Source organism: Orbicella franksi, chromosome 1 (genome assembly GCF_964199315.1).
Source record: "Orbicella franksi chromosome 1, jaOrbFran1.1, whole genome shotgun sequence".
NCBI classification, from domain to species: domain Eukaryota; kingdom Metazoa; phylum Cnidaria; class Anthozoa; order Scleractinia; family Merulinidae; genus Orbicella; species Orbicella franksi.
Window position 1 is genome coordinate 10,134,780 of NC_138145.1, and position 71,830 is coordinate 10,206,609.

At 38.6% G+C, this 71,830-nt stretch overlaps 4 protein-coding genes across 4 annotated transcripts in view; 3 read left to right on the top strand and 1 right to left on the bottom strand.

The window, feature by feature from the left end:
• Window positions 1–4,331: 4,331 nt before the first annotated feature.
• Window positions 4,332–7,474, top strand: LOC145489071 (uncharacterized). The gene has a single exon (XM_081467978.1). It carries the CDS (start codon window positions 4,718–4,720, stop codon window positions 7,472–7,474), a length of 2,757 nt encoding a protein of 918 aa, XP_081324104.1. The 5' UTR covers window positions 4,332–4,717.
• Window positions 7,475–9,326: 1,852 nt separating this feature from the next.
• On the top strand, window positions 9,327–33,819 carry LOC145489081 (choline transporter-like protein 4). Its single transcript, XM_081467990.1, has 28 exons — window positions 9,327–9,815; window positions 11,051–11,099; window positions 11,902–11,975; window positions 13,426–13,476; window positions 14,190–14,220; window positions 15,965–16,064; window positions 16,952–17,065; window positions 19,174–19,234; window positions 21,048–21,162; window positions 21,297–21,339; window positions 21,445–21,485; window positions 21,820–21,870; window positions 22,102–22,163; window positions 22,581–22,709; window positions 23,118–23,217; window positions 23,624–23,716; window positions 24,217–24,292; window positions 24,876–24,949; window positions 26,782–26,911; window positions 28,139–28,185; window positions 28,341–28,435; window positions 28,543–28,582; window positions 28,762–28,831; window positions 29,333–29,406; window positions 29,919–29,989; window positions 30,616–30,689; window positions 30,888–30,972; window positions 31,594–33,819. The coding sequence occupies exons 1-28, from the start codon at window positions 9,719–9,721 to the stop codon at window positions 31,701–31,703; spliced, it is 2,157 nt and encodes a 718-aa protein (XP_081324116.1). The 5' UTR covers window positions 9,327–9,718; the 3' UTR covers window positions 31,704–33,819.
• Window positions 33,820–40,207: 6,388 nt separating this feature from the next.
• Window positions 40,208–43,965, bottom strand: LOC145489138 (kelch-like protein 7). The gene has a single exon (XM_081468055.1). It carries the CDS (start codon window positions 43,944–43,946, stop codon window positions 42,108–42,110), a length of 1,839 nt encoding a protein of 612 aa, XP_081324181.1. The 5' UTR covers window positions 43,947–43,965; the 3' UTR covers window positions 40,208–42,107.
• Window positions 43,966–54,504: 10,539 nt separating this feature from the next.
• LOC145489187 (nicotinamide phosphoribosyltransferase-like) overlaps window positions 54,505–71,830 on the top strand; it is a 19,077-nt gene continuing 1,751 nt past the window's right edge. Inside the window, exons 1-18 of the mRNA XM_081468124.1 lie at window positions 54,505–54,870; window positions 55,057–55,170; window positions 55,887–55,983; window positions 56,151–56,240; window positions 57,040–57,098; window positions 57,741–57,815; window positions 58,711–58,794; window positions 59,064–59,140; window positions 59,743–59,796; window positions 60,443–60,503; window positions 60,859–60,905; window positions 61,445–61,515; window positions 61,738–61,806; window positions 64,935–65,005; window positions 65,091–65,184; window positions 67,619–67,698; window positions 68,533–68,658; window positions 69,502–71,830. The exon at window positions 69,502–71,830 is cut by the window's right edge and continues 1,751 nt beyond it. Coding sequence (XP_081324250.1) covers window positions 54,817–54,870; window positions 55,057–55,170; window positions 55,887–55,983; window positions 56,151–56,240; window positions 57,040–57,098; window positions 57,741–57,815; window positions 58,711–58,794; window positions 59,064–59,140; window positions 59,743–59,796; window positions 60,443–60,503; window positions 60,859–60,905; window positions 61,445–61,515; window positions 61,738–61,806; window positions 64,935–65,005; window positions 65,091–65,184; window positions 67,619–67,698; window positions 68,533–68,658; window positions 69,502–69,618 — 1,440 coding nt within the window. The 5' untranslated portion in view covers window positions 54,505–54,816 and the 3' untranslated portion in view covers window positions 69,619–71,830. The remainder of the gene's footprint in view (window positions 54,871–55,056; window positions 55,171–55,886; window positions 55,984–56,150; window positions 56,241–57,039; window positions 57,099–57,740; window positions 57,816–58,710; window positions 58,795–59,063; window positions 59,141–59,742; window positions 59,797–60,442; window positions 60,504–60,858; window positions 60,906–61,444; window positions 61,516–61,737; window positions 61,807–64,934; window positions 65,006–65,090; window positions 65,185–67,618; window positions 67,699–68,532; window positions 68,659–69,501) is intronic.

Consider the following 71,830-nt stretch of genomic DNA (forward strand, 5'->3'; position numbering starts at 1 on the left):
AATATTAAGCTGATAGTGTCGATTTTTGACAAGAAACTTACAGATCCTCGAAATAGGCGTTCGAGTATATATCATTCGTCATTTTATACGAATGGTGTAGCAGCAGATGACATAATGAGAGATTTTGAAAAATATGGAGTTTGAAATGCATCAAAAGGAAAATGATATTAAATAACAATTTCATACATTGCTAAAGATGATTTCATTCATATATAGTAACAAAGCTAATTTACAATGACCAGTGCGGATGGTCTTTTGTGCTGCTTTTGTTGTTTATATAAAATCATTTTTGGTGAAGAACGAACACCTGAATAAATAAGTACAAACTTCAGCGCTTAAATTAAACCGGTTAAAAGTGGCTTTTTTAAAACCTCTAAGTCTTAATATTGACGTGGAACCTTGCATGACTGAATAGGTGGCACAAAAAGAGGAAATGTCACGCCTGAAGAACAAAAAAACAGTCCAGTTGTGCATGTACAAGTCACTGTACTGACGATGGTACGGAACTAGACCAAAAGATGAGGAGTCCTGAGGTACACTTTTAAGAGGCGAGCAGCTGCTGTTCAGACATTAAATGAAGGAGAAATCCCAACATTTACTATCACAGAAAATGTCGTAGCGTGTTTACCATGAAAAAGCGCTTGGAAACAATTTCTTAGTGCGACTACCTGCGGACGCATCCGAACACAAGCTGCAGCAGTGGAGAAAATTCCTTTTGAATCCAAAAAATAAAAAGGCCTTCTCAGAGTTTGTGGTAAAGGGGTGGAGACGGGATTAATACAGAACAAAGTTGACAGGCAAGGTCACGTTTCGTGACATGCAAAAGTGACTGTTGCGAGATTAGCACACCAACTGCCAATATAGTTGAAGAGCTCAACTCCACACAGGAAGAAGCTGATACCAGGCTTATTCTACATGCAGCTCATGCGGTTAAATCGGGCTACAAGGCGGTGGTTGTGGCTTCAGAAGATACATACGTATTCTTGCTTTGCCTGGCGTTTAATTGCTTCATTCGGCATCCATATATGTCAAGTGTGTAGCGCAGACGAGAACTAGATGTGTCAGTATCTCCAGTGTCGTGGCAGCGGTAGGAGTAGAACTTTGCAAATGCCTAATTGGTATGTATGCTTTCACTGGTTGTGATACAGTAAGTGCCTTCGCTGGAAGGGAAAAGATAATAGCCCTACGACTTGTCAAGTAACAGACATCTTACCAAGAAATGTTCAAGCAGCTGGAGATGGAATGGGTTCTATCAGATATGCTTTTTCAGAGCCTTCAAGAGTTTACATGTAAGCTCTACTGCTCTCAACCAGGAACTGATAACATTAATGAGCTGAGGTACAGGTTATTCTGCGTCAAGAAGGGTAACATCGACTCCACCCAATTACCACCTTGTGTTGACTGCTTGTTCAAGAATGCGGCTCACGCAAACTTCCAAGCAGCCCAAACTTCCAAGCAAGTCTGCAAAGCTGCCAAGGGACACGACCCCCATTGGTTTTGGCTGGCGCGAAGACGGTGATCACTTTGCCATTGACTGGATGAGCGGTGACCCAGCCCCTACAGCCGTTGCTAGAGCTACTGACTTGCTCGTGTACAAGGCCATGTCGACTTCCTACCTGCAGTTGCCTGGAAAATGGTTTGAAGTGCACGGATGTGTGTAAGCTATTAGACTGTGACAACAGATGTGAAGATTCTATCGAGGAGTTTGTCTCAGATGACAGCAAAGAAGACGAAGAAATATAACTTTAATTATAAATGTAACACATGTACAAGCAGTTTCTTATATCCTGAATAATTATTCATATTTAACATTTGCTAAGTGTAGCCATGGAAACCAACCAGAAACAATTTTTTAAGTTAAATATAAGTCGTTGACATAAGCTCTGAAAACGTTTGAGATGTTTAATAACTAAAAACCAGTGTATGTAACATGACTGTATTTGCATTTGCTTGTATTAGACCGTAGTAATCACATTTGTACCAGTTCTATCTGTTCAACCCAACCGAGTGATTTGCAATTGATCACGTGATAAGCCTGGTATAGCCACTCATTTGACATGGTTATCATATACCAAACTAAGCAAGAGGAGTCAATGTAGTTTAGAACGAGCGTTCGAAAGTAACTAATGCAATTTACACGAGTACTTTCTTTTTATTTTCACATTTTCCGTCTTATTGTTCATATTTATAATTTGACAAGTGTTGTCATGGAAATCATTCAAGGATAATACCTATAAGTCATATATAAGTGATTGGAATTAGGTCTGAAAACTGCGTTTGAAGTTTGCAATAACCAAAAATCAATGTATGTAACATTTTCAGGTTCGCATTTAACTGTTATTAGGCATCTTTTTACCAATTCTGCTTATTCAGCCAAACCGAGTGACGTCATTTAATCACGTGATAATCCTAGCAAAGCTACTCATTTGGCATGGTTATCATACACCAATATAACCTAGAGGTATCAATGTTGTTAAAAATAAGTGTTAGAATTTGTCCCTCGTTTTGGTACCAAATGGCTCTTTCCAGGGTCCTGGCCCATGGACTAAGAGCGCTTATTTCTTTTTTGAGAAGCGACCGAAAATTCAAAACAGAACTTTAATACTGTTTATTTCAAAAAGAAACAATAACAGAAACTGTAACAGTAACAAATATAGTTTCCGTCAGGAATTTTGATCTATTTCGACTGCTTTGACAGTGTCACTTAGGTACATCAATACGTAAATAGAAGCTTTCTGGGGTGGCATCTTGCACGCACTCGCATGGACATAGCAGCTGAGAAACGCAGACAACCACTCAGTGGTTTTGTAATGCGGCATTACGTATATGAGCAATTTAAGAAGATGAACCTCCGTCGATAAGTACTCTGACGGCGTTGCGATACTATAATGTTAGAGTAGGGGCGCTTATTAATAATAATAAAAAAACATTCGAGGGGCGGGGGGCTTATTGGAGTGAGGGCGCTAAATCGAATCATTACGGTAAGTCGGATAAAGAGGGCTGGAAAAGAGTGAGTTGCCATGGGAACGGAATTCATCACAGCTGTAATCTGTTGTCTGTAGAACTATTTGAAGTTTTAATGGCCTCTGCTGCAAATTGACCGCGATAGCTCTACTTTTTATACTTGATGTAAGATCTAGTTTATGACAACATCAGTTCCCTAATTTGAATAGAAAGTTCAAGTCTGTATACGAGCTAAGTGGCCTACCGGGTCGACCGGTTCTTATCCCAGTTTTAGTAGCATGAAGTGACCATGCAGGGGTATTTCTACTCCCCCCTGGATGGAATGCTGGTCCATCGCAGGGTTACCCCCAGCATTCAATTCGCCGGTACCCATTTATATACCTGGGTGGGACAGGCACTGTGAGAGTAAAGTTCTTGCCCAAGAACACAACAACACCTATAATTTGCATATTTTAAATTTTTTTCAAGATTGTGACTAACACACCTCACGACTACTGCGAGGAACATATGGATACACACGATTAACATACGTACATATGAGTAAATACGAATACATACATACGAGTGAAACTCGAATACATACAAAGGCATACTAGTTCTGCAACACTTTCGAGTGGTATAGTGCACCAGGGTCGTAGGTCGCTGAGTGGAAAGGACGTGAACTAAATGAATCGAGATTTTAGTTCATTGCGCAGTTAATTTTTCGGGAGAATGCAATTCTTTGCTTTCTTCATATGCTTTACATAAAGGTCCAAAAAACGTGAGTTCTAATGTTCGTAATAGATTGAAATTTGCCAAGATACCTAGGAAAGACCTATTGTGTACGAAAATGTAAAAACTGAGTATCGAGAATTTGATCATAGTGCACTTTAAATACTCTTCCTGGGAACATTACTGGACGTGCGTTTACATGATCCCTCTCTTTGTCATCGTTGCCATTGTCGTGAACCGAATGATGTCTCTAAGGCCCCGTCCAAAACTATCCGGATATTTTTGAATCCGCAACTTTTTCTTTCCGGATTCAAAAATTTCTCCGTCCACACGTAGCGTATTCAAATCGAATTCGCCTGTCCACACGCATCCTATGGTATCCGGATTCACTCTGGAGAAACTAGGCCTATACGTTGTGCCGCCATATTGGCGTCATATTGAGACTGGAAACGATTTTGCTACGTCATCGGATTCGAAAATATCCGGATTTACCTTCCACACGTTATTGGATTCGTTGCAGATTTATTTTTTTCCACTCTGGAGAGCGGATTCAAAAATATCCGGATTCGCTGCCGAATTCGCCAGATGCTTGTGGACGGAAGGGGTATCCAGAAAGAAAAAGTTGCGGATTCAAAAATATCCGGATACGTGTGGACGAGGCCTAACTCTTCCTCATTTTCCGAGAGAAATCGTCTTGGAGGACTTACTTTTGTCACTTCATCATTTGAGTAATTTGCATATCATGCAATTAGCAACTCAATAAACTTTATGTTTATGATTTCGTTAACCAAGCATGATCAAGGAAAAGCTAAAAATAACAGCAGAGAGAAAGAGAAGATCTGACTGGCCACACTGCATGACATGAACAATAAAACACCCATTTATGGTAGCAAACGGAACTGTCAGGTTTTCGATCGGAAAAGGAGGATGTCTCTGGGCCCGGCGTTGCTCGCGACTAAAGTATAGTTCCAGTTCTAGGAAATAGCCTTGATTTGGTTTGGTTTTTTACCAAAACTGTTGGCAATTTGGTTATCCTTTGATCATGTCAAGTCGAGAAACGTTGGCAATGTATGGTCTTGCTTTCTTCCTGCTTATGACGAATCTGCCATGTGCTGAAGATATTATCAACCCAGGCACATGCGACTGGATTTGTACGAATGATACGGACAATGACGAAGAATCAAAGAACATGTTGGCTAACGGAAGCCTAGCTAAATTCAGTGTCTGGTATACGGAGCAAGTACGCGGTGAATGTGCGAAACAAATAGACGCTAAAAACTCAAGTGCAACCGCATCATTACACTTAAAGATGGCGGCCGGTGGCAAGCCAAGGAAGAACTTTCAAGGTCGATTGCAGTTAGTTACCCAAACTATCTCAGAAGGGATTTTTGGGGGCCAGTTTACTTTTGGAGCCTATAAAGAAATAAATGTCTCCCGTGTCTTCAAGTCGATGTCCATTGGAAAATCTGGCTCCAATTACTCGTCAGTGCGAATTACCTTCCCCACTTTGCAATCCGTTCTGTACTTTGTTGAACGTGTGGCAAACTACCGTAAGCCGAATACAACTTTTCTGACCCTTTTGAGAACGGAAAAAGATACTCGTTTATCTGTTGGTGTCACTAGTACATCTGGAAGTCTCTCCTCTGCCAAGTCTGCCAACGACAACGAACTGATTGTTACCGATGAGTGGCTCGCCGTTGCTATAATCATTTGGATTATGGTTCTTTTGTATTTCCATGCTATATTTATCTTCTTCCGACCGTCAGAAATCGAACTGAAGGTTCCTCGAAAGACACGAAAGGTACAAGAAGACATACGTACTACCGATAGAGCAGTTGAGCAAACAGATTCTGCACGTAGGTTAAGTGTACGTGTGCCTATTCAAGAGACCGGAGATATTAAGATCGAACCTTCACAATCTAACAGAAACACCGAGGAACAGAGTGCTGCTAACAGCCTAAATGATGCTGAACTAGCGAGGACTTCACAATCTAACAGGAACGTTGAAGAAACGAGTGCAGCTAACAGCCTAGATGATGCTGAACTAGCGAATACTTCACAATCTAACAGAAACATTGAGGAACAGAGTGCTGCTAACAGCCGAAATGATGCTGAACTAGCGAGTAGTTCACAGTCTAACAGAAACATTGAAGAACCAAGTGCAGCTAACAGCCTTAATGAAGTTGAACTAGCGAGTAGTTCACAATCTAACAGAAACATTGAAGAACCGAGTGCAGTTAACAGCGTAAATGATGCCGAACAAGCGAATACTTCACAATCTAACAGAAATATTGAGGAACAGAGTGCTGCTAACAGCCGAAATGATGCTGAACTAGCGAGTAGTTCACAATCTAACAGAAACACTGAAGAACCGAGTGCAGCTAACAGCCTTAATGATGCTGAACTAGTGAGTAGTTCACAATCTAACAGAAACATTGAGGAACAGAGTGCTGCCAACAGCCTAAATGAAACACGTGTTGATATTGACCAGTCTAATGAAGAAGAAGACGAGGAAGAAACCCAGAAACCCATAAGAAACCCTCTCGCTATTATCGTAGGAGAAACTTACCCTGTAGGGTTTGGAAGTTGGATTGGCAACAAGCCGTTTTCCACCACCCACGAAAGAAACATTGCTTGGAATATTATTAAGTTCATTTTTATGTTTTCTACCTTACCATTGTTGCTTTTCCTAGGTTTGGGAGACCTCTTTTTAGTCCTTTTACCAAACCTTCATTCAGGATTATCCGATCATTTGCCATTTGCTTTTCTCACTCGCTCATTGGGTTACAGTATTATTGATAACCATCCCTATTTACTAGGTCCAATTATGGTAATTTCGGCCCTTGCCTATCTTATTAGGCTGTTTTGTTTATGTTTCCTTTCGCGCAGTACACTCGAGGCAAAATGGCAGTCGTGCTCTGTTCATCGAGTTCATCCAACATGGTTTGTTTGCAAACTTCTTCAATATTTTTTCTCAGAGCTACCTTCGTCCTTAAAACCCTCTGAAAATTGTTATAACCCTGCGCCACCAGAATGTTCCAAGTACCTTGACCTTCCAGAGAACATCGCACATAATCTGGAAAAGCAGCCAGATATTTTCATTAAATGCTGGGAATGTTGTTCACACTTTTGGAAAAGAAAGAGCAATTGCAGTTCTAAAGGTTTTTTCTTTTCACTGGCTGTTGTTGTATCCTTAATACTAATAATCATTATTTTTATTATCATAGGCATTTTCTGTACGTCTCCTCTAGTTTGTTTATACCATGGGCGCTTGCGGTTGGTTAGTAGAGTCTTCGAGTCTATACTCATGTTTTTCTCTCTGGTTTGGGTAACAATTTTGTCGCTTCTTTGCGCCATCCCTTTGGGGGTCGCCATAATAGGGCTGATCAAAGTACTAGGGAGTCATACTAACGAAATGCTTCCACAGGTTACGATTGCAGTTGTTGCTCTCTATCATTTTTGGAATTGCTACAAGGCCTTTAGGACGCCATATCGTTATGTGGCCAAATTTCTAGCCTCGAGATACCAAAAGAAATACGACGAACAAGAAAACGGTTCTGAAGTAAATTCACTAATCCATTACAAACAGGGAGACTTAAAAGTAATTCCAAAAGAGCTCAGTTTCGATGATGGATGCAAAGAATTCAAATTATCCATCAAAAACGACGTCGCATTGCTGCTTTTTAAGTTAGTTTGTACACTTTTAGCGTTTTGTTTTTTCTTCCCCATCCCTGGCCCTGGTTCTACGAGCGCAATAATTGCCTTTCTTGCGGTGGCTTATGGACCGATCAAAACGTAATTATGCATGACTAGTCGATAATCTAAATCCATTTGTAGGCTTAATTAGTTTAGTCGGTTACACATTGTTTTGATTCTGAGCAAGAGAAAATGAGGGGACTCATTTTCTCTTGTTCTGAGTGAATAAAGAAGAGTACGATTTTCAGAATGGTTATCAGTGTCTAGCGGTTATATAGCGAGAGAGTGTGGAAGAAGTATTTGCTTGAGAACTTGTCAATACAAACTTGAACCTCAAACTCATCATGCAGTGATTAGCAATAACGTTAGTTTATTATGATGTCTAAGCTTTTGGTAAAAATGAAGTCTATAAACGTATTCGGCATTAGACCTTTATTCTTCCATTTCGCAATCAGACATGTTTCCATCGAGCTCTTGGTTGCTAAGCCTCAGTAATCGCTGAGCCAGGGTCGCAGCTCATCAGGTGGGTGGTTGCAACTTTGAAGGGTGCGGGCTTCTTAGAAAAGCCGTCATACCCCAGTTCCCTACCCCACCACCCCGTTCCCCTCGTCGCCAACCAAAAATGCGGTTTTTTTGTTGAACGAGAAAATATCACATGATTCACCTCAAAGCTGTGTTTCTCGGCTACAGCGGGGGTGGGGACAAACCCAAAAACTCATTGGGGTGACAACAGCTCTCTCATACAATCAAAAGACGTGCGTCTCGATCGCTATATATTGGCCTCTTCCGGGCGTTCATTTCCCAACTAACTGAACACCTGGAAGAGGCTAGATCGCAGCACATACAACAGAAGCCAACGTGAAGCGATTTCGAAGGACAAAATTCATTATATTATTATGAATTAAAAACTTGGGACTTAACAGTTCAGTAAACTGCGAAATCGTCATTATATACTGGCACAAATTTTAAACCTACCAATTCAAATTTGCACTGCCCACGCACTCAGTCATCACGATACACACCGGTCCCCCTCAGTGCCCAACTGAGTCAGCCTTATAATCTCAGAAAAATTAAAGGGACTCGTAAGGAACATAAAGGGTTGACAGGGAATCAGAAGGGCTGCAACATGTCGCTCTTCGAGGGCGCAAGTGGTAACGAAAGAGCTAAAACGGTGCATGTGTTACAAAATATCGCATGTTATGGCACGACAAGTTAATTCAGAGGGCCAGTAACCAATATCGACCAGTCAGGTTACTCCATTGCGATTCCAATATTTTCTAAGTATTGAAAAGGGCACTGTGTCCGCAGTCACTGTGTCACTGTGTCACTGCGCTCAGTCCGTAAATTCAAAACTTTGGGTTTATATTCTTCCCGTAGTTATGACAAATGTATCACAAGTTATCACAAAACATCAGCGGTGTTACAAGTTATCACTGAGACAATACTTATAATCGCATCATCACAAAGTGTATGTAGTATATTTTTAATTTAAGCTTACATTCACACAGTATGATTATCGATCACAAGGTTATCACAAGGTAACATACGTTTTTTTGTGCCTTAAATAATCACCTCTGAGTAATCTCTGATCAAATCTACGTTGTAAAATAATTGACAAATTAAAGTATAAGATGTAAACAAGTAAGTAAACGAATAACAAACAATTTCTCATATTTTTAAACTATCGTGACAACTTTTACACTATGTGATATACCTTGTGAAGCTTTGTGACAGTTTTTGATAGTTTATTTACTCGTCGGTAGGAACGACTGAGCTGTGCTTTTGCACGTTTTAGTGCCTCTAAAATTTGCCAAATTGTAATACCTATTGAGAATTACAAAATATGGAACCAAATCGCCCTGACATGTTCTTTCTTGCTCTAATAACAGTTTTAAATCGGTCGAATATTTAAATTCCACTAGTAAACAGCGATATCCGGCCATGATTTTGTGTGGCCTGAGTTTTTCCTGTAAAACATCACGAATTGAAATAGCGCTGAATATATTATCCTAGCCGTTCAAGGCTGTTCAATGGTTTTGTTTGTTTTGTCGCCCACAATGTTTGCCTTTGCCCGTCATTGACCATGTTACCAATGGCGACAGCGGTTTTGCGTGTAAACAAATCGGGCCAAACCTCCCCACAAAGGACTTCTGCATTAGCACGTGACATGGGTTGATCCAATGATGTTAGCGGAAAACTTTACGTGATAGCTCATCTGCTCGCAAAATTTTCCTCGATGGGTGATTTACGTTGCCGATTTTAATGTCGTCACGTTGTGTTCATGGTCTTTAGTCCCTTAGTTTCTTATACACACTGCATTGCGCATACAGAATAGGTTACATCAATCATGGGCTGTTGTGGGAAAAACACCGACGATGAAAGGACAGATAATGTTGAGATGAAAGGAGGCGCCAAAGGCAAAGGTGGAAAAGCGGGAAAGTGGGGTAAGTTTTGTTCTCAAGAAACGTATATAACAAACCTTATATAACTTAACTTTTATTCATTATTTGTCAGGATAAAACCTTCCAAATGGAAGCTGATAATGATGTATTGGTTGTTTTATGGCTTCAATTTTAATGTGGTGGAGGAAATGACCTGTAAACGTAAGTTTATAAGGTCCCGTCGAAGCTTAGCTTTAGCTCAAATGCCCGGGCTAATGCTCGTTTTTGCTTTGCCATCATTAGAATTTGTTTTCAAACGAATCATATCTTTAATTTAACGAATCATGCCTTTAATTTGCCAGTTTCGTTACTCGCCGCAGTTTGAGCGTAATTTCAATTCTGCACTGTGAAATTTGATTCCCAGCATTCAATAACTTCCTTGTTTTCATGTTCCTCGTTTCATTTGGTAAAACAAACACAATATTAAACTAAACGAAAGCGCGGAGTCACATTCGATCTTAATTTTCTGCTCCCCTTGGCTTATAAATAAGCTTGTGTCTAACACAATTAAACAATTGCTGTTTTAAAAATGTGACTACTAAAGGAGTTGTAAGGAAATAGGCATAAAACGAACGCATCGCAAGAAAGCTCATAACATTACAAGTAGGTGGTTATTTATCAACGTTAAGCAGCCACTCACACTTGCAATGAGCGTCTAAAGAGAGATTCTCAGAATTGTGAATTTGGATTTGACAGTCTTGTAATCTGAAGTTGCCAGAATTTGGGCTTCATATAAATATGCTGAAATATGTTTTAAGTGCATCCCAAATTATCCCAGACTTGTGTTATTGAAGAGGCATAGATACCTATGATGCCTAAGAAATAGTGCAATCCTTGGCCATTTAGGATTCTTAACATATATTATTAATTCATTTGCCACTTTAAAAAGGAGCAGAAATCTGGAGCAAGTCTCATCTGGCAGTTGCTTGTTGGACCATCACTGAGGGCATATGGCTTTTCGTATTTCGTTTTGTCCGCAGTAAGCACTTCATCAGCAACTGCGGGATGAGACTTGCCCTAAGTGTAAAAAAGTAAAAGAAAAGTACGTAAAAAAATAATAATAATAAATTGGCAAGTGGACTGAAGGAACCTGGAGTATTGATTTAATTATGTTACTTGCCCAAGATGAGCAAATGCAATTACTTTTTATTTCACAAATAAAGAAGCCTAAGCCATGTATTACACAATTGTGTTGCTATATTTGTAACTCTTTAATAATCTATTGAAAATATTTTCAGGAAATCCAAAACAATTTGATCCAACATTTAATGGACCAATCAAAGACAGGTGATTGTAGAAAACTAATTTCTTTACAAATAATGCTAGTAACATTTGCTCTGACTTGCTGGTAGTGTACCTGAGCTATTCAACATGGGGCAAGCCAAGCAAGTGAAATAAGTACAGTGTAACCCCGTTAATCCGGTCACCAACAGACCACAAAGATCTGGCTGTATTAATGGGGTGGCCTTATTAAAGGGCATCTTTAAATAAGAAAATGACTGACTGAGCTTTTGTTTGGGGCAGAATAAATTGGCTGCATTAACTAGGTGGCAGTATTAACGGGGTGACCGGGTTAATGGGGTGGTTGTTAGGTGGGGTTCCACTGCAGCAATATAATGGTGACACAGTTATATTGCATAAGGAAAACTGATCATGCACAATACAGTACAGAGAGTAAATACTGAACATGCTGAAGACACTAAGTAAATACATGTACTTCAACAATCTAACAACAAAACAACAAAAACTTATATTTCACCTCAGAGTTAGAAATTACAATGTTTGCTAGTTGGAGTAAAAATAAAAATGATATGGGTGCTGGCTACCTGAAAGAACTGAAGAGTTAAATGGTAGATACATGTAGTGAGTTAGGAGTTCGGAGACATCTTCAACAAAGTCATCTTAAGAACTTGCGACATACAGTATCAACAAGTGTCGAGTGTTGTTATTGTTGGGTTTCTGGAATGGTAGCATACATGCATGTATGTAATTCATGAACAAGGATTATTGCACAAATACATTATTACTAACTAATTACATTTTACTGTAATACATGCTTGACCTAAGTTTACAATTTTCATCCTTTTAGGAGTTGTACTGACTGGATCTGTTGCATTCTCTTTGTCCTTTATGTGGTTGGAATGGTAGTCTTGGGCATTGTAGGTAAGTTGTTCTTAGGCTATTTCGAATTAATCTTTGTCTAAACATGGAGACAGACACATGCATGGTTGGGATCAGGCAGTTTATTGAGTATACAATTTACAAATCTATAATTAATATATATTTACAATCATGTAGGTAGATGACTATCAGACCACAAGGAAATACGATATCTACTACACTGAACTAGACATGATTGAGACAATCATTAACACAAACATGAAGTGGGAATGTTGTAAATATAAAACTACTAGCTGATTGCTGTATACAGTAGCTTACTGTTGTGATCACTAGATATGCAGAAGTGCCCTAAAATCTTAACGGTTTTGCGTAGAATTTTACAATTAGTTGTGTAATCACGTGAATGCAGAAATACTATTGAACATGACTCTCATGCTAAATCATTGCTCAATGTCCCTGCAAGATCCCAAGATGCCTGGTCAATCTCCTCTGTCTAGATTTATATTTATTTAACAGTATTAATATTTATTAATATTCACTTAAACAGAGCTTACGTTTTTACTTGGGCTTCTGTAGGAAAGCCCGAGTCATAAAATGCAAGCCGTTCTCCTTCTTCTTTGTCCTCGTTGTCATCGTCGTAGTTGGTTGCCAAATGGGGGGTCATAGTCCCAGGCATTCCAAGTGTAGAGGATGGAAACTGGGGATAAGAATTCGAAAGCTTGCTATATGGAAGGCCCTTCTTTCTTCAGTGACTTTTCGCGACCGATTGTCAGAATCTTGAAATTCAGTTGTTGGCAGAAACAAAATAAAGTTTACTTCTTAAATTAAAAAAAAAGAGAAAAAAAAAAAACGCAGGGGAAAGTCATCTCAACATGTAGATAACGGAAGTGGAACTCGGGTCACTTGATTCAGGATGCATTCATTCAACCACTACACCATCGAAATGCCAGCTGAGGAGAATTTGGATTTTGTAACTATAGATACTGTAAGCCTAAATATATTTGTAATACAGTGTCACCCAAACCCCAAAGTGAAAGCTAACCTCAATCAAACCCGATTGGAACTAATGGCAAACCAGGATGCAAGTAACCGCAAGCAGACATAAGTGGTTTAACCATGTATAGTGTGCGTACGTGGTCTCATTCATTGTTAATTTATACAAAAAGCTACAAAATGTCACAGAAGGAAGAAGGGCCTTTCCGTGACTACCTGCTTTATTGTGTGCTCTAACACTCATGTGTTAACACAACTCTTGTGTTAAAATAGTCTGATTCTTTTATTTGTCTTTACTGTGTTCAATCGGCTTAGTTGTAAAGTACGATTTGATATTGCGGTATGAGTAAACTCTCTTAGAGCGTCTACTCATAAATTAAAAGTCTGCTATCCTGATTTTTAGGTTGTCACATTGCTATAGTAAAACCTTAATTAACATATTTTGTGCACAATATTGTATAGAGTTTGATATGATTTATTATGAAAATTCGTATTGCAGCTTATGTAAAAGGCAACCCTTACAAACTTCTAAATTCAGTTGATTCTGAGGGTAAGTTTTTCATTTTTGCAAACTAAAAAATATTTCTGCTATCGAACTGAAAAAATTTGGAAGCCTTTTTTGAGTGTAAAACAAAATTGTGTTGTGAGCAAAAATTATGTACAAGTTTGTATCTAACAGTATCGGTTTAGTAATGTACTTGTATGTAGAGTGCTGTAGTACATTCCTTGTTAGTGTGATTAAATTTTAATGTATGCTGTAAATTGATTGGCATTATATTTTATCTGATTTATGGTAATTACATACATCCTAGCTACTCTGGGATGGGTAACGACAATATGTTAATTTAGAGAGTCTCATAGTTTAGAGAGTCTCATAGTCTCAGTGTTTTTTTTCCATATATAGTATGTTACCATAACACCGGAGCTTATACCGGTTTCTGTACCATGAAACAACTAACTAGGACTATTTCTGCCCCCACACCCCCTAGTTGGAATGGTAAATTGTTGTTCACCCCAGACCATATTCCTGTAACTTTTAGTACTATTGTCACTCATTCTTCTTTGTCATAGAATGTTCCAGCCAAAACTTAACTAAAATTTGTCTAGATAATTCCATCATTATTTTAATTATTTTTGGCAACTACATGTTTAATGTATTATTGATCAAGCAATAACACATTTCACAACACACTTAAAGTGTACCCTAGTGTACTTGTTATGTGTCTTGCACTCTTGCACTAATATTTTCTCATCTCTTTGTAGGGAATATTTGTGGCTTTGATGAAATTGTTGCGTAAGTTTAGGAAAAAACACTCTTCTGTTATTTAGATTTACAGTTTATTGTATTGTTTACTATAGTTAAATGAAATTTAACATAATTAATGACTAGGAGCTAGTCTGGTCAGTAGCGTTTTTATAGGCGGTTGTTAGTGTCTTGGCCGTCTGTGAGCGTTTGGTTAGTGTTTGGTGTGTTCTGTAGTGTTTGATATAGTTTAATGAAATTTTACATAGTTTATGACCAGGAGTGAGTCTGGTCAGTAGCGTTTTTGTAGGCATTTGTTAGTGCCTTGGCCATCTGTTAGCGTTTGTTTAGCGTTTGGTGCGTTCTGTAGCGTTTTCAACAGTCATATGGTCGTGAGAGCCCTGGGGCTGACATTGTCCAGCAGTATTTTTGGTTAGTACATGTGTTGTCGTCCCATGTGCTCACAGTGTGTTCATCGCTCTGTTAGTGTGGCATTGTGGATTGAATTATAGTTTAGCGGTTCTTGGCGTTCCCTCCCTATCCCCCCGCCTCTTTTCAGCATTTTTTTTTTCCACCAATGCCATCTGGCTTGAGTGTGACGGGTGCCTGTAAGGGGCTTGGCGTGGGGGGCTCGTGGCTTGGTTGCGGGTTGGGCAGGCCAGTCGGGTGTTCTAGCACATTGGGGATGTGACTGCGGTTGCAGTCCCTGGGCTTCGTAGGCACCTTCCCTCCACTAGCGACTTGGGTGTTAATTGTTTATTACTTTGTTCAGGCTTTGTTTAATTTCCAATAATTTTAGGTAACTGTTGGGAAACAGATTGTATAAAATGTAAACTTAACTTAAATTACTTCAACTTCAAGACATTCATTTACTACATCTTGGTCAGTTTATGTTCTGGTTAAACTCATTGCCAATAGATGAGCTTGGGGATGGTGCCTGTTAGAGTGGGTGGCGGTTCCAGGGCGAGCAGTGAGCCTTGAGCATTGAGCCTTGAGCAGGGCACACAGGTATCCATGGCAACTCTGCGAGCAGCAACCACCCACCAGACACCGTCACACTGACCAAGTCAGTGGAGATACTTACCAACCCAATACTTACCAAATCCACCAATGAGGGAGGAAGAAAAAGCAGAACAAACGTACTGTTCGGCACTCAAAACAAACTGCACAACCTCACACGGCTGGAACGCACAACACATGCGATTCGAGAAACCCTTTATGTCACATCGAGGCACAAGATTCCCTGACCACCGCCAACCAGCATTGGCTTGATTTTAACATAGCCTAAATTACATGTAGCTACATTTTAAAAACTCTCTTCTCCCTCAAAAATTTGTTAACATATTCACAAGAAACAACCAAGTTATCCATGGTTACAACACAAGGCAAGCACACTCCTTTCATCTACCATTATGTGGAACTAAAATCCTGTAATTCTCTATTTTCTATCAATACTTTAAACTCTCTTCCTCTTGAGATCACTGGCTCTTCATCTCTTGCATCCTTTAGGAAAAATCTTAAAACATCTGTTATTAGCAATTACTACTTCTTTTGAGTGAACAAATATGGCTTGTCAATATGTCATTTACTATAGTAATGTATAGTTTTAGTCATCTTGTATTTCTTGGAAGGGAACCATAAGTTTACAAGCTGCTTGGTTTTTATTATGTTCCCTTGACATTTTTTTTCCTATTTTTTGCATACTTATAATTTTAATTTCTTTGTATCTTTTTTTAATGGCAATTAAAAATGAAATAGAAATAAATTAATTAATTAACTGTGTATTTTCTTATAGGGATCGACCCAAACTTGTTTTCTTTGACTTAACGGAATGTATTTCTACACTCACACAAGTTTCAACTAACCTGTTTGGGGCATCCTGTCCTACAAAACAGGTGATATGACTATATAAAATTTAATACATACATGTAGATAAATTTGTAATGTGCTCTGTTTTCATGTGTGTATTCTAAGTTGGCTGGCAACAGTTTCCAGCAGTTTTTTAACAGCCACACTTTGACAGATCAATATATGTGTACTTCCACTTTTTAACAACTGATGGTACCACACCAATGCCCAGCTATTGTGAACCAATAATGGTAATGCCCTTAATTTTAGCTTTATGTACTTATAACTCAAAAACGAGCTCAATGACCCCCATTTTCTTATTTTGAATAATTTGTGATTAGCATGATCAGATGCAACTCTTTGCAAAGTTAAAAAATTCCATTTAGGGGATTCTGAGCCACTACTCAAACATATTGTTTTCAGATCATGATAATGTATGTGTACTTCCCAAAGGAAAAAAAGATTTGTTTAAAAAATTGCAATCCCCCCCCCCCCCCCCCACAAAAAAAAAAAGTACAAAATTTTGTTTAAAATAATTGATGTCAGAAGTTTTTAAATTGTTCTTTCTCAGAACTACTGTATGTACATAATTAAAACTTAAAAGATTTCTCACTTGGTCTAGTCTGGGCTTTTCCAGGCTGGAGATAGTGGATAACTCTATATGATCAATTTGGTAATAAGAATAAATTTGTTTCACATGTACTTGGAAGCTGATCTTTCCAAGCTAGAGATGACGTTGAACCCTGCCAAGGTCAATTTAATTTAATGTGTGTGTCCCACAGTTAACCTGTTCACCAATAGGTTCTCATTATCATCAATTCTCCTCAATCATCTCATGCAAAAGGCCTCAATCGTTTGGCAGGATCTTATCTGTTATTTGTAATTGTAGTTTGTAGTTAAATGTATGTCTTATCAGTGATTTTGCTCTTTTCAGCTTTGTGCAAAGAAGTGTCCAGAAAGGAATGCCTTGGGATTCAGATATGACAACACATCAGACCTTGTGTGCGATTATGATATTGATTTCACCAATTTTTCTCCGACTGAAGAGGTAAATGATTTATTTTAATCCATTAGTCACATACATCCATACACATGTTACAGTGTATTGTAGTAGGAGGCCTTAGGCTTTGAAATCTGAAACTTCACACTTCAGCTAGCTAGCAGCTTCAGAAACAGCAAGTTTTTATGCACCTGATACCATCCCTTGCAACTGCCTGTCCACATGCATGACAAAAACATGTTCTGCCGGCCAATCAAAATTCAAAGTTTTGACAATCAAACTTCAAAGTTTACCCGCCCACTTGGGAACGTTTTGGCACCACTCCACAAGCACTTGAAGGGAAGCAAAGACAGCAATGTGTATGGGCATTTTTGTCTTTTACAGTTTTGCAAATCAGAATGAATGATAGAAAATCAGTAGAGGAATTTCTGTCGGATATTGACTGTGATCTTTTACAATATACAGGGCAATTAAGAAAGAAAGAGTTCACCTCAACATTGTCAGCATGGTATCTGGCAGAAAAAGATCTTTGTTTTTTCCCTGAAGGCCACAAAAGACTAGTCTGAACATGATTGCTCAGCTAAAAATGCCTGAGAGAGTAAAAAGCAGCTTGAAGTGTCAAACATTAACAATGTCAACACAGCAGTTACAAAGCCCTGAATCAGTTTGTTTTTGAAGCTGTACTACTGAACTCTCTGAATTGTTCGACAACTTTTGATACTGTCTTCACATCTATGCCCAGCCTTCTTCCAACTTCCCTATACGAATGAAGTTGTGCGAGTACTATCACTTGGTTTTGTAAATAGCTTGACAGTGGTACACCTTGCTTGAAATTCCTACCTAGCTTATTTATTGTAAACGCCATGTCTTGTCAAATGGCAGATAAATCAGCTATGATCATTGGTGTAACTGGAGCCAAAATGTTCTCTAGTGGGAGGGTTACAAACTTTGAAGTTTGGTCGTCAAAACTTTTAATTTTCAGTGGCTGGCAGAACATGTTTTTGTCACGAATGTTGACAGGCAGTTGCAAGTGACGGTACATGTGAAAATATTTAGAGTAAGCTGAGTAACCTTTCTTTAAAAGAAGATGACTTTGGCTTTCTCGATCTTGACTATTGTTACACAAGCAGATGCAGACTGACATTTCACTGGCAAGTAGACCAGTGTACATTATAACATGCATTTTCAAACAGTTAGTCTCATGCCTGGGTAGTCTCATCTCATTACTGTGGGCAAGGTATAGGAAGAAATTAAAAATTGCATGTCATGTGTATAGCTGTGGAATAATTGAGGGACTGCAATATGCATATATAGACAATGGGATGTATGTTTCGTATTTTCTGCTAAAGAAGCCACATTTTGCCATGGATGTGAAAATAACAATGCTTGGATCATATGTGGTTGATATATTACAATTACATCAACAATTCTGATTTTCCAAATCAAAGAAGAGGATTGTTTGCATTGCACCAATGGGCAATTAATTGGAGAATGAAAACTAACACCAGTACGCAGAATTGCAAAAAACACCTTGAACTTTGATTGTTTACAAAATTGAAGACTGCAGAAAGTTTTCTAGGCTCCCTTAAAGGGCAATCATCAGTCTTGAAATGATGTATAGAACTATAAAGAACTTTTTTCGGTTAAATTGTGAATTAATTACTTGTTTGTTAAAATCATGCAATTTTTTTATGAATTATGCGATTTTTCATGAATTCTGTGATTGGATGTATGATTTGAGGTTGATTGTGCTAAATTGCACCATTGAGTAATATCAGAATGCCTGACATGTGCTTTATTGCTTTTATTACATGTACCTTATGTGTTTACTTGTTTTTAATGTGTTGTTGTCCAGTCTTGTCAGAAAAAGGAAAGAATTACCAACGAAAGAATTTCAATAGTAAAGTAAAGTGCATTTAGAAACATTAAATGTGATTTTTTTTCCCAGTAAATTTTATTTTTCACAAATATGCAAAAAATGTTCATGACAAAATCTCAACCTTGGGTATAATTTATTCTTAGTGACATAATCTTAATGAATTTCTAATGTCATCCTCGATATTCTTCTAAAAAGTTTTCTTATAAGCAAATAGAATTTGTTTGATTCCTTCCTTTGTCAATGGAGAGTTAATATATGTTTTATGCTGCACAAACAGGAGTTACTTCAGTATATTAGGGATAAGAGATGTGCTCCATATTACCTTGAGAGTGCTGATGGTATGTTATTTTATGTTATTTGCATTTATGTGCTTATTTGTTCATTCTTTGTTCTATTCCAAACTACCATCATCTTCATGCTTCATCTTCTTTATGAATGCTAAATAGAGCATTATTGCTTTTTTACTATCTTTTTGGTCAAAATGTACACTACATTTTAACTTATTATTTATCTTTGTAATAATATTAATAAAGAGTGAGTCTGACACCACATATTAAATTATCAAATTGTTGCTAACAATCTTTTATCATGGTGTAGTCAAATTATGTAGTGTTATTCAACATTATTTACTTTTTAGGATGTGTGATGTGTAATTATAGCACTTTTGACTAGATGAGAAAAGGCACTGTAGAATATATTCTTACAGGGTGCAGAGAAAAGATTTAAAATTGCATGGGGAAAAACCTTGATTGTGTGGGAAATTGTGTTGGATTGGTAGTCTTGTGATGAACCAAATTTCAATTTGAAGCAAGTTTGTGTTCTTGCTTTAAAGTGCCTATGAAGTAAAAACTAATTGCTGCTGATTTGAAAGGCTTTTCAAAGTAAAGAAGAATGGCGTTTTCCTTTCTGGAATATCTTTTTTCATTTTTGAGATATTCACGTTTTTGTATTATAAGTGATGACGTCATAGGTGGTTCCACTAAAACGGTTCAACACTCAATCAAGAATATCTCTAGAAATATTAAAGCAGTGTTCTTTAAACTTGACACCAGAAATGTACATCACAAAAGAAACAAAATGATACCCGTCGTGCCATCGCCATGACAACAGTTATGCCGCTGGTCCTGTTTTAATTAAAACTAACATTACCAGATTTTATCTCAAACAAGGATCTTCCACTCCCAACAATCTAATGGGGAGAGTTAAGATAATATGGGAATCATGTGTGTTCCCAGGATGACCCTCTGTCCCTTTTCGAAGGGTTGCAAATTGGCATATTTGGTTTTTCACAGAAAGAGACTGGAGCCAAAAGTGTTGCCATGGCAACAACACAGAAGGTGTTATTCTGTTTCCTTTGTGATGCGCATTTGTGGTGCCAAGTTTGAAGAACACTGCTCCAATATTTCTGGAGATATTCTTGATTCAGTGTTTTACTGTTCAAGTGGAACCACTTATGACATCATCACTTTCCTCATTTGCATATTACAAAAACATAAATATTCCTAGAACGAAAAAAGATATTCTAAAAAGGGAAATGCCAGTCTTCTTTACTTTGATAAGCCTTTCAAATAAGTGGCAATTATTTTTTACTTCATAGGCACTTTAAGTCACTAGTAGTTCAAATACACCCAGCGATTGCCAATTGTTTTAGCAAACTGTATCTGATGGTCTGACTGATTCTGTCTTAGAAACAAAATCATGTTGCGTGGCACGACCAAACTTGATGTATTTGAAACCAAAACAGAATGTCATAGTTAACAAAAGTAAATTTCTTCCAATATAAATGAGTTCCTTTTTAAGAATATTCCTTTTTTTGTTTAAAAATTTCAGTAAAATTATGTAGCTTGAATATTTCTTCATCAACTGTGTTAAGGTCCTCAAATTCTCGAAAGTTATTGCAAAAAAAAAAAAAGCAAGAGTTTATGCAAATTAGTGCATGCAAATGTAATTTGATGCCTTGTTATTATATTCGCCCAAGCGCTTCAATAGACGAAAAGTGAGAGATTTTGGTAAGCTTGGAATTGTTTACCAAGCTATATGAGAAATAAGTGATCATTGAAAATGGACAAACATAGGGAAGAATAATTCTTTAGACAATGTAATTTCTTGTTTAGCAAATAATTAACATTATTTTCTCTTATGTTTGATTAGTCCTTAATCGCTGCATACCTACAGTTGTGGGCAATTTGGTGTCCAACTTGGGGGAGAGCTTACAAAGTGCAGATGGAACAAATATCACTAGTGCAGATGTTGAGGAGGGATCTTTGTAAGTTTTAAGCATTTTGACAGTTCAAACTGGAAAGCAATCCTGTAACTATATTTTAAAATGAAACTGCATACAGTGTAGTATAACATGATTAAAAAAATACTATTTGAAGTTGTTATGTTTTCTTAATTTAGAGCTGTTCAAGCACTGCTCAATCTCCAGAACCTGGGTAAAAAGGTTAGAAATTATATTAATATAATTGGCCATTTGTTTTATTGTAAACTATACTTATCTTGATTTGCAAAGTCTCTGTGATAATAACAAATCTATCGCCTTATATAGATTATTCAAGATGTGCAGGCATCATGGTACTGGATTTTAGCGTAAGGAATGCAACTTTTATACAGATTCATGTTTGTTGTATGATTCCTTTAAATGTATGTTAATTTATTTAATGTCTACAAGGGTTGTATTATCCTGTAACTAGTACGACTCAGTGTTCTAACTATAGAATATTGTTAGCATATATAGGTTCCCAACTCATAACTGTGATTTACATGGCTAAGAACAAATCCCATGATGAAACTTTTCAAACTCTTTTGTAACTGGTGATGATGTGAGGTACATCACTGCATGTCTTACTGATTAAAAACAGTTTCCTCTTTCTTAGATGGTAAATTTAGCATTGTTATTTGTTGTTTTATTACTTTCCAACAGAGCCATGGGAATTGCCATGGTAGCTTCTTTCTTGTTCATCTTTGTAATGAGGTAAGTTTATTGTACTATGTACAGTAGATTACATATTAACTATTTATGATAAGCACAGCTGTGCTTACAAAATGTAGCAGTTTTCAGTCATGAAAAGTTTGATCTTTTTTTTGTGGAGGAATATGGTATATATGTTCTTGTGTTCCAAGGTGCTGCAGTTACAGATAGGATGCACTGTAGATTGACAATACTTATTAACATTGATTGTGAGTATTTGTTGTTATATTACAGATGGATTGCTGGACTTTTGGTGTGGATCACCATTTACGCTGTACTGACTTCTATTGGTTTCTGTAAGTTCAAAATTATTTTTTTGGCAAAATTGCAAAAATAGTCTCTAAGCAGTTTTATTTTTGGCAGACATATTTGCTGGTGTTTCCTCTAGATCTAGAAGGCTGCAGAGTCAGAGAATAGTTTAATTAATGGAAAGTACATAAAGTCAAGGCAAATATATTAAAACTTATGGAGAAACAAAGTTGGTCTATAAAGCCACACATACAGGTATATATATGCAGTCAAGGTCCTTAGAAAGCCAATTTTCTGTAGTAAATGCAGACTAAGGGTTATGATTGGCTATGACTATGATTGGTCCTTAACTGTAGTGGTAGGGGGAGTTGAAAAGAAAGAAAAGTTAACGAGAGGTTTATATTAAAAAGAGAGTGCCAGAAGAAATCATTATAGTGCGGTGATGTAATATGCTATATTTGTAGCTATATACTACTCTTGGACAAAGTACAAGGAACTATCGTCTAACTCTGGTAACACCACAAGCACAGTCCTGTCGGTAGCCACTGGCCTTGACACCTATGTTAACAATGAAAGAACTTGGTACTGGCTGAGTAAGTATGGCTTCTTGTCTTCATGGTGTCAAAACACCCTTGCTTTTTATTCTCTTTTGTTGGAATTTGATTTGCTGCCTGGTATGCAAGTCATAGCCTTTTGTTTTGAATTTATTTAGTTACTTCTGAAATGACACTTTGCCCTGTCCTTTGCAGAAAGGCCTAGACAACATTTGGTCCTCTACGTCTGGGCAAAATACTACAGAACTTGGCCCAAAGGTCTATAATAGGGCAACAGAACTTTGAGTGTTGCCAGATTTTCTCTGTGCAATGGGATGCCACTTGTAGATTTGCCCTGAAAAAACTTTAGAACAATTAGTTAACACATAACTATGTATTTTTGGTGTGGCGTGGTGTATGATTAACAATTCTTTATCGATTATGTAATCTCTGTTTCTTATCTTGTAGCCGTTATTCTTGGTGTAATCTTGGCAATTCTGGTGTTGATTCTGCTTGCTCTGTACAAGAGGATCTCCATTGCAATTGCGATTATCAAAGAGGGTGGCAGGTAATTTCAAGACTACTGGCCTTCAAATGAAAGATAAAAAATGTTAAAGAGATAAGCACTATTTAAACAGAATGGTATACCTTTGTGGTGACTGTGATTATAAGGTCAGTGTCTGTCTTTTCCTCTCTGCCTGTCAGTTTCTATACTTTCATTGCATCCCCCGTCCCCCGTCCGCTGTCCCCCGTCCCCCATCCCCCTCCCCCCTCCCCCCATACCAAGAGTGCCCTTTTGTCCCCACTATGACTATTACTTGAAGAAAGTTTTGCAGTCAAACAGCAAAACCAACAGGTGCGTATTCAGTACAGTTTTTTTTTCTGTAGTAATAATGAAAAGGTGACTATCATGGAGGGTGTAATTAATATTTTCTTTCCTGATGAAGTTTGTTTTTAAACTCTTCTTCTTTTAGGGCTGTATCTGCAATACCATTTTCCTTGTTCTTTCCTGTTATCCCGTGGCTGCTGCAGCTCATTTTGTTTGCATGGTTTGTTAGCGTCCTAGCGTATCCTTTGCCATTTGAAATACATTGTTACTCAGGGAAACATGGTATATTTTTATTTTAAACTTACATGTAACCATATGCCTCCATCTTTCCCTTCCTACCTACTGTCTGACTGACCAACCTATCTTGGTACCTAGCTACCTAGTTACATGCACATGTAGCTAAGTAGCAGCTACCTACTTACAGTGTACCTACCCACCAACCCATCCATCCACCTACTTAGCCACCCACACACCCACCTTCCTATAATTACTCAGCCAACTGAGGAGTTTCATTGACATTTTAAGCAGGAGGGCAGGTGGTTTTCATAGGCGGGCCAAACGTTTTGAACTGAACTTCTTTCTAAGAAAAACTTTCCTCTAGAGGTTCAAACCTGGAAGGCAAAATCATCCTCACAGTCGGTCAATTTGCCCAGTGCCCGGCCCTTAATGAAACCCCTCCCAATGCACCATAAACCCAGCTAGCTACCTATTGTGCAGTTGTTTCCTTAACATTGTAAGCTTCCTGGTTACTGCTGGTGACCCTGAGTTTCAAGTTGTTTCTAATGACACAGATAATGGTCAACTGTGTACTCAAGTAAGTGTTGTCAATATTGATACTCTGGGATGAGTGGTTTGAATGCTGATTGACACCAGTCTAGGGCTACTAGTTAATCAAGATCTTTGCTTCTCTTAGACTTGCCTTTGGAATTAGGAGAACATGCAACTTAATCCTGTCTCAAATCCTCTTTCTTGATTTTGCCCCATCCAAAGGGTATATTCAAAGGGACTGCCTAAGCTTGAACATTCGCTAATAAAATTATTGTCTTTTAATAACGTTAACTGTGGTGACTCCTTCAATGTTAGCCGTGGAAACAGCTAAATTTCTTGCTAATCGAAGGTATCAAAGGCCCTATAATAATCTTTGATCACCTCTAGTGCAAAAGTGGTAATGGTTTGTAAAGTTGATATAAGTGGAAGTCAAAACTGAAGGATAAAAAATCATACTGTAAAGTAACAAATTAAAGCGTCGGTCAAAATTCAAGCCTTGATCATACTTTGACTAACCAAGCCCTGATGTTTTGTTGGTGGCTGTTGTTTTTGTTCTGTGATGTTCTTATTCTTTGTTAACTTGTTTGGATCTCGACTAATTACTCTTCTATTGTGATCATTTATTTTAGGCAATAAAAGATGCAATTGACAAAGTGGGAAACAGCAACAAAACATGTAATTTTGTGGACTTTGCAAATGAAGAGTGAGTAACAAATTTAATTACAAAAGCACTACTTGGATAAAGTCAAACTAGGTAAAAATTTTGATTGTAAATCTTAATTTTGTAAATTTGTGTTGAGCTTTTCTGTATATAGTTTGGCCTTCTGTTTTGAGTTTGAATAATCTCAAAATACTCAACAAAAGCAGTAAAAAACATTTGTATACAAAAAAATTTATACTTTGGTTAACTTTAAATCCTGGGTTTGCATTAACCTGGCTCTGATTACAGCAAGTTAACCTGACATGAGTCAGCGATCCAGCTGAAAACAAGCACTTGGTCAGCGGTGACCTCAATGAGTTCGAAACTTAAGCCCGCGATATGGTCACGTGATACTGGTCAGTGGATACCTTGTTTCGACAGGTGTCAACTGACCATAACATGGATGTCCAACATCAAAGAGGGATGCTATAAACCAAGGCTGCATGTCTCTATCAACCCATTAGCTGGAGTATGGCCGCCATCTTGCGCGACTCTGCCGTAGTCGTCGTCGTGCGTTTGCACCCACGAGCAATACCGCTAGCCATGATAACCATGAGAAAATCAGTGCATGGGTTTTCTTTTATTTCCTATACGAGTATGGGGCTCTCCTTGGTGGCCCTTTGGGCCGCTGGGTTTGCGCTATGATTAAAGACCAAAGTGGACTCAACTTAGTCCTATTACTATTATAAGAACATTAATGAAGTATACTTGGTAGAGAGAGATGATGAATGAATGAAAGAAAAACTTTATTTATGTGTCAAGGAAGTCTAGCCGAGGGTAAAAAAACCCTCTACTAATAGAGGACACTTAAAATAAATGAAATAAGTTATTGAAATTTAAACATCTAAAATTTGACTGTTTACAAAAACTAAAATTTAACTACCTTATTTACAATAATTCCAAAATGAATAAATAAAAAAAAAAATAAGTTATTTGCAAGTAAAGTTCACGAAACAAGCTTGGTGGTCATGTACTACATAAGACACAGTTCTCGCATTCGTGTTCTATCTTGGACGAAAAGTTAGTTAGACAGATCTGTCTTTTAAAGGTTACAGAAACGGTAAGTTTTTTAAGTTAGTTGAGAGTCTATTCCACAGCATAGGTCTAATATACCTTAGGGAATGGTAGATGAATACATGATGAACTTGTTTAGAACTAAAAGATCTAATCAGTCAGTAAGATGCAAGCTGTAATACTAGACGAGAGAGATCTTACAATGAAACTCGTCGTTCCAGGTTTAAAGCCCCGTCCAAACGGAAAATGTCTGCCGATCAAACATGATCAAACATTGTTTGGTGACCAAACATGTTGATGTTGTACTTAGTTGCAAAATGGTTGATCAGTGTTTGATCAAATGTTTGTTGTCGTTCAAAGTTTATGAAACACGGTCATACAAAGTGTCCAAACGAAAAAATCTTTGGTCACCAAGCAATTTTTGATCTTGTTTGACCGCCAGACATTTCGTATTTGGACAGGGCGTGAGCCAACTAACTTGATTCAAAAGTAGCCTGAAATGTGGGTCATCTCCGCCCCCCTCCGCCTAATCTCCTGCCCGGGTATTAGGCTGAGGGCGAGGCAGGGGAGATGACTGACATTTCAAGCTAATACAAAAGATGAATGCATCACAAATACTATATCACACCGACTAACTTGTCACTCAAAACTCTTTTGTAAGTTTTTGTCTGTTTTTTCTTTGTTTTGCCGTGTTATCCCAACTTTTGTTCAAGTTGTCACACTAGTACTCTGATTAGTGAATTTTTAAGTTTAAAATTGCACTCGCCCTATATATAGCGCCAACTCATTGAGCTGATGCTTTTGTCTGTCCGGCTTCACAGTCACCTGTTCCGCATGCAAGTCTACCATTTGTTCGGGTGGTTCTGGCTGATGAATTTTATCATAGCTCTAGGACAGTGTGTGCAGGCCGGTGCATTTGCTTCTTATTACTGGGCTTGGGACAAGAAGCATGTAAGTGTAACACTGAAACATATCCAATCACTTCTTTCTTTTATTATAGTTCATTGTAATTTAGTTTTGACAACTTTTAATAATTAACAAATAAAGAAGCCTGAGCCGTGTATTACACTGTGATAGAACGTGACGGGCATTTGAGAACACAAGTAGAAATGCAGAAAACATGAGCCGCAGGCGAGTGTTGTGTACATTTTTCAAGTGTTCTCAAATTTCGGAGTGTTTTATCACAGTGTAATACACGTCTTAGGCTTCTTCATTTGCTTTATGATATAGACGAAAAACAATAAAACACGCGTTTTCTATGTTTTATACTCTGATAAAACAGGGGTTTTTGACCAATCAGAGGGCGTAAAGGGCCCTATCTATATTATAATTCATAATAATAATAATGAATTTAGTCATATAGCGCTGCTTCTTCAAAATCCAGCAGCGCTTGAGGTTTACAAAATATATAAATCAACTAGATACACATGGAAACTCCTTTTTGTTGCCTTTCCAAACTCTGAGCCAATCTCGAAGGACTGTTACCACACAAACGTCTGCAAGTATTGTTTTGGTGCTTTTATACTAAATCTCTCTGCTTGTCCAATTCATTTTCACTCAAGTGGTGGGTCACCAAGTTTGGTTTTAGTTACAATAAAAACTTAATCTGGGTCAGGTAGTTCTATTTCTAGGGTATCTGCCCATTCGATCATATAGAGTTCTGGCATTCTTTGATACCATCATAATAAGCTATAATAACATTAACTATTAAAGAGAGGTAGTGTCTATTGATGCATTGAAGTACATTGTTTTATTTGCTTTATTTATTCATTCATTCATTCATTCATTCATTCATTCATGCATTCAGTCAGTCAGTCAGTCAGTCAGTCATTCATTTATTTATTTATATCTTTATTATTATTATTATTTTTTTTGCCATTTATAAATGTATTTACAAAATATCAACGTATAAGGCAAGGAAGCCCAGGGAAGCCATAAAGCTTATGTTAATGATTACCTTGAAGATAACTAGTACTTACAAAAGAATGAAAATGCTGTTATCGGCATACAAAATGATCATAATTTAGAATAAAAAGTAGTGAAGCAAAGGAAGACAAAAGTAGAGGTGCTGGAAATAACTGAAAACTAAGTGTGGCCAGCCACCTTGAGGAACAGTATGAAAAAAATGTATTTCATTAAGTAAAGCACAGAACTAACCTCATCATACTTATTTGTCAGGACCTGCCAAGATTTGCAGTGACGGCGTCATTTTTCCGTACATTAAGGTAGCGTTGAAAGTTGTTTTTGTGTTACTACAATAATTGGCTTCTCTAGATTGGCTCATTACACTTTTATGAGATAACTACTCTACATGTGGCAGACTTTTAAAGTAAGTAGAATGGGAAGGAAATACTGACTTTCCTCGTGTGTCATACTCCAGATATCATACTGGCTCACTCGCCTTCGGATCACTGATCATTGCCATAGTACAGTTGATAAGGGCAGCTCTGGAATATCTCGATCACACCCTTAAAGGTACCGTTTGCTTTACAAGTTTCTATCAGCTTGGAAATTGTTTTGCTGGCTGTTTGACGTTTGTTTGGGTCTTAATGATGAGTTTGTTGTTGTTGTTGTTTTTCTAGGGCCCGGGGAGCAGAGTGAGATAAAAAAGTACCTTGTAAAGTACGTTGATAACTACATGTATTGTCTCAGTTTCATTCGAGCATGATGTTTCACGCAAACAAGTGTGATGCAACCTTATACCACGAATTTCATTACATCTCAGTTCGTTAAGTTATATTACAATAGCCGTTTGAAAGCTGTCAAAAATAGGAAGTGTCTTAGTCCAAATTATTTTTCAGGTGTCTCAAGTGCTGCTTCTGGTGCTTGGAGAAGTTTCTGAAGTTCCTCAACAAGAATGCTTACATCATGGTGAGTAAAATGTGATGTGATATTGTGGGGTATCAAAGCGTTTTCCCGTCTCCTGTGATTGAAGAACCCACGATTTTCGTTAGAGGTTGCTTAGCAACACACGTGGCATTTCTTGATAACGCCATGCTGTCAGAACATCCTCCGCAAGGCTTGTGTAATTTTGTAACCATTGCTCGATTGTTTTGAATGTTTCACAAAAACACGGAATGCCATGACTCTGGCGCAAACCTTATTCGTGGTTGACAAGGTTCAAATTTCTATGTTAATTTTCATCTGCTTACCGGGGAATTCTCATTTGATAGGCTCTTCTGGCTTCCAACAGGACTTCTTGCCTCTATTAATCAAATAGAATTCTCCCTTTATTATAGTATTTAATTAACTTGTAATGACGAAAATATCAATTCAAAGAATACCACACCATTTCTTTTTTGCTCGTACGGACATACGTGAGACAGCAGTTTTATTCAGTTAGGAAGTAACTGGTCAACTCATTTGATTCAGATTGCAGTGCACGGCAAGAACTTCTGTACCTCAGCCAAGAATGCTTTCTTCCTACTCATGAGGAATATTGTGAGGTGAGTTTAGATGGGAGGTGAGATTGTTCTCAAAGGAGCTACGTCACGGTTTGCGCGTATTGAAAAGTTTAACCTCAATTTTTCAAATTCGTCGTTTGTAATCCGTGTTAATCTCCTCCATCCTTAGCCATCCTTGTTCCTTTATGGTTTGTCATTATCTCTTTGGTGTTTTTCTATCTTATTAAACTGTTATTTTCAGGTTTCCTACCACTAGCTAAGAGGACGGAATTATCAGACAACTTTCAAATAAATTTCGAGTTCGTTACCTTGTTTGCGGAATGGATATTGGATTTTTAGAAAAGAGGAAAAATTTCAGATCGTATATTCACTGTCGAGTCCACGGTTAACAATTTCAAAATACACCACATGGAAATGTGGACTTTTATTTAATTCTCCCAAGTATTGGCACTATAAAAATGCCAGTAGACGACGACGAGGAGGAATTGAATGTTTACATCATTCCCAAGCATTTATTGTGTTTGCTCATTGGCTTTAATTTTCTTCCTTTTAAGGGTCGTTGTGTTGGATAAAGTGACAGACTTTGTTTTGTTTCTCGCCCAGTTGACCATCGTGGCTGGTTTGGGTGAGTTTTGTGATCGCTGCTGTGATTTCAGTGTAATTGCCGACTTTGGTAAAGCAAGTGAAGAGTCTTAAATTGAACTGCGGGAGAAAGATATACTAGATGAAAGATCTTCGCAGTTACGAACGCAACTTTGGCAGTTGCCGAAATAAAGTCTGAAAAAAATATAATAAGGCTTGAACCGGGTTCGAACAGATGACCTCTGCCATACCAATGCAGTGCTCTACCAATTAAAATATCTAGCCAACCAGGAGCTGGTCAATTTGTGGGTTTGTAATATAGCCAATAACGACTACCGTTTTTTTGCAAGTCTCAAACTTAATCCTAGGGTCTTCTAGAATATTGTGAAACTAGCTGTTACGAACCCCTGTTGTACACTTGACTCCCATCCCTTCACTCTTTCACCGATTAAATATCCCTGTTAGTTAATGTTGTGATTTATGGGACCTGCGAACACCATTTTAAAGTGGTATGCTTAAAAATCTGGCCAAGACAATCACGCATTAGGGTCACTGTTCCGCCTACCGGCTCTTCCCCCACTGCGTTCCCTGGGTAACTGCGTTAGTATTTATTCGGCTAGCGACTTCGTTGTATCATTATTTATCGGTTATCTGATCGTCTTTTTCCAGGTATTGGAAGCTTTTATTGGTTCGAGTGGAGACAAGATGGACAAGCACTCAATTACATCTTTGCTCCTGTCATAGTAAGTATTCCCCTAAACTGCTGTTCATCTTGTCTTGTAAGTAACAGGAATGCAGTGATCTTGGTGTATAACTCCCTCGTTACTGCTCTCCTTACAGATTCTGCTATTATATTATTCCTATTATGGCAGCTCTTTTAAAATGTTTCCAATGTATCCATTAAAAATGTGTCTATTTTTTTTTTTTTTTTTTTTTGCTAGATTATCGTTGTTGGTGCGTATGTTGTGACTTCAGCCTTCTTCAGCGTCTACAACATGGCCATCGATACGATCTTCCTTTCATTCTGTAAGTATATCATTGGTTTGGAGAGAAGGGGATGAGTAGGATAGGTTCATGTAGTGAATAGGGGCCAATAAGGGTACAGGAGGTCGGAGAGAAAAAAGGGTGTGTGACGGACATCGGGAGAAGTTGGAAACACTCTTACAACATTGCTTAATAATTAAGATTTGCCTCAAAGAGGCGGGATAGCTAAGGAATGAGTTGTAACCGATAGTAAAATGAGGCGGAAAGTTGCGTCTGTGTCTGCCTGTATGGCTGTCTGTCTGTCTGTGTGGCTGTCTTTCTGACTGTCTGTAGGTGTGTATGTCTATCTGTATGGCGACTATGGCTGTCTGACTGGCTGGCTGGCAGGCTGCGTCATATCACTGATACACTGTAGACTTGAGCAGCTCACAGCTTCCTTATGAACCGTGAATGCCAGAGAAAGATCAAATAGACGCGTTTCTCTCTCTTTCTCTTTTCAATCTACATCGTCCTTATCTAGTGGATACAATGTACCCATCAGCCATAGCACACTGTTTTTGAACTGTCACTGCGGGCAAAATAGTTATTCTACTGAGCAATACTTGGCTTTTATTATCTGCTAATACTACCGGGGTTATTTCTTGTATGTTTTGTTCCACACAGTGGAAGATTCTGAGCGAAATGACGGCTCACCGGAGAAGCCATACTACATGAACAAGTCCTTGAAGAAGATCCTCGGCAAGAAGAACAAGAGAGCTTCAGACAGCGAGTAAAAGGTCATCCAGACTATGGAATACTTAACACGCCAAGCAGCCAAATATTTTTGGAAATATTTATGTAGCCGCGTGACGGTTAATTAACTAGCCAGGCTTGAGTACATACATTGTGTAAAGGACTTATTTTTAAAGGAGCTAGATCACGGTTGGCGCATCTCGAGAATTTTGGCCTAAATTTTTCAAGTTCGTCGTTTGTGATCCGTGTTAACCCTCTCCATCCTTTACTATCTTTGTTCCTTTATGGTTTCATATTATCTCTTTGGTGTTTTTCCCTCTTAGTAATTTACCATTTTCAGGTTTCCTTCAATTTTGTACGCGGTCAAAATAACTCAAAATACCGTGACTGAGCTCCTTTAACTTCGTGTAGTCAACGCCGTGTTGTTATTTAACTAAAGGAAGTATAAAGCCTTTATACATTAACGGCAAATTTAAGGTCGAAGAGCGTTTGATTGCAACGGTTTTATTGAGGGATTGAATTATTTGATTGTGTTATATATTTGGTTAAGCAATTGAACTACTTAGTTTTCGATCCAATCAGCGTGAGATACCCTATCTACCGGTCTACGAAACAACTCAGTACAGGAAATGCATGCATCTATACGTCTGTGAGGTGATAGTTGATGAGGCCGCAGGGCGAATCAACTATCACCTCAGAGAAATCGAGAGCGAATAATCTAATTGTTTTAGTAGAATTTTAACTGAAATTTACTTCAAATAACGGTTTCCAATTATTTCTCGACGTATTATTAAACTTCGCGCCTTAGAAATATCGCACGGATTGAATTTTCATTTGAAATTGAAGTTATGTGCATACGCATCATTTTTTCAATAATTTCAAGCTTTCAAAGTCGAGAAACCGTTAATGTCCTTCTTGTAGTCTTCTCAGGGATTCAATTATCCATTTGCATCAAAAGGTTCCTTCAAAACTTTGCAAAGAGGAAAAAACGTCGCCATTTCGTAGACTACCTCCAACCACTGCACACTAATGGCTGATAGTGTACGATCGCTCAGCCAATTAGATTGCAGTTTTTACATTAGTGTACTAATAGAATTCTACTAATGGCTGATGGTGTACGATCACTCAGGCAATCAGATTGCAGCATTTGCTTTAGTTTTCAAGTGGAATTCTACTAATATTTGATACAGGAGTTCAGCGTTAGGAAACAGTCGGGTTTCAGAGCGACAATTTTCAAGTGGGCGCAATACTCCGTCGGAAAAACGATGGCGACTAGTACATTTACCCATTACTCTTAGCGCACGAAACTTTAACGACGCTCATAAAAATGTACAGAAAAGTTGTAACATCTTTAAACCTAACATACGCCATGTCGTTACCACAGGGACAAATATTGCAAAAAATGTGGCTTTTTTTTCCTTGTACTCTATGGGCTGTGTAAGATTCGCATGGTACTGTGGTAAAATGTACAGCCGCTGTCTTTTTTCCTACGGAGAAATCAACGTACTTTTAAGGATTCCATAACTAGATCCCGAAAGGGAAACTGTGACATTGGTCAGTGGTTTGGATTTTTTAGATTTGTTGGTTTTCGCAAGCGAAATCTTTGTACATAGAACGTTCTCTATTTTCTAGGATTTCTTGTTTGTAGTGTAGTCTTGCTTTTAGGATAGTGTAGTTTTTCGCAATTTCGAGACGGGAGAGCACGCAGACTACAGTAACTATAAGATAAACACACCTTATTCCACTATTACCCTACCTCTTTTTCTAGTATTTCGGCTTCTAGTTTTTACCATCCCAAAACTGCACCGATCGCACAAGGCGCCTGCAAATGACCAAAACAAAATACGACGCCACAGTGCGATACGTGCTCATATTTTGCGCGTTCTCTTGATCTAACATGGTAAAACGGCGCGGTAGTGGAATAATCAAGATGGTTGTTCTAAGTGTCTCCTAGCAGAAACACTCATTTCGAATGAAAACAGAGTTGTTTGGTGTCAGTCAGTTGATACATTCATTAAGACATTCTTTGGTTTTAATCACGTTTAGCTTACATAGGACTCTAAGAATCCAGGGAAGCTGACCAGCAAGGATTACCGAGGGTTTTAATTTATTGCTATTGTTATATATTTATAGTCCATTACATTGTAAAGGAGCTTGCATGTACGTGCAACGGTTAAGTTATTAGAATTTTCATTCCCCAGTATTGCATTGCGCATCCCTACTGCGCATAATTTCACGCGTGATTAGCGCGCGCGCATTAAAAAATGGCGTCTTCTTCTTTACCGCTGGACCTCGCCATAGAGGTAAATTGTCATTTTCTCGCAAACGAGTGTGGTGACCTTTCATTTTTTTCTGTTGTTTTGAATTGGGGAATAAATTTTTCTGTGTGAAATAAATATGGACCAATTCTCAGTGTAGAACTAAAAACAATCGTCGGCAAAGTGAATCAAGCAAGCAATCGTGACTACAATCATGTGCTATTATAAGGATTTATTCGGTATAAAGAGGGTGCTGTGGCTCCTAAACGAACATGGGGACCACTCATTTTTATTTCAAAATTTAAGTTCCTGTAATGTAAACAATCAATAGGCAAAGTTTCACAAAAATCTCAGTGCAGGTTCTATTTCAGTGGAATGACCTTAAGAACCTGCCAGCAAAAATTTGCCATTTTAATAGCAAACTAGTGAGACAACAGGTGAGACATAGTGCAGAGCGCAATTGATAGCTCTGGTACAGTAGTCCCATAAGTACTCACCCCTGCTCGGTTCACTTCCGGTTTGTGTCTGCCTCGGTAGTCTGCTACGGCTTTTCCCCTTTGCAGTGTGTATGTTTCAAGGTCGCATTTTAATTCAAGGTCCAAAAATTACGCACAAATTAATTACTACTGGTGTTTTACGTTGATTTTCGTTTATTTTAAATTCAATAATACGCTGAAGCAGCAAACGCGACAATTTAGCTGAACACGCCAACTTTGTAACTTGATACTTGTGTTTTCCTCGCGAAGGCATGTAATATGAAACCCTTGTTTTCCCCAAAACATACGGAAGATGTCCTTGTTTTTTGGAGATAAATGAAAGAAAGTTAAATATCTGATGTAGTGATGAAGAAACGGAACAGAAACGATGTTGTTTTACTACAAATGCAAATTTTTACCGATGAACAAGAACTAATTTAATTATCAGATAGTCACGAATTACCACTTTCTTTTTCTGTTGCCACCTTTGTTGTTAACAATAAAAAAATTCAAAATTAACACACAACGATATTGATGGCTGAGAAGCATTTCAACGAAAAGTATTGAAGATAAACAGTGCTACTTGGCCAATATGAATGAGTCTCCTCAAAGACTGATTAAATTAATTTGCGCTTTCATCAGGTACCACGGTGTCTGCAGCAATATTTGAGCATTTTCCTGGTTTCTGTTGTTACAAATTTACAATTTGCGGAGTATTAAAGCCACTAACTTGGGAACTTTCTGGTCTCTCTTACAGACACAATTAAGGCAAGAAATAAACAAGCCGCTAAGGAGAAGCAATACATTTGAACCCTGACAAGCGCACTATTGTAGATTGAAAACAGCAGATGATATTTGTTGAACCGACCTGTGTGTAATTCTAAAAGCTACGCAGCCACAGTAACGTTTCACTTTTGCAATAAAAAGGGACAATTGGCGCTACCTGAAAAATAACTGCCGTCCTTGGTCACATGACATGATATATAAAACACCGCGTGGAAAGATAGTGTATAACACTAACGATGCTAGGACGCATGCGCCTTACATGTTGAGCTCTACCATAAGGAAAACCATTCAACATTTGTGCGTGATTCCGTATGCAATGTATCCTTCACCTAATATAGAAGCCACGAACGCTAACTAATCTACGCATGCGTTTAGGGCAAATTAGTTTTGTTCTAAGGAGAATGGTACCACAAGGAGAGCAAGGGGTTACCTGAAACAAATATATAGCTTTGCGATGTTCAAGGCTAAGTGACGGCGATGAATTGTGTTTTACGTAGAGTACACATGTACCTTTCCCACCCTACCCGCACTACTTCGTTACCTCTAGACTAATTAATTAATTGAAATTAATTAATTAAACAAACATTAAAGTTTACACCTTAGTGCAATAGCATCATAGGACCATAGGGCCATATCGCCATAGCGCCTTAGTTCCTTAGTGGCAGGCAGCTCCGTAACTATCCCAGTAGTGCACTCTGCACTAAAAATGAAAGAACCCGTTTAGCCAAACCAGATCAAAGTTGGTAACAGTTCAATTACGATAAACATCATTTCAACCAAGGAGTTTGACTTTGAGATTGCACAGTTGTATTACTACAGTCGATCCGCGGAGAAAGTGCTTCTCACAACTACATCTCGCCGAGGTGCAAGCCTCGGAGATTTCAAATTTGAGCTCTTCCCGCTTCACTCGCCGTTACTGAGGGAATCCTTGTTAGTTTCTTTTCCTCCGCTTATTAGTATGCTTAAATTTAGCGGGTAGCCTTGCCTGTTGTGAGGTCAAGAATGTAGTATGTCGACGCCGCAAGGCCCAGTTCAGACGTCGTGCTTCTGCCGTGCCGAACTAAATTGCAATTTGGTTCGACTGTAGTACGGCAGGAAATCAACTCTGATTCAGACGTCGTGCCAGAGTCGAATCAAATCCAGGGTTTACTGAAGCCTCGTAACAATTCTCCTCCTAACTCCCCGAGGGAACGAAATCTCGCCAAAACACATTGACATAATTTATGAATTTAGTTTGGCGCGACAGAAGCACGACGTTTGAATCGCTGCCGTGCCAGAATCGTGTAGCACGGCAGAGCTTGTCGAACTTAATTACTTGCCGAACTTAATTCAAAAGTTTGATTCAGACGCCGTGCTTCTGCCGTGCTTTTGTCGAACTTAATTCCTGAATTTAGTTCGGCACGGCAGAAGCACGATGTCTGAACTGGGCCTAAGACTTCATGCGCTCCGGACGACACTAAGCCCAGCCAAGGACCAACTGGACTTTTAGCCTTCACATGGGTGTGCTGAATGACGCACGATGCGAGTCTGAAGCAAGCACTTTCTTGTCACTGTACTTTGAACAAATTAACTAAAAGGTCCTTTCACGAGAGGGGATATGCAAAGTTTCTGGAGAGATCTTCACATTGACATAATTGAAGAGATCATGATGGTAAAAATTAGAGGCTTTTCTAGATTTATAGTATGGAATAATTCCTACCATTTTGAAGAGGAACCACTGAGCCTTCAGGTACAGCTCTGATCCTGAGGGGTAATTCACCCTGATGCGTTTCTAAAGTGTATTGCCAACCTTTGAAAAAGAACACATCAGATAATGCCGATTTTATGAGATGGGGGCACTAACTACGAAATCAAGAGTCCAACGGGCAGCAAGGTTGAAGGAGATGTGGAGCCTGTGAAGAAACGTAGTTGGACTTTAGAGGATGAAGAGCAGATAGGCTGTAAAGAAGAGTCAACCTCGGATGATACGCCGGGAACAAGCAGGGAGAAAAGCACATCTGCGGGGAAAAAGACAACGCCGGATAGTTCACAGTAACAGCCTCAAAAGATTGGGTCAATATGGGGCTCAAAGCCGCCTGTAGATTGGGTTGACTTACTGTTCAAAGCCATCCCAAGTGCTTTTACCAAAGTTCCTGTTTAGGCTATCGTCTAGAGTAACTGGTGAACTAATGAGAGCCTGCAGTGGCGAGGGACCCGGCCCCCCCTTAGTTTGGGTAAAAGAAGAAGAAATCACAGAAAGAAGAAAAGCCGGCAGGGCAAGCGAAACAAAACCGACCCACCCCCCTCACCCCGCCCTTTAGCTCAAGGTCTGGATCCGCCACTGGCCTGTACAAAGGATCTGTGCTGTTTAAGTCCAGCGATAAGATCCACTGTGAAAACAGACCTTATTTCGTACGCTGAAATAAATAGGGCGCGTCTCTTAGCTCTTGGAGCATTATAGTGTAGAGGTCAGAAAGGTTTCAATTGAAATTAGAGGACAAAAGTTTGAGTTTAGTTTGATAGAAACTATTTGAAGAGGTTGAAATTCAGTTGGATTTTAAGAATACTGTAATTTGCGTGAAACGCAGTCATGGATAAAAACCTGTAGTATCCCGGTGTTCTTCTGAAAGAGTCATCTTTTGGCGCTGTCTTCACTCCATTTCTCCCCGTCTTTAATTATATTCCATCAAGAGGTGGTTTAGTGGGAAAATCCTAATGGTTAAATAGCAAATGGCGATGCCAGAGATTTCCAGACACTCTTGTCACTCTTCATTTAACCCAGCCTTCTTGTTCTAGTCCTATCGGGGTTACGATGGAGTTTCTAAGCAATCTACAGGCATCAGTTCACTTGAAGGGCTTGAAAGTTCTATCCTGCGAGACCAGTCATTTTACCAGAAAGGATCCTTTCTGCTGTCCACACCCCCTTGGAAAACATTACAGAGGGGCATAAAGAGCAATAAAACTATTTTAATAGTAAAGTTTGGAGAATGAGCTCAGGGCTATCTGTGCGTTAGCAAATCCGTTTCCTTGTTCCCCTTTCTCGGGATAAGTACCAAATGCAACATATACTGTTCAAAATATTTTAAATGGATTTACTTTTACAAATAGCAGAAATATAAGGTTCCTTTTGAAATATTTAAATTTAACTTACCGGTCTGTTTACATGTATAGAGTTTCAATTTTTAATCACTTACACCTTCTTACAACACTTGCAACACTACTGGCTTACACTTGAAATACTTCCTTACACTTACTTGCAATAACTTACACTTACTTACGAGACTTACACCACTACTTACTCATACACATTCTTTGGAAATAAACAATATACCATACAATACACAATACAAGTACAGGCAAGCTTACTGTGCCCTATTTACAGCAATTACAATTATTTTAATTACAAACTGATTACAATATTGACAAATCCTTAAATTACAGTTATAGGGCCGAACTAAAAAAGCGGTCTAATTATATTAAAGAGCAACAAGAGAAAAAACAACAAAACAAAGCTTAATCAACTATCCAACAAGGGTAAAAGAGTTGTCCATGTTGCTTGAAACTTTGTTAAAGTTCCTGTTGTTACAGGTATGTCTAGAGGAAACAATCAACTGAAATGAGTAAACATGAACATTCAGTTCCAGCTTTTGCCCTCTTACGTTCATTTATAAACTTTATTTTAATATATCGAAATGAGTCTATTACATTGCAAATTTTTTACTGGTACATTTGGGTCTGTGTTGGAAGGTGTTTATTTTAATACTTGATTTCCTATTGACTCCATCACTATCCTATCACTATCATAATCCTGAGGCTCCACTGCTGACCTACTAAATGAATGTTAAACACTGCGAGGTCTCATTAAGTAAGAATCACTTAAGGCATATGGTACATTGAAGGTCGTTGAAGGATAAATGCCTGAAAGTGTACAAAAACTTGAGTGAGCAACAAAGCCTCAAGACGAAAATTATTAACTTTCTTTTTGGACAATTATTCATTAGAGAAGTATTATTGGATTTACTGGTAACCAGAAAGACGTTTATCTTGTGACACTCCACGATCAACATATTTGCACCAGAAAATGTAAATTGCATTAAATTTACAAATGTTCAGAAGTGCATACTGTGGATTATTAAAGACTGGGTTACAATAGTGTGTTTACAATTATTGGGCATAAGAACTGTAAATGTTAAAGTTAGAGGTTGTTACAATTCTGAATGGCATAGTCTGGATGAAACTATCCATTTTTACTCCATATTTGGTCTGAAAGGCTAGTATTGTGATGTCAGATATTTTGGTATAACAGGTTGATTCAGAAAACAGGTGTTAAAATATATTGGCTTGAAAGGCTGGCTCTGAAAACATGTAGTTTTCATGACATAATCAGCCATCTCTTAAATGTTTGAACAAAATGGCTCTATTTATTTTGGCTCTACTTTTTTGGATGGGGGAGGGGGGTTCCTATGTGAAATTCCCTTCATAGTTGGGGTATGAATATTCTATCAACTGGTACTTCACGTTACACATCTTGGTCCGGAAGTCTGGTTCTGAAAACGGGTATTGGAATATGGAATATATTTTGTTCAAATAGGGTAGTATTGTTATATCAGCCCAGATATTTTTGGCTCAAATGGCCAAAGATTAATTTGATTTCAATAGAATGACATAGCAACAAGTACATTAAAATTGCCACTTCCCCCCCTAAAGGCATGCTCATCCAGCACAGGGTTTTCCTCGCCACTATATCCATTTAGAAAACAGCCGTAAGAAAATATGCACGCTAATTGGTTAAAATTACAAAATCGTGTTTCTATTTAACAATTACATTATGAGCTGGATATTTCTATGAGGTGATAGTTGATGAGGCCAAAGGCCAAATCAACTATCACCTCATAGAAATTAAGAGCGAATAATCCAATTGTTTAAGTAGAATTCTAATGGAAATTTGCTTCAAATAATGATTCTACTTACTTCTGATCTTAGTATTGAACTTCACGTTTTTGAGAATTCGTAGACTGAATTGTGAATTTGACATTTGCAGCTGTGTATGTGAGCTTATCAGTTTCTTTCAAAAATTTTTGAATGTAAATGCCCTCCTTTTATTATTCTCAGGAATTTGATTATCCATTTGTTTCTAAATGTTCTTTCAAAACTTCAGAGAAACGAGGAAACATTGCCATTTAGTCAACCACACCAAGCCACTACACACTAATTAACAAATGGTAAACGCCATAGCGTGCACTATTGAGTTATGGATGCACGCAGGAGGTTGCTAAGCATGAAAGAAGCGTAAGAGTCGCACGAGGCGATCGCCTCGTGCGACTTGAGTGCTTAGCAAACCTCCCAAGTGCATCCATAACTCAGTAGTGCACGCTATGGCGTTTACCATTTGTTTTATAACATAACATTGAGACATTGGAACAACAGAAGTCCTTTTATTGAGATACATCACAAAAAAATGTTCGTGTAGTCTTACATGATAAGAGAAAACAAGCGCGCGAAAATTCATTCATGACAGCCGACTGTACACCAGTAACTCAATAAAGTTTCATCTTCAGACAACTGTGAAGGCAGTTTCTCATTTCTGGCAGAGGAACGTCAGCCATTACTTTGGAAACAATGTTTGTCAAAAGATTTGCTTTGTCAACATTAGCACACACACCAGCAGCGTACACCCATGGGCAAATAGTAGACACTAAATTAACCAATCAGAGCGCGCGCTTTGCTTTAGTTATGTTATAATGGCTGATAGTGTGCAATGCCTCAGCCAATCAGATTACAGCATTTGCATTAGTATACTAGTAGAATTCTACTAAAACTCGACAGAAACACAGAACTAGCACAAGCTGTTGACGTAACGATGGCAAGAGCAAAGAGAATTTACATTTTGATGATCACAGTAAACAAGTTGTTTCCCTTTCTATCATTGCAGTGTTTACTAAAAGAAATAGAAAACACGTTCTCCATGTTTCTATCCAGTATTTTCCCAAAATTTTAGAGGACAATTTTGATACAAATGGATAATCAAATTCCTGAGAAGTCTAAATGAAGGACATTTACGGTTTCTTGACTTTTGAGAAAGTCGAAATTATTGAAAAAACTGATGCGTGTGCACACAACTTCAATTTCCAATGACAATTCAATCCAAGCGAACTTTTTCAGGCACAAAGTTTAATAATATGCCAATAAATAATTGGAAGCCGTTATTTGAAGTAAATTTTGGTAAGAATTCTACTAAAACAATTAGATTATTCACTCTCGATTTCTATGAGGTAATAGTTGATTTGGCCTTCGGCCTCCTCAACTATCACGCAATAGAAATCTCAAGCTCATAATGTAATTGTTTCATAGAAACACTTGCGAAAGTTTGGGAGAACTCGAAAAAGCTGTGGAAGCACTTGCCTATGGCTCGTGTTCCCACAGCATTTCTCACTCCCCCAAACTTCCAATAGTGTTTCTATAACTTGATAGAAACATGGTACATGTTTTCTATTTCTTAATTATACACTTGACCGGGAGGAGAGAGACAATGAGAAGCAAAGTTTTGTTGACTAAGGAAACAACAGAGCGATACAGACATCAAATTTGCTTGAACCAACAACCCCCTGAGCATCTGACTGTCAGATCAAAAGTCCAACATGCTAACCACTACACCACCTAGCCTACACATGTCATAACAAAATGTGACAACTGAGAACAAATGTAATTCTGCAATTTAAGATGGTGGCTTAGCACTGCACCCTAAAATTTTGTTTTGTAAATTTGCAAAATGTTGCAGCTTATCTTTCAAGGGCCCAGTTGTTCAAAGCACGACTGAGATAACCCAGCGTTAAAATGAACTAATTAAATATCACTTGAGTAAAAGTTTTTTGCCCCTTGGTTTTAACATGGACTTTACCATGCCTTGAGCTTAAATTTAAGCTTTCAAAAACTTGAGATGAAAACCTCAGGAATTAAATCCTTGCAACAATACTCTCATTTGTGCCCTTACGGCATCACGACTTATTTTAGATTCTAATGTGTTACGTTTTGATAGCACAGATCTATGAAGATTTGCGAAACAAGCCTTGTACAGTGGCTTTTTCCCATCTTCTCCCACATGTTCACAGGTCACAGGTATGTTTGATTTCTTCTTCCACTCATTTTCCTCAACATAGAACATTTCCACTGACAACTCTCTTGATCTCTTGTTATCCCTCAAGCCACCAACAATGTACAGACCTCCCTTGAAACACAACATGCTTGCAGAATGACGAGGCACATTGAGACTTGCAATCACTTGCCATTCATCGGTTGATGGACTGTACACCTCACATGTGCAAAGTACCTTACATCCCCTCTCTTTCCTTTGCAGTCCACCTGCTACATAGATCTTTCCATTCATGGCTGCTCCAAAAGCATTATGTCTTGCTTCATTCATTCCTGCAACTGTTTCAAAGCCCTCTGGGCCAAACCGAGCAACTGAACAAGTTCCATTTATTGCTTCACCGGAATTAGTGCCGCCAATTATGTAGAGGTGTTGCACGTCACTAACGCCACAAGTTCCCCATCGATCTAAAGGTAACCAGAATAGCTCCCAAAAATTGTCTTCAGGATAATATTGATGGATACTGTCTTCTTTGTATGTAACATCATCTACTTCTAAGATATAAATGCAGTCATTCAGTTTTAATACACTAGATAGCCCCCTTCTAAAACAAGACACTGAATGACTTATTGCTCCCCAGGAATTGGAAGAAGAACTATAATATTCAGTTACGTTATCAATATTTTCCCTATGCTTTGCATTATTTGGGCTGAAAATAAAAACTTTGTCTCCAAATTGTATGACACCATGATCTTTATGGTCAAATATCATGTCGTCCAACTGGTACCATATGTCTTCAGAAGGAACATAACAAAACGACATAATTCCACCAGTGACAAAAATTACATCAGTGTGTGTCTCAAGACATTTCCTTGCAGACTTGGGAACACATTCTGAGTCAGAGGGAAGGACAATCCCTTTCATGCCAGCCAGCACAAAGTTTAAACACTCATTACTGTTTCTCACAAGTTCATCTTTCACCAACTCATTAAATAGAAATTTGTGAGACAATGATAACAAGCGAACTTCCTGAAACAAGTCAGGAAAGCTTCTCTCTCTTTCAGTCTTGTTGTGGTTCACCCACTTCACTATTCCCTTAAAAATGTCCTCTTCATCTTTGACAATGACGTCATTACTAGACACCCATTCCATGACTTGATTTGTTTCAAGGTTCAAAAAATCATCTGTCTCCATGACAACACTAAAGTTTGAGCGGATCAAATCACTTGACTTTTGCCTTAGTTCTGGGCACTGATACTTGATGGCAAAATAATAATTGAAAACACAGTTCTCGATAGTCACAGTATCTTTTGTGAAATTACCAGCCACTGTTTTCAAGCCTGGTAGCAGAAGATAATCTGCAGTTGCAATCAAATTATGACCACTTTCCCCTGTAACTAAAACATTTCCTGTATAAATGTACTTTAGTACTCCTTCCATAACAGCCGCAGTAGCTTCTTCAAGCTCTATTCTAATCAACTGTTCGGTACTCTCTCTCATGCCACTTTCCAGAAGTGAAAGAAAGAACGGGCTTGATGCGGCAAGTACATCTTTGTGAGCTTTGAACTCTTCGCCTTTTACTGCGATTGTCACATCACAGAAACTATCGTTTCTTCTCAGGGTATCTAGACGCTCGGTAAGCTCCTGACGATGCCGTGAAGGGTCTGCAGCTGTCATGGGTTCGGATAAGTCCCCCATGTTATTACCTGCATGGCCTCTCCAGCCTCGATTTCGAATGCAAATGAAAGGAGATTGGGCCGAATGCTGAAAGGAAAGGAATAATTGGAACAGGGAATAGTGGGGAACTACAGGGTCATGAAATTCTCTCTTGCAGGAAATTGAAACCCGGTATCCAATTTCATTAATTAGTTAATCAACTTATTTATTTATTTATTTATTTATTTATTTATTTATTTATTTATTTATTTATTTATTTATTTATTTATTATTGTTACATTCTAGCAGCTGATTAATTATTGGCACAATTTTCCCGATAGAAACTGTAAGTGTAAATGTAAACTTTATCATTCGTAAACATACGAAAACCTGCGATTCTAGCAGTGGCTATATATGACCCAGCAAATCCAACAACTCGCGAGTGAAACTGTTTTCGTGTAAGCAACCATGAAATTCCGCTAGATCTTGCTGAATTGAGTCTGCAATAGCGACCAGAACATGATTTAATTAATGGCTGCTGTTTCTTGTCGATGTGTAATTAGCCATAATTCCACGAACACGCGTTGGATGTGGGATGATAGATAACCAGCGAGGCATCTAGTGGGTGAGTTGGCTTTAATCGTCTCATAGTAACAATAAGCGCGGTTGGGATAATTACTTTATTAAAAAAAAAATTCATGCAGGAAATGCTGCCAGATCTTGCTGATTTCACTCTGCAAGAACAAATAGAAGGCAATTTATTGTTCTCTATTTCTAGGGCAAAGTTTAATGGCTCATATACCGAGGACGCTTAGCCAATCACATACCTGGAATTGCATTATACAATGATCCAGTTAATAATGCCTGATATCCCATCGCCACTAAGCCAGTCGGAACTCCCAAATTGCATGATTCAATGATCCAGTATTTTTTACCTTTAAACACATTGCCCATCCCTCATTTGATGCCTCATTCTCCAAACAAAGTGTCTAACAAGCGAACAGACTCTGCTTGTAAGTATAATGTAGACAAAAAAGAGGATAAAGTAAGCAGGTTTTGTTTATTGAAAAAATTGGTATTTTACATTACAATTATAACTACGTTTGTAATTGGCATTAACTTTATATGACCCATTCTCGGAGACACAGGGGCAGTCAGTCACGGGCAGGCGAAATCGCGCGAAAAAAGTTTTAAGAACGGGCGAAGAAGCCCCTGGGTACCCAGCCAAAGGTCGGTCCTCACTTGCGACGCACACATAAGCATAAACATACGCATAAGAAGCTTATGTCCTAGTGAGGACAGCTACGACATAGGCATAAGCGTAAGCTTTCTTCTTATGCTTATGCTTGTCTTCAGTGAGGACATCGTTGACAAAAGCATATAGTGCTCGCTGATTGGCTCATAGTCTTACGCTTATGCTTATGGAAACGTGTACTCACTGAACACAATAACGACATAAGCATAAGCATAACAAGAATGCAAGGTCTTGATATCTTATGCTTATGTCATGGCCCTCCTCACTAGCGCATAAGCTTCTTTTATGCTTATGCTTATGCTTATGCTTGTGTCGCTAGTGTGGGCTAGCCTTACTGAACCATTTCCAAACGACTCCGCGAATGCCAGTTCCTGATTGGGTACAAAAAATCCTTTGTATTATTGTGCCCAATCAGCGAAGAGCAACTCTTGAGTCAAACAGATATATTTCAAATGGAATAAAACGAATTTGTTTAAAGAGAAATGGAAGATTTTTGAGGAAACAATTTTAACTAATAATTGTAGTCGGACAACGCTATTATTAAGGAAAATCGTTAAGTTAAATAAGTATGTAGATAAGAATTGACAATATCTATTTCCTTGATTAATTTAATATGGCGTCATTGTTAAATTCTGTAAACTCTCGAGTCACTTTCGTGCGTTCTTACTCGCCAGTTGTTGTCTTGTAGTACTTGGGTGCTTACCATTTACAAAAACAATCCGGTTGGAAATTTCAGGTATAAACATTAAACAATTAAACTGCAATATTATGGGAGAGGGAATCGCTATAAAGTATATCCACATCAGCTAGAGAGAATTAAAAAGAGCAGAAAAATAGCATCAACTCAAATCACAGCCCATATTTTCCAAAGCTTCCCAAACGGAATGGCGCAAATCATCTGATTTTCTCACTGGAATTTCCGGTTTTCCCATGTAAATGGTAAGTACCCCCTGTCAACGTACTGTGCGCGAGGGAGATTTTATTTTGACTGTCCAAACCACAGACACGGAACGAAATGACTCAGTCATACAATACCTTGTGATCGGTCGGTAACAGAATTTTCTTGGAGGAAATTGGGATGGTCCTGCCGTTAGCATTCGAAACGATTTCCCGAACTCTCGTTTCGTTCATTCATCTCTGAAAGTCAAGATTTTGAAATTACTCGCGCGAATAGTACAATTAAGGGCCCATTAACCGATTTATGCGCGCGCTCGCGCGCGTTGCTAAGGAGGTGAATTTTCACTTCCGGTTACTTACGTCAGCCTGAGCGCGGAAAGTAACAACAAGTCAATAACTTCCAAATTCGCTTACATTTTAGATGTTTTTCTTTGTGTTTCACAAAATGTAAAGTAAAAAAAGTGCAAGCAAAGACAAAATAAGAGAAAGACAGAAAAACAAGAGCAATAGAAAGAGGAAAACTAACTCCGTGTGGCTTTGTTTGATCTTACCGAAGTGCGCTGGTAGTGTAAACTGCGCACCCGCTGATAGGGTAACTTTCAATAGATATCGGGTGCACTTCCGGTTTCTTTAAATGCTAAAGGAAACGCGGTTTTCCCTTAAATCCAGCCTTTTTCAACGAATTTCGATTAAAGCCAATGTTGGAAAAATAGCTATGAATTCCTTTTTCGAAATCATACTTTTTTCAGAAAATTACGAACTTTTCAATACTTTAAAATCCTCTCAAAATCCGACCTTTTAGAAATGAAACAAAATCGATGCATGGCGTAACGAGGATTTAAATTAAAATATTAAATCAATGAAAAAATAGATTTTTGTTTCAATAGATTTTGTTTCATTTCTCAACGGTCAGATTTTGAGAGATTTTCAAAATATTGAAAAATTCGTAATTTTCTGAAAAAAGCATGATTTCGAAAAAGGAATGTTTAGCTATGTTTCCAACTTTGGTTTTAATCGAAATCCGTCAAAAAAGGCTGGAGTTAATAAAAAAGCGCGTTTCCTTTAGCCTTTGAAGAAACCGGAAGTGCACCCGATATCTATTGAAAGTTACCCTATCAGCGGGTGCGCAGTTTACACTACCAGCGCACTTCGGTAAGATCAAACAAAGCCACACGGAGTTAGTTTTCCTCTTTCTATTGCTCTTGTTTTTCTGTCTTTCTCTTATTTTGTCTTTGCTTGCACTTTTTTTACTTTACATTTTGTGAAACACAAAGAAAAACATCTAAAATGTAAGCGAATTTGGAAGTTATTGACTTGTTGTTACTTTCCGCGCTCAGGCTGACGTAAGTAACCGGAAGTGAAAATTCACCTCCTTAGCAACGCGCGCGAGCGCGCGAATGAATCGGTTAATGGGCCCTTAAAATGAATTTAAAACAAGAAGATCTGTTAGATCTTATAACCGCGCGTTTAAAATTTAACTGTTTTCTTAGTACTACAGTCGCAACGCAGTGCATATTCCAAAGCAATCTTTGATGATTCATTGGTTACTGTAGACATCACAGCACTTGATCAACACAAACTCTATTATCGCACCATCAGTCGTAGCCGTTGTGACATCTCCGATGACGTAGTAGTCTTAATCTGGAACTTTCTTCGGGATATGTACGGGCATGAAGATACGAACACTATTACAAACCGCTTTCTTTCTTTAAAGTCACGATTAAATTTAATTGTTTTTTCCCTTGAGTTAAGGGTTAGCAAAGAAGTCACACGAGTCACATAATTGAAGAATTGCGTTATCTACGGCTATCTTTAGTACGGTGGTTATTTCCCTACCAATGACGTAATCTTTGCACGTTCTGACAAGTTCTTTGCTTGGCTTGCAAATATTTAATTTTCCTTCCGATCTATGAACTGGCTGTGATGAAACAGTCAAAGGATTTACTTCATTTGCGTAAAACCACAAGAAATACTCACAAAATTACAAATAAATTAATGACCGTCGCTTCTGCCGAAATAAACTTGCAAAGTAAACACGATCGTATTTGTCACGTAGCGAAAGTGAAAGCTGCAACGTCAGCGCATTCCATGGCTGACGTAATACCTTTTTTCAGCGTATTTATTATTCCCTTTAAATCCAACGCTTTGTTAAAATGAAAAGAAAATATATTTTACCCACAAAAAAGAAAACAATATCGGTAAAATTGTCCGTGTATTTATGTTTTAACAGCTTCTGGCGGAAAAAAATCACATGTTGCGTGACTCAAAGTTTGGCCGAGCGGAGGTCTGCGTCTGGTCACCGACAAAAAAAAAACAAGAAGATCTGTTAGATCTTATAACCGCGCTTTTAAAATTTAATTGTTTTCTTAGTACTACAGTCGCAACGCAGTGCATATTCCAAAGCAATCTTTGATGATTCATTGATTACTGTAGACATCACAGCACTTGATCAACATAAACTCTATTATCGCACCATCAGTCGTAGCCGTTGTGACATCTCCGATGACGTAATAGTCTTAATCTGGAAGTTTCTTCGGGATATGTATGGGCATGAAGATACGGACACTATTACAAACCGCTTTCTTTCTTTAAAGTCACGATTAAATTTAATTGTTTTTTTCCCTTGAGTTAAGGGTTAGCAAAGAAGTCACACGAGTCACATAATTGAAGAATTGCGTTATCTACGGCTATCTTTAGTACGGTGGTTATTTCCCTATCAATGACGTAATCTTTGCACGTTCTGACACGTTCTTTGCTTGGCCTCCAAACATTTAATTTTCTTTCCGATCTATGAACTCGCTGCGATGAAACAGTCAAAGGATTTACTTTATTTGCCTAAAACCGCAAGAAATACTCGCAAAATTACAAATAAATTAATGACCGTCGCTTCTGCCGAAATAAACTTGCAAAGTAAACACGATCTTATTTGTCACGTAGCGAAAGTGAAAGCTGCAACGTCAGCGCATTCCATGGCTGACGTAATACCTTTTTTCAGCGTATTTATTATTCCCTTTAAATCCAACGCTTTGATAAAGCGAAAAGAAAATATATTTTACCCACAAAAAAGAAAACAATATCCGTAAAATTGTTCGTGTGTTTATGTTTTAACAGCTTCTGGCGGAAAAACATCACACGTTGCGTGACTCAAAGCTTGGCAGAGCGGAGGTCTGCGTCTGGCCACCGACAAAAAAAATGTAAACAAGAAGATCTGTTAGATCTTATAACCGCGCTTTTAAAATTTAACTGTTTTCTTAGCACTACAGTCGCAACGCAGTGTACATTCCAAAAGCAATCCTTGATGATTCATTGATTACTGTAGACACCACATTACTTGATCAACACAAACTGTATTATTGCACCATCAGTCGTAACCGGTGTGAAATCTCCGATGACGTAATAGTCTTAATCTGGAACTTTCTTCGGGATACGTATGGGCATGAAGATACGAACACTATTAACAACAGCTTTCTTTCTTAAAAATCCCGATTAAATTAAATTGTTTTTTCCCTTGAGTAAAGGGCTAGCAAAGAAGTCACACAAGTCACATAATTCAAGAATTGCGTTATCCACGGCTTTCTTTAGTACGGTGGTTATTTCCCTACCAATGACGTAATCCTTGCACGTTCTGACAAGTTCGTTGCTTGGCTTGCAAATATTTAATTTTCCTTCCGATCTATGAACTGGCTGCGATGAAACCGTCAAAGGATTTACTTCATTTGCGTAAAACCACAAGAAATACTCACAAAATTACAAATAAATTAATGACCGTCGCTTCTGCCGAAATAAACTTGCAAAGTAAACACGATCGTATTTGTCACGTAGCGAAAGTGAAAGCTGCAACGTCAGCGCATTCCATGGCTGACGTAATACCTTTTTTTAGCGTATTTATTATTCCCTTTAAATCCAACGCTTTGATAAAACGAAAAGAAAATATATTTTACCCACAAAAAAGAAAACAATATCCGTAAAATTGTCCGTGTATTTATGTTTTAACAGCTTCTGGCGGAAAAACATCACACGTTGCGTGACTCAAAGTTTGGCCGAGCGGAGGTCTGCGTCTGGTCACCGACAAAAAAAAAAATAACAAGAAGATCTGTTAGATCTTATAACCGCGCTTTTAAAATTTAACTGTTCGCTTAGCACTACCGTCGGAACGCAGTGCACATTCCAAAGCAGTCATTGATGATTCTTTTCTTACTGTAGACATCACATCACTTGATCAACACAAACTGTATTATTACACCATCAGTGGTAGCCTTTGACAAATCTCCGATGACTTAATGGTCTTAATCTAGAACTTTCTTCGGGATATGTATGGGCATTAACGATATCAACGACACAATAATAACACTATTAACAACAGCTTTCTTTCTTAAAAGTCATGATTAAATTTAATTGGTGTTTTCCACGAGTAAAGGGCTAGCAAAGTAGTCACACAAGTCATAAAAAAACCCTATCCCGACCGATGTATCGATTTTGGTCACTCCAGTGACCACAGATTGAAAACGTGACAGAAAATTGGCGTTACTTTTGATTCTCACCAAATTTGTCGTATCCCCCGCCCCTCGGGAGAATTTTGTCAAGTTAGCTAATTTAGTATGGAAGCCACCGTAATGGCGGTCGCCGCCGGCGAAATGTTTATTTGCTCAAATTGGGGCAAAATCTTTCGGAGATGGAAATCAGGACATTTGTAAGGATACAGAAAGTAATTTGGGACCGGTTGCTGGCTTCTAAGGCTGAATTTATCCAGAAGTAAGCTGTATTTTCGTTTTCGTGTCGAAAGCCACGCGATGAAATATTATCGGCTTGTTCTGCTGTCTTGTTCTGTTTTTTCTCTTTGTCGTTTTTGTAGCCCGCCAAGGCCAGTCTTTCGTCTAAATCAGTTGAAAAAGGTTGGAAAAAGATGTTCCCATTCAAGTTTAAACTCTCAGGCGATAATTGTGGAGTTTTTTGGCCGAAACGTCGGCTTTGTTATGTTCGTGTCTTTCGGTTGCTATGGGCGACCGTTGCTTCCTTTGTTAGGACAAGTCTGGGAAGTGAGGTCACAAAAAAATTCGAATTAATTCTGGTTTTGTTCGATTTCGCTGAAATTTTAACACGATAAAGCTGGATTGTTAAGGAATAGATTTACCGCCTGCCGATGTGTGGTAGCTATTAACGCTGAAGTGTTATATCGCTTCGAAGTCAGGGTTTTGAAGAGATTTTTTTGCAACATGTGGGTTCGGCGTGATTTTGTAGTCTGAGGTTTCGGTTGACCCCGAAGGAAAAAATATCCGGAAAAGGTCATTTCATCGACGATTCAAACAAATATAAATATGTATATGTTCCGAGCTAAATTTCTGGTGAAAAAATATAATTTTTGACGAGCGCTGGGTTTTTAATTTATTCCCGCGAAAGATGAGATTTATTGTTTCAACAGCTTTTGGCGAGTAAACATCACAGGCTGCGTGACTCAAAATTTGGCCGAGTGGAAGCTTGGGTCTACTCGACCCGAAGTCGAAAAAAACAAGAAGATCTGTTAGATCTTATAACCGCGCTTTTAAAATTTAACAGTTCGCTTAGCACTACCGTCGGAACGCAGTGCACATTCCAAAGCAGTCATTGATGATTCTTTTCTTACTGTAGACATCACATCACTTGATCAACACAAACTGTATTATTGCACCATCAGTGGTAGCCGTTGACAAATCTCCGATGACTTAATGGTCTTAATCTAGAACTTTCTTCGGGATATGTATGGGCATGAACGATATCAACGACACAATAATAACACTATTAACAACAGCTTTCTTTCTTAAAAGTCATGATTAAATTTAATTGGTGTTTTCCACGAGTAAAGGGCTAGCAAAGGAGTCACACAAGTCATAAAAAAACCCTATCCCGACCGATGTATCGATTTTGGTCACTCCAGTGACCACAGATTGAAAACGTGACAGAAAATTGGCGTTACTTTTGATTCTCACCAAATTTGTCGTATCCCCCGCCCCTCGGGAGAATTTTGTTAAGTTAGCTAATTTAGTATGCAAGCCACCGTAATGGCGGTCGCCGCGGGCGAAATGTTTATTTGCTCAAAATTGGGGCAAAATCTTTCGGAGATGGAAATCAGGACATTTGTAAGGATACAGAAAGTAATTTGGGACCGGTTGCTGGCTTCTAAGGCTGAATTTATCCAGAAGTAAGCTGTATTTTCGTTTTCGTGTCGAAAGCCACGCGATGAAATATTATCGTCTTGTTCTGCTGTCTTGTTCTGTTTTTTCTCTTTGTCGTTTTTGTAGCCCGCCGAGGCCAGTCTTTCGTCTAAATCAGTTGAAAAAGGTTCGAAAAAGATGTTCCCATTCAAGTTTAAACTCTCAGGCGATAATTGTGGAGTTTTTTGGCCGAAACGTCGGCTTTGTTATGTTGGTGTTTTTCGGTTGCTATGGGCGACCGTTGCTTCCTTTGTTAGGACAAGTCTGGGAAGTGAGGTCACAAAAAAATTGTAATTAATTCTGGTTTTGTTCGATTTCGCTGAAATTTTAACACGATAAAGCTGGATTGTTAAGGAATAGATTTACCGCCTGCCGATGTGTGGTAGCTATTAACGCTGAAGTGTTATATCGCTTCGAAGTCAGGGTTTTGAAGAGATTTTTTTGCAACATGTGGGTTCGGCGTGATTTTGTAATCGGAGGTTTCGGTTGACCCCCAAGGAAAAAATATCCGGAAAAGGTCATTTCATCGACGATTCAAACAAATATAAATATGTATATGTTCCGAGCTAAATTTCTGGTGAAAAAATATAATTTTTGACGAGCGCTGGGTTTTTAATTTATTCCCGCGAAAGATGAGATTTATTGTTTCAACAGCTTTTGGCGAGTAAACATCACAGGCTGCGTGACTCAAAATTTGGCCGAGTGGAAGCTTGGGTCTGCTCGCACCGAAGTCGAAAAAAACAAGAAGATCTGTTAGATCTTATAACCGCGCTTTTAAAATTTAACTGTTCGCTTAGCACTACCGTCGCAACGCAGTGCACATTCCAAAGCAGTCATTGATGATTCTTTTCTTACTGTAGACATCACATCACTTGATCAACACAAACTGTATTATTGCACCATCAGTGGTAGCCGTTGACAAATCTCCGATGACTTAATGGTCTTAATCTAGAACTTTCTTCGGGATATGTATGGGCATGAACGATATCAACGACACAATAATAACACTATTAACAACAGCTTTCTTTCTTAAAAGTCATGATTAAATTTAATTGGTGTTTTCCACGAGTAAAGGGCTAGCAAAGTAGTCACACAAGTCATAAAAAAACCCTATCCCGACCGATGTATCGATTTTGGTCACTCCAGTGACCACAGATTGAAAACGTGACAGAAAATTGGCGTTACCTTTGATTCTCACCAAATTTGTCGTATCCCCCCCCTCGGGAGAATTTTGTTAAGTTAGCTAATTTAGTATGCAAGCCACCGTAATGGCGGTCGCCGCCGGCGAAATGTTTATTTGCTCAAAATTGGGGCAAAATCTTTCGGAGATGGAAATCAGGACATTTGTAAGGATACAGAAAGTAATTTGGGACCGGTTGCTGGCTTCTAAGGCTGAATTTATCCAGAAGTAAGCTGTATTTTCGTTTTCGTGTCGAAAGCCACGCGATGAAATATTATCGGCTTGTTCTGCTGTCTTGTTCTGTTTTTTCTCTTTGTCGTTTTTGTAGCCCGCCGAGGCCAGTCTTTCGTCTAAATCAGTTGAAAAAGGTTCGAAAAAGATGTTCCCATTCAAGTTTAAACTCTCAGGCGATAATTGTGGAGTTTTTTGGCCGAAACGTCGGCTTTGTTATGTTGGTGTTTTTCGGTTGCTATGGGCGACCGTTGCTTCCTTTGTTAGGACAAGTCTGGGAAGTGAGGTCACAAAAAAATTCTAATTAATTCTGGTTTTGTTCGATTTCGCTGAAATTTTAACACGATAAAGTTGGATTGTTAACGAATAGATTTACCGCCTGCCGATGTGTGGTAGCTATTAACGCTGAAGTGTTATATCGCTTCGAAGTCAGGGTTTTGAAGAGATTTTTTTGCAACATTTGGGTTCGGCGTGATTTTGTAATCTGAGGTTTCGGTTGACCCCGAAGGAAAAAATATCCGGAAAAGGTCATTTCATCGACGATTCAAACAAATATAAATATGTATATGTTCCGAGCTAAATTTCTGGTGAAAAAATATAATTTTTGACGAGCGCTGGGTTTTTAATTTATTCCCGCGAAAGATGAGATTTGTTGTTTCAACAGCTTTTGGCGAGTAAACATCACAGGCTGCGTGACTCAAAATTTGGCCGAGTGGAAGCTTGGGTCTGCTCGCACCGAAGTCGAAAAAAAAAAAAACCACGGGTAAACCATGAACCGCGCTCGGCCCATGGCCGCGCGGTTAAAAAAACCACGGGTAAACCATGAACCGCGCTCGGCCCATGGCCGCGCGGTTAAAAAAAAAAAACCACGGGTAAACCATGAACCGCGCTCGGCCCATGGCCGCGCGGTTAAAAAAAATAATAAACCACGGGTAAACCTAGAACCGCGCTCGGCCCATGGCCGCGCGGTTAATTATGAAAATTGGCAGTTTTTAACATAATTTCTAGTAAAAGTAATCATTTATGTTTGATACACAACATAATGAAGAACATGTGAAGTGGTGTGGCGCAAGGAACGCGGGCTCACAAAAGGTTGGGAAAAAATCGAATTACAATTCGAAGGAGGACTGAGAACCAGTATCCCGAGAAAAAGAAAGCAAAATGGCGGCAAAGTTGGATTCTGAGAATATTCTGCTGATCACCGACTCTTACAAAGTAAGAAAACCTTGTTTGCCCCAAAATTTAGTGATTTGCTTGATTTTCTATCTTTTAGATCACACTTTGTCGTGTCTTGCGCTGGTTTGGAGGATCTTGAGACTTCCGGTTCCACCGCATTGAACTCTGACAGGGAGAGGTTCGTTTGCAGGCTGTTACCAAATCTGTTATTTTCGTTACAAACAGGTATCACATCACAAGCAGTATCCCTCAGGTACTACCATAGTGTTCTCTTACTTTGAAAGCAGAGGAGGAAAGTTTCCAGAAGTGTGCTTCTTCGGTTTACAATACTTGATAAAGGTGTGTGGTAGGAAGTACATGTAAGCACTTTCACTTTCACTTTTGAGCTAGTGGGCGCTGTTTACATACAGTACGTTCCCTTCATGTGGATTTTTATGTGCATGCAAATTGTTGACGTTATATGTGATTTGGCATACAGTATTTGAATGAATTTCGTGATTTTCTGGGGCTACTACCATTTTCGAGCTATCGTGAACGACCAACTTTTCCACGTTGTTCCACGCTTTAAACATTTAAACTTGTCTAGACAAACTGTCGCGTTTTTTAATTGGACCAATTAACGTTTAGAACGTGAACATGTCAAGTTTTGACAGCTCTGCCAGAATGTTGCCTTTCAAATCATGGGGTGAGCCTTAGTTTAATGTTTATTTTGTTGTTTTTTTTAATATTCAATTCAATTCAATTCATTTATTTGCCCAAAATCATCTACAGTTCATTTTTACATTTGTACATTTTTACTTGACTAAAATCATGTTGCTTTGAGCTGGAAGTCTACCAGTTGAATCTCAGAAGCCGAGGAGACTGATGTATATAGAGGTCTGTAGTCCTGTGCAATGAACTGGCAACTTAGAACGATCCACTCTTTAATTGATAAATTCAAGCGTCAAACTCTTGTCTCCGTTTTCCAGTAAGCTCCTAGCATTTGCAGGAAATGTGCCAAGTATAAAGTGGATCATTAACAATATCATTTTGTTTTTGTTTTATTTTTTTAATAGAAATGGCTTGTGGGGCAAGTTGTCACAGCTGAAAAAATAAAACAGGCAAAGGAGTTCTACCAACTTCACTTTGGTTACCATCTGTTCAATGAAGAAGGTCAGTACAACATTATAAAAACTCAAAAAACAAATTGTTCTGCATTTTGATTACAGTTCTCACGTGACAATAGTTACAAAATGACATGCTTGATAATTTGAAGGAGTGCTTGGTCATGTGCCCCCATCTCATAAAATTGTCATCATCTGATTTGTTTTTTTTCAAAGGTTGGCAATACATTTTAGAAAAGCATCAAGGTAAATTACCCCTCAGGATCAGAGCTGTACCTGAAGGCTCAGTGGTTCCTGTTAAAAATGGTAAGAATTATTCCATACTATAGAAAAGCTCTAATTTCTAGCATCATGATATGGTCTCCTTAATTATGTCAATATGAAGATTTTTCCAGAAACTTCCCATATCTCCGCTTGCGAAAGGACCTTTGGTTAATCTGGTCAAAGTACATACTGTGACAAGAAAGTGCTTACTGTTGTTTTAGTTAAAATAGTGAGACAATGTCGGGAAAATTCAATTTGAAATTGTAGACTTCCTGTAGAGGTACAGCTTCTCCTTTGGAATGGAACGTGAGACATTGGCTGTTCACAAAACCTGGAGTTTGGATCAAATCAGATTAACAAAAACTTTATTCTCACAATGCCCATTAAACCCATTAACTTTTGTACTTTCTCAGTTGAATCTACACATCATTGAATTTAGAACTTTTTATTATTTAATAATGAGATTTTTGAACCTTTTTTTAAAATATATCATGTATTCAAATTTACTCCCGTTTTGGCTTACCATTAGCATTTTACTGCTTCTCAACTGGGTATCAAAGGATCTGTGATGTCACCTTTATGTACATTAAGCAACACATGAATGCGTGCAAACAAGTATTTAAGAAACAGTCCTTTCCCTCAACAACATTTTTTAAGACCTGTAGAAAAAGACGGTAAGATGCAATCACTCAATAATATGCCTGCTTTTTTCATGTAAACAACAGACAAATGCACATTCCTGAGAGACAAGATCTACATCATGTGCTTGCTGTTGTCTAAGTATATACCAGTAGTGGGTTACTTACTGTGCTTTTTTTGTGTGTGTTTGTGTGTTATTCAGTGTTATTCACAGTTCAAAATACAGATCCCCATTGTCCCTGGCTAACTAACTGGGTTGAGGTGAGAGGGACACAGTTTTCTCTAGACTTAATAACACAAGTATAATCCATCATACCAGAAAATAGATCCTAGGTAACTGAAGTTCAAATATATTCTGTCGCAGTTGAAATGTGTGTTTTAACCAAGTGCAATGACTGTACTGGGAGAATATCTGCCAGTCTTGACAGTACAGACCAACTGCAGCAAGGTTGGTACTACAAGGACAGCGGGCTGATATTCTCCCTGGCATGGTTCGGCGAAGTGTTGGTTGATGTTATGAAACTGAAAATTTTAGGAAAAACTTTCCAATCACCCGCTGGAAAGATGCCATATGCTTCAAGCTTAGATTAATTGTGTGACTAATGTAGCCTACTTAATATTTACTCATGACTGATATTTTTAAAGAAAGAGAAGGGCCACAGAGGTGGAAGAAAAAGACAAATGTATTATTAACTATTACTTGTAAGTTAGCTCCTTTTGAAAGATATGCCATAAAACTATGATTGGATGCATTTGGTTACTGACCCTCTGATCTCAGGGTATACTGTTGCTACTCAAAAAAGTTTTGATTTGTTTTTGGGGTCATTTTTCAATGACTTTTTAGTGGGTTCTTACAGATTTGGTTATTTTCTTGATATTACTTTTGTTTATATTTATTTGTAGACACTACTAGTTCAGTGTTGGTATCCAATGACAGTTGCCACCAACTCTAGAGCACAAAAGCAAATTATAGCTGAGGTATTCATCTTATGAATAGTAAAGTGATTAGTTTACATTCTGTGTTAAAGACTTTAATTTACTGTCTGCCAAGGTCTTCAGTGTGATAGAGTAAATGCTAGTTTAATAAGAAAAATAAATTAATATTATTGTTTTCTGAGTATAATATATGCAATAAGCGATAATTATTTTTTTCTACATGTACTTTCCATGGCAATGTGTACATGATCACAGTCTATCAGTGAGTGCTAGACAACATTGAAAGAAAGAGTTGTAATGATACATGTATTTGTGGATTTGTAATATTAGAGGTAACATTTTTCCTCTTCTAAGCACATTAGACAGTAGTCTGTCATATAATTGTTCCGTTCCTACTCCACCTTTTAAGAGGATGGCATGATTGGTTTTGGGTATTGTACCAGACTCTAGATAAAGAGATGAATGTGTTTCACATGGAAACTGATGTCTGTGGAGGAAGATTTGAATCAACTGAATTATACATGTACATTATATGTTCGTCTGAAAGATAGTTTCAAGGTGCATGTTAACCTACAAGGTATTGCCCTGGCATAAATGGTGTTGTGAATTCTGAAAGTCTGGTACATGGTATGTAATAATTATTGTACCAGGGCTTAAAAAAATTGAATTCCAGCTTGGGCTTCAGACAAGCAGCTCTCAAATTTTGCTTGCCCTGGGCAAGTCGTACTTTACTTTTTTTATTCAGCTGGCAGACAACTTGCCTGGGCTCTTGCCCATCGGGAAGTGTTAGTGAGAATGATACATTGCTTGGCTGAGAGGAAAATCTGCTTGCCCTGGATGACTGGACAGCACTTTTTTAACAATCCGTTTGTTCCACCTGCAAACTAAGGGATTACTGGTGCTCTAGCTCATTCATGGTTTCTGTTTCAATTTTCAGTACCTTGTTGAAACAGCTGACAATTTAGATGGACTGCCATTTAAACTTCATGATTTTGGTTTCCGTGGCAGCACATCAGTTGAGGTTAGCGTCTTTTGTGAGTTTTAATGAATGGGAGGTCTATTGCTTTATATATTTTACTCTTGACTGAGACATGATTATATAAAATGTAATTTATTACATGATCTAGGTGAGGTCTTGAATAAAACATCACATTAATTTTTTTCTTTCACACTCAGACAATTTGAAGACCATTGGCTATTAATAGTAAATTACATTATTCTTTGTGTGTTTGAGTGTTCTTTACCTTTGGGATATTAAAATATCAGTGAGACAATTTTGTGTTCTTTTAGTCTGCATCCCTTGGTGGAGCAGCTCACCTTGTCAATTTCTGTGGAACGGACACTGTAGCTGGTATGGTTTTAGCAAGGTCAGTCTCTTTATCTACCTCTCTCCTTTCCTGTGCTCTTGTTTTCTTAACTTAAGAAGAAAAAGATAAATTTCCTAGTTTATGGAAAGTTAAAATGTAACACAGGGATGCTACTATAGCATGACAACAGCCATTTCACAACATGCATTAAGTCTTAGTCCATATGAATCATGAATTCACATTTGCCATGAATTTGTTGACTGGTTATTGCATTACAATACTTGAGAACTTGAGTAAAGTGGTGCCATATTATACTAAATTTCAAACACCTTGGAGTGATATCTGACACCAGATATCCGAGCACTGTGAGGGTGAAGAGTCTTGTCCAAGAATACAGCACAATGGTCCCAGCTAGGGCTTGAACCCAGACTGCCTGATCCAGAGTGCAGAGCACTAACCATGAGGCCACCGCACCTTCCAGTAATTGACCAGTCTGGTGCAATACTGTCTTTTAATTGATCTTTTAAAAGAAATATACCTAACCATTTTCAATAATACTAGTAATTAATTTGTGGTATTGCAAGGGAAAAACAGTTTATTAAGTTCAAATATTACAATCTTTACAGTTAAATTAATAACAAAAACCTTTTTTCTTGTCACAGGAATTATTATGGTTGTGAAATTGCTGGCTTCTCAATCCCAGCTGCTGAGCACAGGTAAGCTACAAGAGGGCCTGTGTAGCTAACCTGTCTAGGGTTTTTATTTGGGATGTAATATATCAAACATGAGACACAATGTTTCATTGGGATATCCAAACACCCAGAAGAGAGTTGAAAACATGACGCGTAGCAGAGTATCTTTGACGAAGTTTGAGGTGTTTGGATAGTCTTGAGTGTTTGATATATCTTCTCAGTCAAAACAAAAACTAAGTAGTAAATGGAGAAGAAACATCATCAAAATCTATGCCAATTAAGACTGGGTATCCAAACCTCTTTCACAGTTGACATGATTTTTCTTTGTTTTGACTTGATGAATTATTAATGAATTTGAGAAGGTGGGATGAAGTGTTTTTAATTTTAAATTACACAATAATAGTAAAAATAACCAAAATAATTAATAGTAATTGACTTTCTTTCATCCTCATAAATTGTTGAAAAGTAACTATATCCTGCCTGCCCTAGTTTGTTAAATAAAATATGACTGTGTTTAACTAAATGCTTACAGCAGTACATCAGTTGGTAAAACCAAAAAGAATAATATACATTAAGTTAGGACAAGCCAAGTATATAGGAGAAATTACTTTTTAATTTCCATCTGACCAAAAGTTTTATTGCTTAACTGGAATTAATTTTTTGTCAACAGTACTATTACCACTTGGGGAAAAGAAGGAGAAAAAGAGGCATTCAGGAATATGTTGGAACAGGTGAGGTGTTTAACATCAATCTGTTTTTTACTCATTTGGCTTGCAAATCCGTAGAAGTTGTTTGTTTGTTTGTTTGTTTGTTTTTACACCTTTGATACTTAGCCTTTACGAAGAGTACAAGAAGTTTGTTTAATAGTGAAAAACAGTGAGACATACGGTCATCTTGGGCAATAGCATTTTGTTTTCTCTTTTAAAATTAAAGAAAGGTCATTTAACTGCCCTCTCTCTACAGTCTAATAAATAAATAGAAAGCCCCAAAACAATCTTGATTGACGGTGGATCCCTCTCAGTATCTTCCCTTGTTCCAACGTACGGCTTCAATATTAGTTTGCTGACAGAGTCTGTATTTGTTTAGTTCCCAAATGGATTGGTCGCTTGTGTCAGTGACAGCTACAACATTTGGTGAGTGTGCTACACTGTTCTTGGTACTGTAGGTAGGTAAAGTCTGCATACGAGCCAAGTGGCCCATCAGGCCGGAGCTTATCCTGGTTTCTGTGGCATGAACCGACTAGGAGTATTTCTACTCCTCCTGGGTGGGATGCTAGTCCATCACAGAAATTTGAAAACGGAGCTTTATTTCTACGGTTAGGCCAACCGTCCACACTAATCCGTCGCGAAAACAGAGCTTTTCAAAAACGCTCTTCGAACTGGGGAAATTTGAAAACATCGGCTTTGCGTTTTCGTGTGGATGGAAAACGTTTTGAAAACAGTGCTTTTCGTAAACAATGGTGTTGCGATAATCAGGTGATTTCCTTGACCGAGATTTCCTCAAACACAAATCCAAAATGACCGGTGATCAGTTGCTGCGTTTTTAAATTCCTCCGGCGTAGTGTGGACGGAAACATTTGATGCGTTTTCAGAGTGAAACCTCCGTTTTCAAATTGCTCTGGCATAGTGTGGTTGGGGCCTTAATGTGGTGTTTTCTTTGTATCCAAATAAAGGGAGGCTTGTGAGAAGTACTGGGGAGAAGACTTGAAAGATCTTGTTGTTGATCGTGGAAAGAAAAACAACGGTAAGTCAATTAGGTAACGGTTTTCCTCAAATTACAATGTGAAGTTTATTAAACCAGTGTTTTAAACTACTTACCACAAATTGTGCTGTGGATGTCTGAAGATGGAGGCTGGCTAACTGACAAAATTTTACAGTTATTTTCAGTTTCAAATAACAGCGTTTCTTGTTATAGTTGTGTGAATTAGTAATTCCTCAAAGTCTTCATTCTCTTCCTTTATATCAGGTGTACTTGTTATTCGTCCAGACTCGGGCAATCCTCCTGAGGTGGTGGTGAAAGTTCTAGATATCTTGCGTAAGTCATATAGCAGTTGAGTTTGAATTCAGACTTTATTATGCTTTAGTCATCCTTTGTGTTAAACATCAGGATACGCTAAGACTGCGAGTAGTCCCTCTTTCACTTGGTACGTCGTGTGTGAGGCGAAAGAAAACGACGAGGATTTTGCGCGGCCATTTTTTTGCGCGCGGTTTTCTCTCGCGTCAGGCACGACGGACTGACCGAAAAAGGGACCTCCCCAGAGTGGCTTTTCACGAACAATAAGTAATCAGTTGTAAAAATTTCATTTAAAAAGGATCTTTTTCAAGGCAGGACTAACAACAACAACAACAAGAAAGTTGTTGCGAAAAGTAGAGCGTGGATCTACTTTGAGCAATAAATTTTGGCTTTGTTGCTCGTTTTTCAGCAAACTCATAACTTGTCACACAACAAATTTGCTCATGATCAAGCAAATCAACCAATCAACGCGCTGCATTTCTTTAACCCGCAACAAATGTTTTTGTTGCGCGACAAGTGGATCACGCAAGGTGAAAAACGCAAAACATCGACCCAAAACTTGCAACGAAACAATGTTATGGAACAAGTTGAGGGTTTGTGCATCTCGTATTTCGCCGCCTTAAGGACAACGAGAACGTCACCAAACAAAAGCTTTAATGAGCAAAACAATAACTGTGCACTTGCGTTATAAATCTTTGTACATTTCTTTGCCGTCCTCAGCAAAACAGCAACGTGAAGTGATTAAGCTCTGCATATATTAGAGGACGTCAACGATGGTAGCTAATTTTTGTGTTTCTATTTGGAATTGAACGCTGTCATAACATTTTAAATTAGCCTGAGTAAGTTTTTAAAGCGAAGGACGTATTGAAGAGATCTAGATCTTTTTAAGCTTTTTAATTTTTTTTTAAGCTTTTTAATTTTTTAAACATTTCAGCGTATCTTTAAAGTAGTTAGTTTTTTATAGATATATATTATTTATACATGCTCTTTTTATTTTACGTTATACAGGGCCCCCGTTGATACCAGTCCTGCGACTGAGGGGGTCACCCTGTTTAAATATCGATTATTATTATTATCGTCCTCACGTAATGTTTGCTTAGAGTCCTTAGGGCCGAGACCAAACCATGGTCCTGGGGCACTAGGGGATAGCCAGTTTTTAGCTTGATAGCACCCTCCTCAAAATGTGTGCTGTACCTAGCAAGGTTATCTTTTGTAGTTCACTGATGCTTAATTGGCCGGGAATTCTTCCAAGATAAGTTTCTAGTCCCTTTTTGATAGCTCCAAGTGCTCCAATGATAACTGGTATCGTTTCCGTTCTCATGCCCCACATTCGGCTTGTTTCGATTTCCAAGTCCTTATATTTGGATAGTTTTTCACTGACTTTCACGGATGTGTTTCTGTCTGATGGTACTGCCATGTCAATAAATTTACAGGTTTTCGTTTTGTGGTCTTTAATCACTATATCGGGTCTGTTGGCTGTTATTTTCCTGTCTGTGTGTATTGGCATGTCCCATAATATCGTGACATCCTCGTTTTTTGTAACTGTTTGCGGCTCATGGTCATGCCACTTTTCTGATGTCTTTATATTATAGTTGTGACAGACTTTCCAATGTATATACGCGGCTGCTTTATCGTGTCTGTGGGTATATTCTGTTTTCGCAAGTTCAGGACACCCAGACACGATATGGTCAATTGTTTCGTCGTATTTGTTACACATCCTGCATAGGGGGCTAGTACCGTCTTTGATAATGCTGGCGTGGTATGATCTGGTAGCTAGGCTTTGGTCTTGGGCTGCGATTATGAATCCTTCCGTTTCTGCCTTCAGTCCACTGCTTTTGAGCCACTGGTTGGTTTTGTGGTGGTCAACATCTGCCTCCTTTATTCTCTTTGGGTATCTTCCATGTAGGGCTTTGTTCTCCCACTGCTTTGTTAATTTTTCTTGGGTCTTATTTCGTGCCATTTGTTTGGTTCTCTTTGCATATTTGGTGGTTGTTTCTTCTGCTTGTTTATCTGGTATTGTTAGGTCTAGTTCTCGTTTGAATTGTTCTACTTGCCTTTGTATAGAGTACAATTTCTTTCTGCCATCATGTTCTTGCACTAGTTCGATTAGGGCATCATCAGTGTTCTTTAGGTGTGTATCGAGCCCTATCGTGGTTGTTTTGTAGGAGGCTTCTAATTGGATAAGACCCCTACCACCAGCATTTCTTGGGAGGTAGAGTCTGTCTACATCTGCTTTTGTGTGATGCATTTTTGATAGGGTGAGTAGTTTTCTTGTTTTTGTGTCTAACCTCTTGATTTCACTCATCTTCCAGTCGATTATGTTAAAACTGTAGGTCACCACTGGGATAGCTAAGGTGTTGATTGCCTCAAATCTATTGGCAGCATTGAGCTCCGTTTTTAGGACCATCCTTACTCTGCGGTAGTATTCCTTCCTCACTCTTTCTTTCATCTTGGCATGCTGTATACCATCACCTTCATCCACGCCAAGGTATTTATATGTGTTCTCTTGGTCTAGTTCCTTGATACAGGTGTCAATGTCAAGTTGTAAATCGGAAGTTTCTGTCAGCTTTCCTCTTTTGAATGTGGCTTTAGCGCATTTGTCCAGCCCGAATTCCATCTTGATATCATTGCTGAATGTCTTTACAATATTGAGTAGGCCGGTTTGCTGGCTGACACTTTTTGCATATGTTTTTGGGTCGTGCATATAAAAGAGGTGGCTGATTGTTCTACCCTGGGCTTCATACCCATAAGTGGTTGCCTTTAGTCATGAGCTCAGTGGAGCAAGGGCAAGACAAAACAGGAGTGGAGAGAGAGAGTCTCCTTGAAAGATTCCACTTTAAATATCGATTATTATTATTATTATTATTATTATTAGACAATTGCGAAATTCGAAGGTGAATTAGGCTCCATTTCCAGCCGTTTTGTGAGCCCGCGTTCCTTGCCCCACACCAAGTTGGGAGGAAGATAAACAACCGGATTCCCAAACGGCTGGAAGTCGAGCCTAAAGGTGAATATATGTTTATATTTTTTTCAGTAGGCGTCGTCGTCGGTGTCATCGTCGCCACTGCATAAGCTCGTTATTTAACTAGCACGGTTACGATCAACTTATCGCAGTGTAACTGTTTTGCATTCCTGCTTATTTCTTACAGATCGGAAGTTTGGTGGCGAGAAAAACTCGAAAGGATTCCACCTTCTGCCGCCTTACCTCAGAATAATCCAAGTGAGCAAACGAAATTCTTCAATTTTCCATATTTGTATCAGCTCTTTGAAAGCGAAGCTTTATCATATAATTGTTTGTGTTTCAGGGTGACGGCATCAGCTATGAAACCCTGTCTGAAATTTTGGAGAACATGAAGAAACACAAATGGAGTGCTGATAATATCGCATTTGGGAGTGGAGGTAAATTAATTATCATTGCTCAACTGCATCATAGTTTGCACAGGCCTGAAAAAGGTCTTGATAACTCGCCACATCCTTGAAGTCCTTGAAAATGAAAAGAGGAATAGGTTTTCTCCTGGAAAAGCTGTTGAATTTTATATGGAGTCCTTGAATTTTGTTAAAACAAGTCTTTGAATATAGAGGTATTAGTTTCTAAAGAAACTGTTGAGCTACATTGGACGAGAAGAGAAACACATAGTAATAGCTATTTAATCATTATTCCACGAGCTGAGATGTTAGATAGCCAACGAGGGGTTTACCGCCGAGTAGGCTGTAATCATCAAGCGCGAGTGGAATAATTGTTTTATTTAAAACGGCCTCAAAATCAGTATAGGAAACTAAAGTAAAATAAAAATGAAATCGCCCCAAAAACTCACGCGAGCGCTCACCATATTTGTAGAGCATGGTATAATTGTGACTAATTCATTGAAAACTCTTGAATTACATTATCCAATGATCCAGTTTTTAAAAATTATTACGTTCGACCGAACGCAGTTCTAATCGCGTAATGCAGAAAAATTCGAGATCTGTGAATCTATCTATCTATCGGGGGACACCAATTTGGCCCCCCCCAAAGAATTCTTCAGAGGGGAATGACGTCATGTCCATGTTTGTCCATGTTCTTTCTTTCGAGTGTTGCGCATTATTGCGGACTTTCGAGTGTCGAGCAAGCTTATTGTGGACTATAGCGGATACTGAAGTTACTTATTTATAGTTCGAAGTCAGTGTTAATGGCATTTAAAAACCTTGTAGACATGTCTTCACGAAATGTGTACGACTTTTCGAGGCAGCTTATTGAAGACCGCAGCGGATAAGTTGTTTATTTAAAGTTCGAAGTCAATGTTAACGGCATTTAAAAACCTTGCAGACATGTCTTCACGAAATGTGTACGACTTTTCGTACGAACAAAAAGCTGTAGCTTGGCTGCGTGTTGTGTACCCTCTTCTCTTTGTCCGAAACCAATGCTGCTTTCTGCTGAATAAATCAAGGGAGGAAATGATTTTTACTTCGCTGGCCTAGATTTCTGTGCGCAAACTATGTAACGTAAACCCAACGAAAGTGATTACTTAGGAAATGAGTTCAACTCCCAAAGGGTTGCTTTGGTACACCAACATGTCCTCCGTTTCACTGTTTCGAAAGAGAAAATGCCCTGTAGCTGTTACCCCAAAGCCAAGGTGATTCAAAGTCGTGTTTGTAAACAAAATAATTGTCCTAGTTTTGGCAATAGAAGCACGTCGTCTCGCATACCGACGGAACAAACATGGTTGGTGTCGATTTACACGGTCAGTGTAAAACACGCACTGCGGACTGCAGACTACGGACTACGGACTGGGTGTAAAACACAGACTTATGTATAAAACGCGGACTAAGCATTACGGACTGGGCGTAAAACGCGCGCGGACTCAGGTATAAAATGGGGACTGCGGACTAAATGCGGCCTCCCGACTGCAGTCCATGCTTTTTACTGGCCAGTCGTAACTAACATTACACAATACTTGTATAAAAGAGAACAAACCCTCTCGTATGCACTTGCTTTCCGGTCAGTTCATTTTTTTTTTTGCCCCTGCTGAAGTGAGACCAATTTTATGCCTACCTAACAGCTCAGGTACAAAATGCTTTCCCTAGAATTTTTGTTTTGTTTTTTTTTTAACATACCAAGCCTGTTTTGCGATCAATTCATTTGTTTTCGCCCCTACTGAAGGGAGGCCAATTTCACGCCTACCTAACAGCTCAGGCACAGAATGCTCTCCCTAGAATTTTTGCTTTTTTTTTTTGAACATACCAAGCCTGCTTTGCGATCAATTCATTTGTTTTCGCCCCTGCTGAAAGGAGACCAATTTCACGCCTACCTAACAGCTCAGGCACAAAATGCTGTCCCTAGGATTTTTTTTTTAACATACCAAGCCTACCAAACTCGAACGCACTCTTTAATCTATGATTACTACTAGTAAATATTTCTCAATGGAGTCTTGAGTCTTCTGTATTTTGTGTCCATCCGTACCTAAGCATATGGTTCTGTGGGAAACGAGTCCCTGAATATCGTTGAATTAACTTTGAAAAATTCTTGAATTATCCCTGAAATGAAAAAGTCCTGACGTCTGTATAAATCGTGTGTATTTTGATTTATGAGAAAAAAAAAACCAACACATCGAGGAAGGTGCTTTGAGGATGTAAAGATCTTGTTTAGTGTAATAATCAACCGATTTTGTTATATCCACGCGAAATTGTTTCGCTTATCAGCTTTGAGGGAACGTGTCTGGACAGTGGCAAACGCGAAGTACAAACTCTCCTTACCATAGCTGCATATATTACCTTTTGTTTTACTTATGAGAATGTCGCGGTACATCAATACTGATAATTTTCTTAATTCTTTTCACATGTTTTCTCTGTGTAGGTGCGCTTTTACAGAAACTTGATCGTGATACTCAGAAATGTGCCTACAAGTGCTGCTTTGCTGTCGTAAACGACAAGCCAGTAAGTGCTAGTTCCACATCGTGCTGCAAATACATACATACATTCATAAACTTTCTTAATGTGTCTTAACATCTAGCCGATGGGGAAAAAATCCCTCTACTAAATATATGTCCATAGTCTTAAACGGTCACTACCATGCGATATTGTGGCATTTGTGGTCGAAGCGCCGCTAATATTGTCCCGAGTACATTCACTCGTACACGAAATTCTTTTAGAACACGAAGGTATAGACCTTTCCGGCATTCCAACAAACAATGGCGCCGAGTCGAGGTCAGGGTGGACAAAAATACAGCAAATGTATGAAAATGTCCACCCTAGCCTCGCTCTGGTGCTATTGTTAACGCACTGAGGCGGAATGCGGGAAAGGGCCTATTGTTAAAGGGATCCAAAATACGACAACAATTTTTTTGTTTTAGCTCAGTAGCGTTTAAAGAGTAATTTTTCACAAAACCAGACCGGCATTATATTTAGGTTTCCATGATATGTCTTTATTAAGGATTTGACTTTTCGAGGTGGCAAGTGGCTAGGGCGCCGGACTTGAAATCCGGAGGTCGCGGGTTCAAGTCTCTCTCTGACCACTAAGCTGGAGTTATTTCTCGGTAGACCCTAGTTCAACTCCTCGGTCGTGCTTGTAAATAGCCAACTGGTCTGCCTCCCGCCAGTTGGGATTTTTAAGTATTGACCACTACTCTCCTGTAAGCAGCGACTTTTTCTGCTGAATCACAGGGTGAACTTCACAGCAAAGTGCTCTGTTTAGGTTACAGTCCATTGGACCCGTCGAGTCAGTCAAGTGACGTTGCGCTTTCCTTACAAGTTATTAAACTGTTTATCCAGGTCAATGTTTACAAGCAACCTATCACTGATTCATCAAAGAATTCCAAGAAAGGCTTGTTGTCCCTGGAGCTTGATGATAAGGGAGAGTATGTAACCGTTGAAGAGGGAAGAGGCCATGCAGAAAAGGTACAGTTCGCCGCCATTTCTTACTATTACAAGTGTCTTACAGCGTAGCCGGAAAGAGTGAAATGTTATGAAGTCTTCTTCAGAGACGTTTTCTGATAATTTCTGTAGAGCTCCAGTCAAAATAAATGTGCACTGAAGTGATAATCACTTAGGCGACGAAAAGAGCGCTTTTCACTTGAATGTCGACAGTAATTCGCGTTTGTTTTTGATTTACATTACTGCGCTGAGCAATTGGCTTAAAGAAACTCGCGCCACTTTCACAACTAACTTAAAACCAAATTCGTGACCCGCTCACCGTCATACGCACACGTTTTCCTGCACTTCGCGTCGTCACTGTAGTTTTTTTTGTGTTTCCTTTTTGATTGGGCAGAGTGATGACTTTTATTTTGGTTTTGCAATAATCAATCGAAAACCTCACCTCACCAATAACCAGTCAGAAAGCGCAACACGTAACTGGTGGCAAGCGAGGGAAAATACACCAAATTATAGCGCAATACATCCTTTTGTTGGGGAGTTTGGGAGCAGGGATGGCGCTGTGGTGAGAGCGCTGGCCTCCTACCAATGTAGCCCGGGTTCAATTTCGGCCCGGTGCCGTGTGTGGGTTGAGTTTGTTGTTGGTTCTCGCCTTGCTCCGAGGGTTTATCTCTGGGTTCTCTGGTTTTCCTCCCTCTACAAAAACCAACACTACAAACTCCAATTTGACCAGGATAGAGGACCCGGATGAAAACCAGCTAGGGCTGATGTGGCTTCCTCTCTAAATATTGTAATTTATTTAAGATATATTAAGAAGAGTCCGCGTCACCATTGAATCTGACTTTTCGTTGTTTCTTCGTTGGCCGGCAGGATCTTCTCGAGACTGTGTTTGAAGATGGAACGCTTGTCAAGGAGTACACGTTTGCTCAAGTCAGAGAAAATGCCGAGATTCCATTGGTGAAAGAAGCAAAGAAGATGGCCCAGTGATCAAGCGATAGGGTTCATTTGCGTGCGTGCGTGCGTGCGTGCGTGCGTGCGTGCGTGCACGTTTATGCTTAGCCTCGAGTCTCAGTCATTCAGACTGGGTCTGGGCGCGCTTGTACCAAGAGTTTAAAAACACACACAAACTTGAACACTCACTTTCTGTCACTAGTCACACGATTATGTAAACCACTAATCTTAGAGGACCTGAACACAAATATGTTTTACCATAGAAGCTCTCCTAGCCGGCGGTCTCTCCCCCTTCCCTCCCGTGAGCACACATCTTGATTATGGTCCTAACCGCTTGCAAAGACTCATTTTTAACCTCCATTAGACTCTTGTCCTAAGTGGTCACTTTTTGTTGACCCAAGGGTGTCGTGTACGGAAGGTTCGACTGTCCATGCGATAGGTCACTGACAGTAGCCGAGGTACAAATACTGACGCAGGACAGTGGAATCTTCGCTAAGTCACACCTCCTGTGAGCGGACAATTTATGGTCCCAGCCACATACAAAGAAACATTTTTAACCTTCCATAGGCGGACACTGCTTCTTAGTGGGCATTGGTTCTTGCCCCAAGCGTGTACGCTAAAGGAAGATAGGTAAAGGTACGACTTTACATATGATGATAGGTTAGCTACAAAGGGAAGGCAGTGTTTTTGTGGATTGTATTGAGAAGAGATCACGTAGAAGTAGTTTTTAGAAAAAAAATCTGCGAACCGAAAGTGCGGTAAAACGACAAATGGACGTCAATCTGCCGTAATTTTACGTCGGCAGTTAAAACAACATGTTTGAACACGTTCAAGTTTAGTTTCATCCAAGGAATGACATACGAAAAATACCACTGGTTCAAGCTCCGCGTAGTCGTTGAGCTTTCAAAAACAATAAGTTTACGTCTTTTCGGCTGAAATTTGTTTCAACCGCTACAGCAAAATTTAGTGGTGAATAATAAACTGAACAGTAGATTGGTTATGTCTGCGGAGCCAATGGAATGATAGCTGCCCTTAAGAATTTTATGTTCTCGGAAACTAGCTTATAAGCCCTCCGACAAGTAGTTGTACTTTGCGCAGGCAACTATCGCTCGATATGCCCTCTAAGGAAACACTCTGGTTATTGTAGAATGTATTTAGAGAATCATACAGATTTACAAATTGTTAAATTTAGTGAGTACTTTACAGCGAATGGTCAATAAAGCGTTCGCAAGCTGACTGTTTGCTAGAGATAAGAGTGAAGAAAAAGCTAGTTTGGCGATGTGTATTGTACTGTGTACTGTGTACTGTGATTTAAATGCAATTATGCCAGGTGTAATATTTGAATAGCATTTGTTACAATACGAAAATTCTATAACTCCATAAAGTTTCAGGAGAAACCGTGCAAAAATAGCTGCTAGTTTGTGAAGGTAATTAGTTTGTACAGTGGAATTCCGATTTTTCGAACCTCTAAGGGAAACGAAAATTGGTTCGAAAAATCGGATATTTCGAGAAATCGGGTGTAAAATTACAGAGTTTGACTGAGGAGAGGGAAACGACTTTTGGTTCGAGTTATCGGGAGGTTCGAAAAAAAGGTTCGAGAAATCGGGATTCCACTGTCTAAAATTGTTTATCCTCTGGAGTAAAATATTCGCACTCAGAAGAATTTAATCGTTCAAACGTGGCTTTTTTTCTTTTTTACACTGTAGGGTAAGTAAACTAAATTCGCCCAAATATCGTTAAAACAACATAGAATGGCAATAGATAACACCAAGCAATGTTCTGTGAAATAACTAATAAATTTTAGGTGCGAAAAATGAACTGAAAACGTGTTACCAGGTGTTCCTCTTTGACAAAGACCAAATCTTCCGAAGGGAAAAAGCTGGCGGCTATACATTTAACCTCAAATTATGCCATGCGAGCCTAACAAAGCCCGTAAAATACAACGAAAGCCATATTTTTTGCTAACGACATTGTTTACGCTAGGTTTCAAGGTTTTAATAACTTTTCTGTACGTTTTGATGAGCGTTGTTCAAGTTTTCGTGCTCTAAGCATTGTGGGTGAATGTATCAGTCGCCATCTTTTTTCCTTCGGAGGATTGAGAACTTTAAGGCTTGTGCGTAGCTGTCGGGGGTTCGTGCGCAAGCGCCTTGCATGCCTCTGCGGTTGAGTAGCTAAAGAGTGCAGCAATTTCGCGAACGCCGAAGTGGTGAGGAAACAACTCCGGGAAAAAGGAGAATTCGTGGAGAAA

Bases quoted from the DNA above. Each gene is read 5' to 3' on its own strand.
- LOC145489081 (XM_081467990.1), top strand. From the start codon at position 9,719: ATGGGCTGTTGTGGGAAAAACACCGACGATGAAAGGACAGATAATGTT. The intron at 11,100-11,901 runs GTGATTGTAGAA...TCATCCTTTTAG, and splicing joins AATGGACCAATCAAAGACAG to GAGTTGTACTGACTGGATCT. The intron at 21,340-21,444 runs GTTAGAAATTAT...CGCCTTATATAG, and splicing joins TCCAGAACCTGGGTAAAAAG to ATTATTCAAGATGTGCAGGC.
- LOC145489071 (XM_081467978.1), top strand. From the start codon at position 4,718: ATGTCAAGTCGAGAAACGTTGGCAATGTATGGTCTTGCTTTCTTCCTG.
- LOC145489138 (XM_081468055.1), bottom strand. From the start codon at position 43,946: ATGGGGGACTTATCCGAACCCATGACAGCTGCAGACCCTTCACGGCAT.